General features: G+C 32.8%; 3 protein-coding genes, 1 long non-coding RNA gene and 2 pseudogenes across 6 annotated transcripts; 2 read left to right on the plus strand and 4 right to left on the minus strand.

Moving 5' to 3' along the window:
- Positions 1-24004: 24004 nt before the first annotated feature.
- Positions 24005-25358, minus strand: LOC131620599 (uncharacterized; annotated as a pseudogene).
- On the plus strand, positions 25204-27447 carry LOC131619102 (uncharacterized; annotated as a pseudogene).
- A 261-nt stretch (positions 27448-27708) lies between these two features.
- On the minus strand, positions 27709-31435 carry LOC131620598 (auxin response factor 17-like). The gene is made up of 4 exons (XM_058891728.1): positions 31284-31435; positions 31137-31195; positions 28412-29346; positions 27709-28210 (listed from the first exon to the last, which is right to left on the minus strand). The coding sequence occupies exons 3-4, from the start codon at positions 29339-29341 to the stop codon at positions 27806-27808; spliced, it is 1335 nt and encodes a 444-aa protein (XP_058747711.1). The 5' UTR covers positions 29342-29346; positions 31137-31195; positions 31284-31435; the 3' UTR covers positions 27709-27805.
- A 3912-nt stretch (positions 31436-35347) lies between these two features.
- Positions 35348-35923, minus strand: LOC131619103 (uncharacterized). Its single transcript, XM_058890241.1, has one exon. It carries the CDS (start codon positions 35921-35923, stop codon positions 35348-35350), a length of 576 nt encoding a protein of 191 aa, XP_058746224.1.
- A 26340-nt stretch (positions 35924-62263) lies between these two features.
- Positions 62264-68254, plus strand: LOC131620600 (oxysterol-binding protein-related protein 1C-like). 3 transcript variants are annotated; one of them, XM_058891729.1, is made up of 10 exons: positions 62264-62968; positions 63320-63676; positions 64673-64778; positions 64941-65395; positions 65506-65661; positions 66218-66385; positions 66477-66617; positions 67121-67351; positions 67647-67760; positions 67909-68254. In XM_058891729.1, exons 1-10 carry the CDS (start codon positions 62552-62554, stop codon positions 68080-68082), a joined length of 2319 nt encoding a protein of 772 aa, XP_058747712.1. In that variant the 5' UTR covers positions 62264-62551; the 3' UTR covers positions 68083-68254. The 3 variants fall into 3 exon arrangements, with proteins under 3 accessions (XP_058747712.1, XP_058747713.1, XP_058747714.1); XM_058891730.1 differs by having other exon boundaries at positions 64944-65395; XM_058891731.1 differs by having other exon boundaries at positions 67845-68067.
- A 97-nt stretch (positions 68255-68351) lies between these two features.
- On the minus strand, positions 68352-70346 carry LOC131620601 (uncharacterized). Its single transcript, XR_009289199.1, has 4 exons — positions 70080-70346; positions 69365-69702; positions 68908-69012; positions 68352-68808 (listed from the first exon to the last, which is right to left on the minus strand). It is a non-coding gene; the product is annotated as an uncharacterized LOC131620601 (long non-coding RNA).
- Positions 70347-72089: the final 1743 nt, after the last annotated feature.

The following is a 72089-nucleotide window of genomic DNA, read 5'->3' on the forward strand; positions in this document are numbered from 1 at the left end:
CCAAAATTAAGTATCAGAACTAAATCTCCATCTTGAATGAGCGTCGGAATTAAATCTTTGACTTGATTATCTCTGCACTATATCTAGAAGACAATGTTTATTTGATTGCAAAAGTAGGTTGAAAAAGGAACATTAGTTTTATGCAATGTTGTGATGCGTGTATTGTAATTTTATGAATGAAAGTGTTATGCATAGGCAATGAGGCGTATGTATGTTATGTATGAATTTACTATGACACATGATGTATGAAAATGATTTATGCTATTTGGAGTATCTTTGAGAAAATAAATTTCTGTGTCATTGTGATTTTGTCGTTTGATTTTGTCTTGAAGAAGTACAGCCGAGGATTTATGATTCTTGCTTGGGGATGATCAGTAACTTGATGTACCCTGATTGGGAATAAAGACCATAATAAACCATGTTGGCGAAGAGCAAAGTGTTGGAGAAACGACAGTGTCGAAGATGTAAACTCTGTTGGGGATCCATATCTGTGTCGGGACGAGAACTTTTGAAGATATCTTCTTAATGATTACTTTGTGGGGATATGATCTTATGAACCTGGCTCTGTGGGGAGATGTGGATGTCTTGAAAGTTGCCCCCAGTATTATAGTAACTACCATTTGATTTAGGACACGCCACTGAGTATTGATCAAAATGTCGAACTGGACTCGCGTAGATTTGCCCCAGTTAGCAGGAACTTTGGAGAGATTCGCCTCGCGAGGACTTTATGAGATGTATACTATGGGCGATATGCCCCCAATAATCATAGGCTCCAAACAATGTCCCATGTTGATTGGGGAGTAGCTTTAGATATACTTGGATGCATGCCCCTGATTGTTCGAGCATCCATGAGAGATTCTCGGAATCTTGACTTGATTGCCCCAGATTGATCGGGAAATAATTTGAAAATCCACTTGGGATGTATGCCTTTGACTTTTTTGCATTTGAGAGATTCTTCGAATCTTGACTTGATTGCCCCAGATTGATTGGGTAAAGCGTGTTGTGCCCCTTGTATACGCAGGAGACATTGCTTCTCGGAGTAGTCTTGTCTGTCGGGATAACTCTCAGTCATTAGTTGTACCCTGCGCAAGTTCTTTCTGATGCTAACACTTGAAATTATGTAGCAGAATTTGTTTAATAATGAATTCATGAGATGCAATGCATACGTCTGTCTTGAGTTTTTTGAAAAAGATTAAAACACAAGATGTGAAAGCGTGATATTTGTAAAACATGCTATTTGTAACAATGTGATGTTTGTAAAAACAGGATATCAACTTAACATTTGTAGTAAACCTTTAAGGAGTCGGGATACCTTTTTGGTGACAGTATGCTTTCGAACTAACCATGCTTCAATTAGGACTTTCAAGGGTTGTAACGTGGCTCGGTTCACGGTTTAAGAAACAAAGGATAAAGGCTCAAAATTTGATTGTACCCATCCCTCTTCGTGATGATCTTCAGTCCTAAGCTCAGTTTATTCAACTTATGCATTCAGGTTCCAAGAGACTTTTGGATTTGCACCTTTGATAGTGATTGCACCTTTGATAATGATGATGGTTCACAAGCAAAGAGAACTTCTGAGATGGCAGTCACTTCTTCCTTTTGGTAGTCACAACATTGTGTTGTTCAGGAGTTTATTGACTTCTTTTTTTTATCTTTTTGATATCCCTAACTTTTGCCTGAACTGTTTATTTTTGAGTTTACAGTCAGTGGGATGCCTTGATTTTTGCCTAAGTCATCTTTTGATTTTTTTTGACTTAGCAGGATTTTCTTTGTATATATGTTTTTTCATTTTTTCTTCTTTGAAAGATATTGACTGCCTTGTTTGATGATTGATGAACCATCATTGTCTTTTGATTGACATCTCCAACACTTCTTTGATGTGTGCGGATGAACGCTTGTGATTGAAACCTTTGTTGAAAGGTGTACTGAATGATTCTCTTAAAATAGAATGCACAGCCAAATTAACTGAGAACTACCCTGCCCCAGGTTATGATCAAAGGGTTTTGATTAGTACAAGAAAGAAACTTCTACTTCTTAGGCTCAAAGGGGTTGACGAGGGATTAACATCCTTATATCTCCACTGTTTAGGAATGGAAACAATGCCTGTACATCGTCAGCATAGTCCGTTCAAAAGCATATTGTATGAGTCTGCGGTATCGTTTTTGTCATCCTCCCTCAAAAGGTATATAACTTTAGCAAGAGTTGAGTATCATAAAACATATGCAAAGTAAAGACATAATTTAAAATGAGTGATAGCGAAATAAATTATTCAAGACAAACATATGCAATGCACTGATGATGATTATTAAAACAGATAATGTCTATCATAATTCGAATGTTTAAACAAACAAAATAGAAATTGCGCATGAAAGTAAATCTAATGATCTAACAGTTTATCCATTCAGACATTAATCAGTCTTGTCGTGATTGTGCATAGGAGCAGTGATCACCACAGGAGTTTTTGGATGGTTTAATTCAATTTCACCAGCATCGATCATGTCTTGAATCTTGTTCTTCAATGTCCAGCAATTATTTGTGTAATGTCCAGGAATGTTGGAATGGTACGTGCACCTCGCATTGAGTTTATAGCCAGAGGTGTTATAATTCTCAGTAGCATCCCTCAGAGTAATCAATCTGATCTTCAACAGATGTTGTAATGTTTGAGCCGACAACATATTGATTTTGGTGAATTGACTCTTAGGTGCATCTGGTTTGCATCGTTGTTGTGGAACTGATGTAGAGATTCAGAGTATCCGGGGTTCGAGCTTCCGGAATGTGTACCTGATAAGAATGTTTCAGAATGTCCGGGGTTTAAGCTTCCGGAATGTATATTCGATTGGAATGTTTCAGAAGTCTGGGGGTCAAGCTTCCAGAATGTTCATCTAATGGAACTTTCAGAATGTCTGGGGTTCGAGCTTCCGGAATGTATATCTGATTGGAATGTTTCAGAAGTCTGGGGGTCAAGCTTCCAGAATGTTCATCTGATTGGAACTTTCAGAATGTCCGGGGTTCGAGCTTCCGGAATGTATATCTGATTGGAATGTTTCAGAAGTCTGGGGGTCAAGCTTCCAGAATGTTCATCTGATTGGAACTTTCAGAATGTCCGGGGTCCGAGCTTCCAGAATGTATATCTGATTGGAGTGTTTCAGAAGTCTGGGGGTCAAGCTTCCAGAATGTTCATCTGATAGAGATTGATTTGTTGATGGTATCTATCTGACCTGTTGGTCGACCTGAAAGGAAAAGTTAGTTCTATGTGATGTTATGAATGCAAATGCAATCTTTTCGAGGATCTTTAGGAATTTAGTTAGCAACATTAGAAAGTGATTTGGCCGCGTCTTTGTCTGAAGAATTTTGACTTTCGTCTTTAAACATTTTTCTTTGAGAATCAAGCTCACCATATCGAGTGGGTCATCGCCTCTGATTCGGGATACCTATGAATTTGAAGGTACATGGCTAGAGGAAAAAAAATACTCTTGCCCCTTGATAGGTACTGAATCTCTGACTTGGAAGGCATGTGACTAGAGGAAAATAAATCCTCTTGCCCCTAGATAGGAATTCAGTCCTTGATAAGAGCACCTGAAATTGTGCGCCCTAAATCCCTAAGATCCTTGAAAGGGATAGTTAAAACATGTTATGCTTATGATGTCATGATGTTATGCGAATGCAGTTCATTAGGCATAGTGTGAGATAGTAAGGACAAACAAGTCCTTTCAACAAAACCTGCAAGGAAATGAAGGTTAGTAGCAAACACAAACAAGTCACACAAGTCACACAATTTTTGGCTTAAGGCTTGCATGGGGTCTGATCAGGTGTCCTTCCCAAGGGTAATTCTATGGATAAGGAGATTTCAGCAACAGGTTCTAAAAGTTATCCAGAATTGTCAGCCCTTCTAAAGCACCCTCGGACATGATGCATTTGCACCATGCAATGATACTTTGAGAGAGAACCTATCTGAATTGTAGCATCGGGTAGCGACTAGTTCTTAACATTTGTCAAGAGTAGTCCCCCCACTACGTTCCTAAAGGCCAGGATGGGTTAAGGGTAACTAAAGGTCCTTGAGCTCTGGCGCACCCACAGACACATACATAGACCCCCCTCATTTGAGAAAGGTGTGCATATGCTATGGAGTCCTAACTCAAGTGTGAACTTCATATTGACTCATCTCCTACATATGTGAAAGAGGTCGCCATGACTATGCCATTCCTAATCTTAAGTGTACTTGAATCCGGGTGTAGGATTCGTCCTTCAATTTTCCCAAAACAGCCCTGAAAAATAAAACAAGCAAAGCAGACAATAGAAAACAATTAAGTGAATCCTAAACTTTTAAGGTAACCCCTCTTTTATCGAAATTATCCCCAGCAGAGTCGCCAGTTCTATAATACGGTGAACTGACTTTTTATATCGAAATGTCGCGGTTAAGCATGAGTCGCCACCGACTTTTATTTTATCCAAACAAATTCATAAAGGCTAAAAGAAACAGAAAAAACCTTTTAAAGAAATCTAAGTTCGGGGGGTAATTTATGCAAAGGGAAGGTGTAAGGCACCCTTTGCATCCATGGTTTTCCATGGGCTCTTAATTTGCTTTGCTCTTTTTTGTTTCAGAAATGTAGAAGAAGTGAATACGGGTTTTAGCTCGTAAATGAGCGTAGCCATATTGAAGAATTATGAGAAAGAATATTGAAAATGTTTTTTAGAGCAAGGCAAAGCAATTAAGGGCAATTTACCTTATAATTTTGAGAATCTGTTCTTTTAGCCTTTTAGAGGTGAAAGGGTCTATCCTTGCCATAAGAGGACAGGAAGCCTTTCATTTGGAGGTTAAAGGGTCGTCGTAGAGTCGTTCGCCATAAGACTGACCCATGCCATAGAGAGGTAGGTAGTCTGAGGGAAAGACCAGAATAGCCTTTTTCGTAGGCAGCCAGAAGATACCTCAGCCTTTTTCCGTAGGCAACTTCCGAGGGTCGAGGTCATATTTGTGTATCGAAGGCAGCATCATTTAGGGTCGTATGACCTTTAGTTATCGAGGCAGCATGGCTGAGGTATCCTCGTATTCGAGGGACATGGCTTATTCTGCAAAAAACACAAAGGCAACAGGCAACAGGCAACAAGGCAACAAGGCAACAGAGAGGTTACCCCAAAAGAGTGTGTGTGCAACAATCACGTGGTTCAGTTCAATTATTTATCTTGTAATTAGTGACTCTAATCCAGTTTAAATTTGCACTCCCTAAATTACTAACCACGCAGTATATAAACAATTATGGGAAGGGGGAAATGAAACCAGCGGATCCCTTAATAGGGTTTGACATAAGTAATAATAAACAAAGAAAAATATCAAGGCTCGGGTTTAGGGTTACCAAAACGTAGCTTTGGCGGTCGACAAACCCTGAAAATTGAAAAGAAAGAATAAACAGAAAAAGGGGTGAGTGCATTATCGGTTCAACTATAAACAAGGTTAACCCTAATCAACAAAAGTAAAAGTATGAGAAAAGGGTCAAAACACTTAGCTTCGATTGGAAGGTTGACGGGCAAAGGTTTGCCTCGTGTATGAAGCATTGACTCTGACCATCTGAGAATTGACAAAAAAAGCAAGCAGTGAGTGTATGGCTAATTCAATGGCAATCAAATTTTAACCCTAATTTGATAAAAAAACAAAATTAAAATAGAATGATTATTTAAAATAAATACGAAATATGACTTAGCTTTTAATTTGATTTGATATGATTCGTAGTCGGAGGTAGCCTTGAGGTTAACCCTGAAAAGGCACAAAGAAAGAAAGAAAAATTCTCAGTGTGGGAAGGATCCTTGTAAATCCTGATTAGGGCGTAAATTAAATAAGATAACAAATTGATTTAATTAATTATTGGTTTTCAGCCTAATTAATTAAATCGGCAAGAATAAAAAAAATTAATTATCAAACCCTTTTATCTAAACCAATTTTAAATCAAATTTAACAATAATAATAATAAAAAACTAATTACCAAATTTTATATGAAAAACATAGAACACTAATTTACAAACCTAAATTACATTTAGTTATAATAAAAACAATTTAAAAGTAAGATTAGATCTCACATTGATGTGAGTACTAATAGAATTATTGGATAGCCGGGATCCTTGCGATCGGCGTGTACTTCATTGTTTTTGGTTTTAATAAGGATATGCTTTTTGACCAAAAAAAAACAATTTAAAAGTAATTATGTAAAAAAACAAATAAGAGTAATAAAAATTAAAAAATAAAAGCAAGAACTCAGCTTTGCTTATGTGTGGTTGAATGCTGATGGAACATGATGGACTTGCGCCCTCCTGGTCGTCAGATCTGAAGTAGGTGTTGATCCAACGGTGGATATGTGAGGAGTACCGTGTGCGCTGATCAATGAGGAGCGTTGGATCTTCGAGTCATGCCCTTGATAGAAAAATAATAACAGGGAACGTGAAGACTGGGGATCGAACCCGTTCCCTTAAGGTTACTAGCGCTTCCCACTTGCCATCAAGCCAGATGCGTTTCGTTGCTTAACATGTACTTCGCAAATATTATAATGAAACAATCAAATTAAAACAACAATAAAAAAAAATGAACTCGCGCGCAGTAGCCAAGGAGTCATCTTCTTCATGGCCTTTTTTCTGCATAACGAGGATGCTTATACCCACGGTTTTCATGACTAACTAAAAACCTGCAATCATCAAACTCGCCATATATTCCAGATAAATTCCAATTGAACACATAAATCGAGTAGAAACTACCTCCTGAACATGATGAGGCTATTAATTTTGGTTAATTTTGTTCCTATTTACGGTTCCCAAATCAAAGGTCATGAACCCTAATAATGGCGAATCACTCTAATCGCAACAAGAATCAAATTAAACACAAAGACACGATCTAAACATTAACCTGAACATAAACACATAACCAGAATTCGTTTATGATGCATAAAAGACCGTAATCGAAAAATTATAAAAATTGCAAACCGTGAGGGTTGAATGAGTCAATCCGGAAAGCTCTGACCGTTGATATTGATCCGGTTGGCTTCAGAAAACGCCCAAGAATCTTGTTTGATGCTTGGAACGATTTGACTCGGCTTGGAATTCAGTATGCTTTTTCTTCACGTTTTTTTTCTTGTTTTTCACAGAGTTCTGCCACCAAAATCCTCTGTAAATTCGTCCTCTGTTACGGTTATATATTGGAGTCCATTAGGTTAACTATTCTTGGTCCAAATCCTTGCAATTATGGAGATTGAAAATATGATTGAAAGAGATTTTAACATTTTATCAAAATTTTCTGATTTTGTATCCAATTATCCCAATCAGCTCCAATCATCTTCTTTGGCCTTTTAAAATAAATATTTGATTAAATAAATCAAATCATGCGCCTCTCTCCCTCTTTAATGGATATTTATTTGATTTATTTATTTTTTATTTAATTTGTATTTAAACAAATAAAATCCAAAACAAATAAAATAAATAATGTAGCTATTGCAAGGTGGGTTTAGAGGTCATGGGCCTGGATCAATTTAAGTTTAATGGACTTCATTACTATTTGCACGCTTAAAAAAATCTGGAGGGCAATTTTTGGGGTATGACACTAAGGTATCCTTACTGTTGCCTAAATGACTATTATATCCTTCCCTTAGACTACCTGCCCTCTTTATGGTAGGGACAGTCTTATGACGAACGATTATTCTCAATGACCCTTCGATGACCCGCACATCCAATTGAAAGACTTCTTGCCCTCTCAAAATTACTTTTCACACCTCTTTTCAAAATCAAATTCAAAAAGGCTACGCTTATTTACAAGCTAAAGTCCTTATTCAAATCTTTTTACTATTGACACACGACACTTCAAACTTTTCAAACAAACAAACAAGTGAGCTAAGCAATTAAGAGCCCATGGATAACCATGGATATAAAGGGTGCTTTAAACCTTCCCTTTGTATAACCTACCCCCCGAACTCAAAATCTTTTAAAGGTTCTTCCTGTTCTTTTTGCCTTTCCTAATTGGATAAAATAAAAGTCGGTGGCGACTCTTACTATCCGCACATTTCAAAATAGTCAGTTCTCCCACCGTATTACACATGCAAATCGAACAAAAGTCTAAACACAAGAAACAAGATAATCAGACTAAAAAATGCAAAATCATAAAATAAGCGTAAAAAATTATTGGCTCATAATTGAACAAAAATCGCATGGTTGAACGGAAACGTGCCAATGGACTTAAAAACGTATTTGGTTTGAATTAATTCTGCCCAAAAGTGAGACTTTTCGGTTCGTTGGGTGGCAGTAGTGAAACAGTTGGAAAAATTCTTCCTAAAATCATCTAAAAAGTTTACCAATGGCTCTGGAATCATCAACATACTCAAGTTACATTAATCACATTCTCAAAAACTCGTCACAATTAGGAAATTAAGGCATTTTCAAGTTAAGCGACACAAAAACATTACTCATGAAACCAAGCAAATTACACAACAATTATGAACACTAATCAACATTGATTATCATTTGTCAACAATTATTAGACCACAATTATGTTCATTCAACAATCAAATTCAAGCAACAAAGAACTTCACCACTTTTGAATCAATTAACAACAAGAAGCATCAACAAGCAATTTACATTTCATCCTACAAGTCACACAGTTTTAATAATTTACATTTCCTTTTAAATTTGAGTTAAATTTGAGTTGCATTTAAGTTTGGTAGTATAAATATTGAACTTTAACTTTGTTTGCGAGTTTGGAGGGGAAGAGAGGGAAAGACTTTAGAAAATAGGAAGAATTAAATGAAAAGAATAGAAATATTTTGAGTAGGAGGGTTTTGGAGGGTTTAATTTTATTAATAACACTAAACCCCCCCTAAAATTATATTGAAGGATTTGGGAGATTTTGAAGGGTTTACATAAAATTTTCAAATATCTTTTAGATTATTATAGTATTCTAAAAATTTTAATTTAATATTAATAATGACTCTTTTATCATTCTAAACAAAATAATTTTTTAATAAAATGTCAAATATTTTTTAAATGTTTCGTTTTCGGAAGCCTTCTCCTCCCATAGAGCCGGCAAAACGAAACGTACTATCCGGGCCAGTCCGAAAGCCCGTAAAAAATTCCAGACTTGAACAAAAATATTTTAAACCGTTTATTATCCGGGCTTTTAAGCCCGACTTGTTAAAAGTCCGAGCCCATCATGGGCTAGCCCGACCAGGTTGCAGATAGTCAGCTTATTTAATTTAATTTTTTTAAACATATATTTTTTAATGTCGTTAAGTTTTTAAATACACTCACACCAATCTCAATTTAAGAATTAGTTTATATAGATAACCTTCCCTTTTCATAACCTACCCCCCGAACTCAATCTCTTTTTAAAGAAGGTCTTTCCTGTTCTTTTATACCTTTCCTAATTGGATAAAATAAAAGTCGGTGGCGACTCTTGCTCACCACAACATTTTGCTTGCTTAAAAATATAAAGTCAGTTCACCGTATTACAATGTTGACGCCATGCCCAGGGTCCCACGATACGTCCTCCAAAGGGGGAATAACGGAGTGGGCCCATATCGCGTGTACCTCGACCGCACTGCTGACGATGATATCCATTGGACGTCGTTCACTGATTACCATGATGTTGTCCCATTCGACCGCATCGCATTATATTCTAGATGGTTGGCATGTGAGACCAACGCCATGACCAGATATCTGCCGGAGCGGTGCATGAGGCAGTTTGCACGTGTGCAGATGATATCGAGGTCTCCATTTGAGGCTGCTCCCGACACCGTTACCCGAGTGGAGCTCACTGCTATATTTGAAGATTAGGTGCATCATTTGGTGCTTGAGGAGTATCGGCGTTTGGTGGCCACCCAGAGCTGACACTGTGTGGATGGGTATGTGACATGGTTTTATCGGGTGTCACATCCTCTAATGACACCCGATGCTCCTGGAGATCCTCCTAGGCCAGCACACAACGAGATCTTGGAGAACCAGCAGGTCGAGGATGACCAGCGGATAGAGATGCTTGAGCGGGATCATTGGACCGAGGTATCATTGAGCATGGCGGTCTAGAGGCAGTTGCCATTGTGGAGAGGATGGTCGGTGACGCGGCCGGTGTGGCGGCGTATAGGAGGCAGATGAGGTCCCAAGAAGTTAGGGTTAGGCATACTCAGTAGCAGTTGCCTATTTATGTTTTATGCTTGACTTTTTTGTATTTTTGTGGTACGATTTTGACATTTATGTACAACTATTTTTTGTATATATAATATTCGTATTTTATTCTAATTTGCGTGTTATATTTTGTTTAGATCAAGCATTATTTACATTAAGCATTGTTGATTAATTTGTAATACGGGACTAAGCATTGTTTAGAAAAGAAAAAGAAAATTTGCTGCATTTTTCAGAGACGCATCTCTGAAAGCACCCATTTTTCGCATTTTTAATTATTTCGGAGATATATTTCTAAATTTTGAGAAAATATGGAAAAAAAGTGACTTCGAAGATGCATCTCTGAAGTCAAAGATATTATGGGATTTTCAGTAAGAATTCTCCCTCAAATGGATCTATAAAAAATTGTCTAAAAGGAAATAAACGGAGTAACATGAAAAACTAGAATCGGCCAAGTAATGTGGGTTATAGGAAAGCCCAATAGCTTTAACACAAGTCCTTAAATATAACATGAAGGATTGTTGTTCTAACAAAGTACAATACAAGAAGAATTTATTATTGATGTAGCTTTCTAACATGAAGCGTAAATGCTGAATCACAATCTTCAATTGCGTTTTCATATTGCCCTAGCTTAGAACGACACGCGGCTCGATTGCATAGAAGAACTGAGTTGTGTGGAATATGATCTAATCCTTCATTATATACTGCACATGCTTCGCTGAATTTCGATGCCTTGAAGAGTAAGTTTCCATTCACTCTGACCGATGTTACTGAGATCATCTCTCTGTTGAATGAAGAAATCATCTAAAGGTGAATTATTTTCTCAAAGGACCCTCATTTAAAATTTCAATCCTTGATTCACAATATTGCTCAATCAATTGTCCAGAAAGTCAGCAGTCGACTATGTTAGGTCAAAAGTCAACTATGGTCAACCTACACTCAAAACTCTTGATTTTTGGTCAACATCAACATTTCGAATTTATATTCATAATTTGATCAAGGGTTGATCTCGATTCATCAAGAAAAGCTCAAAGATCATCAGAAGTTCAAGTTGCTAATTTAGGGTTTATAGGAGAAAGTCAACCCAACTTTGACTGATCATATCTCTCTCATACTTTATCAGAAATTGTCCAACCAAAGCCTATTCTCAAGGAAATTTCATTCTCTACAACTTTGATGTTGGGCCCAAAACCAAGAAAGGTACCATTTGGAAGATATGAGAAATTTCTTTTTACACCGAGCATCAAAGCATTTCAATCATTCCATTCCACTCCTAAGGGGTTATAGGGTAAGAATGAACCAGGAACCAAGTCACATGACTTCTGAAACGCAACATTCATATTCATCATCCTCATTCATGTTTTGATTCTTATTTTTTCATGTTAATATGTTTTGTTGCAAACTAACGTTATATTTAAGTTACAGGGACGGTTTAAAGGAGGTTTGAACCATCAGAAAGGGATTTTAATGTGTGAAATAAGAACCACCATTATTAGGGCAAAAACTTTAAAACTGTGTGTATCACTGTTTATAGGATGTTTCAGGCCAAACGGCTACCACCTTTGGATTCGCATCCCTCTAATTAGGGGGTAGGGTTCTTAGTTATCGTCTATTCGCGATATGTTGCAAGTTTCATGAGTGCAGAATAATTCGAAGGATGAATCGCAGGTAAAGGCGCAACAAAAGTCATAGGTATTTCCGCAGGTAATTTGAAGAAGGAGATAAATAGTGAAGTACCACACGCAGCGCTGTTTGATTGGGCAGTCAATCATCCATATTTTCTCTGCACGCGTGGCAGGTTTCTGTTCGCTGGTCAAAAAGCTTGCCTTCTCTTTCCCATTTTGATTGGCCGCTGGTGAACCATAGTGGGCCCAGGTTTGAATGAGTTTGAATTTTTTTCATTTAGTCGTTATTTACCTATTTACCTATTTTTGCTTGTGTTAAGATCAGGGAACAAACTTAGTATGATTGGCAACAAATGGATACTTGGAACATGAAAGACCTGGGATTGAACCAGGTGTTGTACACTTATTTTTTTTAGTTTCTTGACGAGCTGATTCAGCGCGCCACCCCCATGAAGGACCATGATGAGCCCCCATCTCTCTGCCACTGGATCATCACAAAACTCCATCTAACGCCCAGAAAGTGACGCACCACCGTGAACCTCCAGGGCACGAATACACCGTATCTAGCGCCCTTCAGCCACTTTCTTTCTTCTTTCCTTCTAGTTTTTTTTTTGCATTGTTTTTTTTGTGTTTGTTTAAATTTAGTTAATCTCCTAATCAACAATTAACTACTAATTTAACTTAGAATTAATTTAATTAGGATATTTAGTGGATTTAAATAATTTAGTTAGGTTAAATAATTTTTAATTAAATAGAAATTAGGTTTTAGTTAACTAATTAGATAATTAATTTAGATTTTTATTAAATTAGGATTAATTTTAATCTAATAACTTGTTAACTTAGGTTTTTTACTATAACCCTAATTTCTCTAAACGCTCGATTCCCCGATTCTCCTCTCACCTCATACTCCAATGAATGTCGCGTGCTTGTTTCGAATTTCTGCTTTTTAATTAATTATTCATTTTATTATTTATTTAAATTTTAGAAATCGATGTATAGGTCGCATGGGTATTTTTGTAATCATACAATATAATAAAGCAAAATGAGAGTTTTGCCAATTTTGACAAGTGACACAATTATAGAGAGCTTACTATTTGTATTATTTCTACATTAGGAAATCTTACTATAATTGTTAATTTAATAATTTATTTATTTTTAAATTATTATATATTCACTTTGGTCTTATCATTATTATTTATAATTAATTATGAGCCTATTTAATTTACATATTTTTTATAATAATTATGGATCATTTATTTTCCCAAAAATTATTTCCTACGCTTTCAATATGATAGGCTTTTACGGCTAAATCAATCCAACAATTTTCATGCCTTTTTATATTTCCTTCGCACATTAAATGCAAGTATTCCTATATAAACTCAGAGCCCTAATCCCATTTTAGAGTCATTTCTATAATGTATATTGGTTTTTTCTGAGTTTTTTCTCAAAATGAGTTGGTTGTTTCTCTTTTTCTCTCTGTTTCAGATCTGTCGTATGCTGTGTAATTTTTCTCTGCCGCTATAACATTCTTTTTCGGTTTGTTTTGTTTTTGTTTGTCATGATTTGATTTTGGTTACAGTTCGAGTGGAATCTGAGAGATTAATTGTGTCTTCTTTGTTGACCAGAGTTTGCGGTGGTGTATTCGTTGTTGACCGGAGTTTGTGGTGTCTATGAGTAGGGGTGGAAATAGGCTGGGCCGAGCTAGGCTTTGCCAAGCCTAAGCCTGGCCTGTCAAAAAAACGGAAGCCTGAGCCTGCCCTGTGGCCTGTAGTAGGCTTATTGTTTAGGCCTGAGCCTGGCCTTTTCGAAGGCCTGATTAGCCTGTTAGCCTATATAAAAGCCTATTTGTTTTAGACATATGTATATAAGAAATTAATATAATGTTTAAATAGACTAACTAACTAAAAGACCAAGAGACTAAAAATTTGTTTGCATTGACTTATTTTAACTTATCTCTTAGCATAAGTTTTAGAAGACTATTTTTTTAAGAGAACTTATGAAAACAATGTTTATCAGATGTTTTCATCTTATTTTCACAATTCTTCAAGATAACCAAATTTTATTTATGTATTTTAATTCAAACTATAAAACATAACATAATGATAATAAAAAAATATTCATATTTATTTAAATAGGCCGGCCTGATAGGCTTAAAAGGCTTTTTCTAGGGCCTAAGGCCTAGCCTTTTTAAATAAATAGGCTTATAAAAAAGCCTAGGCCTTTTCTATTTAAAAATAATGTGTGGCCTGGCCTGAGCCTATATAGGCTAGCCTGTAGGCCCCTGTTATCGGCCTGGCCTATTTCCACCCCTATCTATGAGGCAGTGGTCAGGTGGTTTTGCAATTGGATGAAATTGAAAAGGTTTTCTAAAAAATTAGACTCGGCAGTGGTTAGGTGGTTTTGCAATTGGATGAAATTGAAAAGGTTTTCTAAAAAATTAGACTCGGCAGTGGTTAGGTGGTTTTGCAATGTTTTGCAATTACCTTCACAGTAATCCATCCTTATCTCTATTATCGTTACCATATAGATATATCTCTTCTCATTATATTTATCATTTCAATTCTTATACTAATTTTAGTATTAAGATTTTGATTATTATTGTTATTATTATTATTATTATCAATAATAATAATAAGTATTATTATTAACTATAATAATTATTATTGTTTATTATTATTAATATTTATTTTTATTATGTTCCAATAGATCTAATTAAACAATAACTTTTTATAATTTTTGTGTCATAACAATGTGAAAAAAATTATTTAGTTTCTATTAAATTGAAATAGATCTTTTCTGTGATATCTTTTTACTTCGTTTATTTCAACATTATTCTTTTCTTTATATTCAAAGTTTTTTATTTTTTCTGACCATCACATAGAAACTTAATTTGACTGACATATTTTTTTTTGGAAATAAATGACTTTTATTTACCAAAAACAGGAATTACAACGCGATCACAAGGATCCAGCAACAAATCGGACAAAAAACCAAACCTAAACTAACCAATCATAAGGTTAGCAATCTGGGGTTTTAAACCCTTACAATTCCAGCCCCTATAAACTATTTTATCAATAACAATCTTAATAGTATGTGAAGCATCAATTGGAGTATCAAAAATCTTCTTGTTGCGATGAGCCCAAATACCATAGATTGCTTCAGCAGCGGCTAATTTGAGTAAGGATGCTCTCCAGCCTTTGCCTTTGGTCTTGTTCATAAGCCAAATAACTTCTTCATCCCACTGTTTCGGATCACGATCAATATGTAACCATTGAAGAATTGCAATCCAAATCTTGCGAAATTCCACACACTCAAAGAAAATGTGACTATCCGATTCTATCTTTCCACAATAACTACAGTCAATGGAATTAATGAAACCAAGATGATTCAATCTACTCTTAGTAGCCAATCTACGATGGCAAAGCAACCAAAGAGTAAGAATGGCACACGGCCTAGCTGGATTTTTCAGACAAAGACTCTTCCATGGAACAGTAGGATTCAAATTCAGGCATCGATAAATAGCACCACAACTGAATTTACCTGTTTTGTTCATGTCTTCCCATTGTGTTTGGCAGGATGGGAGTATTTCTCTAGACTTAATAACTTCTTTTACAATCCATGTGCTAGCTGTATTTGGAGTAAATTCCCAGACAGACCGGTTCCTCAAATAGTATGCGTGTACCCATTTCACCCATAACATATCCGGTTTGTTGCAGATGTTCCAGAGAAGTTTCAGCATTGTGCACTTGTTCCAAGTGTTGATGTCAATAACTCCCAGACCCCCTTTTGATATAGGCTGACAGATAGTCTTCCAAGCAACAAGACTCTTCCGACTGACATGCTCTTTACCTGTCCAGAGAAAGGAACGACAAATGGCATCAATTTTAGCAAGCACTGCTTTGGGTAAAGGAAAACAAAGCATCCAATAATTTGCAAGAGCAAACGATATGCTCTTGATAAGTTGTAACCTCCCAGTATATGTAAGCAGTTTAGAAGTCCAAATGCGAGTCCTGCTAGTGATCTTATCAATTAGCCCCATATAATGATGAATAGATAGTTTCTTGCTTGTAATGGGTACTCCTAAGTATTTGAAAGGCATGGCACCTTATTGGAAACCAGAGAGCCTGAGTAACTCATTCTTCAGATTCTGATCTATAGCCCCAAAGAAAATCTTACTTTTACTCTTATTTATGTGCATACCTGTGGACTGAAGAAATTTGTAAAAAGCTGTCAGTAAAAGATCAACAGAAGTGAGATCACCCCTGGCAAAAAGGAGGACATCATCTGCAAACATTAGGTTAGTAAGTTGCAGTTTTTTACACTTGGCATGATGTTTGAAACATGGATTCAGTTGCATCTGATGGAGGCTTCTTTGCAGGTATTCCATTAGCATGGCAAACAGATAGGGGGAAATGGGATCTCCCTGCCTTATGCCTCTTTTAGCAATGAGAATTTCAGAATGATTTCCATTGATATTAAATCTATAGGAAACACTTGTCAAACTCTGCATAATCCAGTTGAGGAACTTAGTAGGTATCCCCAATTTAGCCATAATACATTCCAAAGCCCTCCAATTTATCATATCATATGCCTTTTGTAAATCAACCTGAAACATACATTTTGGAGGACCTTGCTTCCAATCATAGCCTTTCAACAGATCAAATGCCAAAAGAATGTGACTTTGTATCTGTTGACCAGGTATAAATGCTGCTTGATTGTTACTAACTATGCTGCCAATGACCATGCTAAGCCTATTAGTAAGAATCCTGGAGATTATTTTGTAAAAAGTGGAACACACAGAGATAGGCCTAAAGTCTCTTATACATTTAGCAGAGGTAGTTTTTGGAATTAAAGAGACCAATGAACAGTTAAAAGCTCTATACATTTTACCTTTGTCAAAGTATTCATGAACAGCAGCAATCACATCACCTTTAATAGTATTCCAGCAAACTTTAAAAAACCTAGCCGTGTATCCATCTAGGCCTGGGGCAGAACTGTCTGCTATACCCTTAAGAGCAGTGAAAATCTCATCATCATTGAAATCTCTATCCAGCAAGATTTTCTGGTCTCTTTGAAGTTGAGAACCTCTTCTTATGGCTTCAATGTCAACACTATCAAGGGAGTTCACTCTATGCCCCATAAGTTTACCATAGAAGTTAAGAACTTCCTGTTCAATGTCATTGGGATTGGAGATAGTTTGACCTTCCTCAGTTTCCAAACTAGTGATGGATTGGAAAGCCTGCTTAAGTTTGACAGATGCATGGAAATATGCATTGTTCCCATCCCCCTCCCTAAGCCATTTAATCTTTGCCCTTTGTTTCAAGATACTCTCTTCAATCTCGTGCCATTTAATAAGCTCCTCATGACATCTCTTGGCAGTACGAATTTTCCCAGTATCCCATTTATCTAAACCAAGATCTTCTTGAGCTTTAGAAAGATTTTGTCTAGCCTGAATGATTTGTTGATTGGCAGACAGTAAAGGTTTAGTCATCCTATAAAGAGTCTTCTGTAATCTTTTTAATTTATGCCAGAGAATATAACTAGGGCCCCCTCCAACACATGGTTCATTCCAACTACTATGCACAGCTTGATGAAAGCCCTCAGCTTCAGTGAGGCAGTTAAGGAATCTGAACCTCTTAAAATGTTTAGCAGGCTGATCATGATGTTGGAACAAAAGCAGTGAGTGGTCAGATACACTTGGTGGAAGAACTTTAAGAGTGTAATCTGAGTGAGCCTGAAACCAAGTAGTATTACCCAACAATTTGTCAATTCTAGAGTAGATAGTACCTATGTTATGTTTATTGGACCAGGTATAGAACTCTCCTTGATTAGTCATTTCAGCTAGGTCATGTTTCCTCATCATGTCATCAAGGTCCTGGAATTCTGTTTCACTAACAGCTTTGCCACCAATCCCGTCCTGAGAGCAAAGAACATTGTTGAAATCACCAATTAAGCACCATTGGCCCTGAACATTAAGAGAGTCTAAATCTTTCCAAAGGCTCTTCCTTTGCTCAAGCTTATTTAGACCATAGATCGCAGTAAGCCAAAACAAGAACTGTTGTTGATTATTGTAGACAGCCACATGAATCATTTGAGAACTCATCTTAATCACACGAATGTCAATGTGAAGGGGATTCCATTGTAACCAAATACGCCCATTAGGATGGTAATTGTAGTTATCAATGAATTGCCCGACTAGATTCATCTTATTCCTAATATAGACAGCCTGGTCCTGTTTAACTCTAGTCTCTACAAGGATATTAATATATGCTTTAAGCTCTAGGAGACGGGAGCTAATCTCCCTAAGCTTAGCAGTATTATTAAGCCCCCTAACGTTCCATGAGACTAACATTGACCTGTATCTTGCAGCACTTGTAAGTCATTCAATACTTGCAAAGCATCAAACCCATTCAAACAAGTTAAAGTAGCAGGATCAGTTTCAATTAAAGGCTTCTTACCCCTGTCTCTACCACTCTTTGGCACTTCAGTCCACTTTGGTACATCAGTAGGAGTAGGATTCACCACAGGTTCTTGCAGAGTTGTAGTCACATTTCCAGTAGGCTTGTGTTCACTTATTTTCGCAGCTACAGGCTCGATAGGTTTAGCTTTAGGTTTCCATTGTTTGGCTCGAGGATTTTGTTGATCACAGTTATGACCCGGTTTGTGGCACCTATTGCAATACAAGGGTTTCCACTCATATTCAATAGCTTGTTGTAGCTTATTACCATCTTTATCACGAATCACAATTTCCTCAGGAAGCTCTTTCGTGATGTCCATTTCCACCAGGATTCGCGCATAGGATACTCTAAGCTTGTTTGCTGTACACTCGTCCGTTACCAAAGGAATGCCAAGTGCGCTGCCAATCTTATTCAGACTCATCTCTCCCCAAAGGTATAGAGGAAGTTGAGGTAACTTAATCCATAATGGAAGGGTACGAAGAAAGTCCTCCTTGAGTTTGAAATCTGGGTTCCATTCCCTAATTAGAACAGGCATATTCCTGATAGTGTGGGGACCCTTCATCATCACATCATCCCTGTCACTGAAGGAATTAAATCTGAGGATAAAGAAACCCTCCTCATTGTAATACATATCAGGGAGAGGAACAAAATTCCAGGATTTAATCATGAAATTCTTCAGGGCATTCATACTGAGGTCTCCACCGATAACGTAAAGGATGAGAGCCGATGCCCAGAAGTTCAGTTCTGATTCAATATCAGAAACCTCAATCTCAACTTCAATATTTCCATCCACCACTTTAGGCGCCACATACTTCATAGATCTACCCTTCCCAGGGTTGCGGTTGTCTTTTAGAACATCCACCCAAAGTTTTCTACCTTCATTATTCGGAGGGATAACCGAGTGAGATGAAGGAGGAACTAAGGGGGTTTTCTCAACCACAATAGCAGCACTAGTACTCGAACTGGCTTGGTCAACCACCGTTTTACTGGTAGTCGGCCTCCCTCGTCCCATTCTCTCTCAATTTCTCAATTTGACTGACATATTTATTCTTTTAAACCTATAACCAAGAGATAAATTTAGAGCAATAATTAAATAATTAATTAAATTTAATATTATTTCGAGAATTTGAAATTTGCTTAACATAAAGTTTAGTAAATTTTATCTTATTAAAAAATCTATAAAATAATATACAATAATTTGTATATATAAACTTTATTTATTTGAGATATTTTTTTATTAAAAATACATGTAATTAACTATAATTACAAACACTATTAATGTGTAACAAATATTAAAATATTAGTTTATAAAAAAAGTTTGTATTTTTTAAAATAAAATGATAATTTTTATTCTAAAAATTTAAAAATATTTGATTAATACACAAAGTTATTACTATAAAATTTGATACGGTAAAATTTGGACAATTTATATTCTCTTACTATATTTAATAAAGAGCAATAAATTAATTTGATATATTTTATTATATTCAAATTTTTATCTTCAAATATCATAAGTCATTTTTCATTTGTATTAGTAAATTATTTTAGAGGCTAATGTAATATAACATTTTTGTTTTTGTTTCATTGAATGAGATGATACAATTTTATTACATAAAACATATATTATTATATATTATTATTATATATTATTATTATTATTATTATTATTATTATTATTATTATTATTATTATTATTATTATTATTGAATACATTCATATTAAAACGGGTTTTAGTTTATAACTAAAATACAATTTAATATTTATGAAATATTTAAATTTAGTATTAGAAATATGTTCATTGAAATTACACATAATTATATACCTATGCAAATTGCATTTATACTAAAAATTGCTATAAGTATTATATTTTAGATATGAGACAATTATGATGTATGAAAAACACAACTTTCTTATGAAAAACACAAATTTGTCATTCTTTTTATTCAATTTATTTTATACATTTTCTATGGATCGAGACTACTTAAAATAGACATGCCCTAGAGACCGAGACTACTTAATTTTTTATTATTTTATTGAATTAACACAATTACCCGTTAAAAATTAATAAAATAATTCTACACTATATAATTAATTCATATTTGGATCACGAGCACGAATTGACATATTTTTATTCATTATTTTTAATAGTATATTTTTTATCTATATTTTTTATCATTACTTTAACATAATTATTTACTATTTATAATAACTTTGCGCCACCCAGTGTCCTCCGAATAGATTTGATGTTTATTTATCTTTTAATTTCCTTCTTCTGCAAGCTTTCCCTATATCAATACATATTTGTTAAACTCTTTTATGTAGTTTAAAAATTTATACTATAGTTTTAATTATTATTTAATTGATAATACTCTAATTTAATTTTATGGAAGACATTTAAAATATTAATTAATTAATTTAATTATATAAACGGGAATAACTTACAAATATTTTTGTAAACATGAAAAAGTTTATTGTTGATACAATTATTATTATTATAAACTGTAATAAGTTATAAATATTTTAATAAACGGGAAAAAGTCAACTGATTATACAATTATTTTTATAAACGGGAATAAGTTGTAAATAATTTTATAAACGGGGAAAAGTCAACAGTTGATACAACTATTTAACGAGTTAATTTTTTTAAAACTTACACAAATTATTAATAAATTAAAAATGTCCAAATTATTTTATAATTTACAAAGAAGTTTAGTTAAGTAAATTTTTTATGTATATTATTAATAACAATGACATTTTATCTATACAATAGTAATCTAACTATAAATAAAAATTGTAAATTATAAGTGTTTTTAAAATGAGATTTTTTACTTAGAAAATATTTAACCCGTGCCTCGCACGGGTGTAAAGTACTAGTAGTGTAGGATTTAATTTCCGCATTTTAATTTCCTGCAAATTTAATTGCTTAGATGTATGCTAACTAGGATTGTATGACAAGATTTAAAAACAATTGTTAGATCGCTAACTCAAAGATAAATATCTGAACATAACACACATACTTGTTGCACACACTCACCTTTAGGGTTTCCCCTCTTGGTTGCCTTTCTCGATTTAAATGGTAAAGTCCCTCGAACGTCGGAATGTCTTAGCAAGGTCGCCTCCGATTAATGTCATCATAGTCCCTTCGAGTTGCCTACAATAAAATGATGATCGTCCCTTCGAATGCTAAGACGTCCTTACATGTTGCCTTATAAGACCATCTGATGACCCTTCGATGACCCGCACATCTAATGTATAGGACTACCTACCCTTATATGGTATGGATAGTACTATCGCTCAAGGAAAGTATTTAGAATAGGAAAGACCTTACGAACTAGGGTAGGAACTCTTAAGTGCTTGCTCACAATCAATTCAAACAAAAACAAATACTTTTCACACCCCATTTTCTAACGTTGTCTTTTTAGACATTCTCAAAATCAAATCATTTTTCTAAACACACACGACACAAACATTTCAAAACAAACAAAGTGAGCTAAGCAACTAAGAGCCCGTAGATAACTACGGATGAAAAGGGTGTTTACACCTTCCCTTTTCATAACCTACCCCCCGAACTCAATCTCTTTTCAAAGAAGGTCTTTCCTGTTCTTTTATACCTTTCCTAATTGGATAAAATAAAAGTCGGTGGCGACTCTTGCTCACCACAACATTTTGCTTGCTTAAAAATATAAAGTCAGTTCACCGTATTACAATGTTGACGCCATGCCCAGGGTCCCACGATACGTCCTCCAAAGGGGGAATAACGGAGTGGGCCCATATCGCGTGTACCTCGACCGCACTGCTGACGATGATATCCATTGGACGTCGTTCACTGATTACCATGATGTTGTCCCATTCGACCGCATCGCATTATATTCTAGATGGTTGGCATGTGAGACCAACGCCATGTCCAGATATCTGCCGGAGCGGTGCATGAGGCAGTTTGCACGTGTGCAGATGATACCGAGGTCTCCATTTGAGGCTGCTCCCGACACCGTTACCCGAGTGGAGCTCACTGCTATATTTGAGGATTGGGTGCATCATTTGGTGCTTGAGGAGTATCGGCGTTTGGTGGCCACCCAGAGCTGACACTGTGTGGATGGGTATGTGACATGGTTTTATCGGGTGTCACATCCTCTAATGACACCCGATGCTCCTGGAGATCCTCCTAGGCCAGGACACAATGAGATCTTGGAGAACCAGCAGGTCGAGGATGACCAGCGGATAGAGATGCTTGAGCGGGATGCATTGGACCGAGGTATCATTGAGCATGGCGGTCCAGAGGCAGTTGCCATTGTGGAGAGGATGGTCAGTGACGCGGCCGGTGTGGCGGCGTATAGGAGGCAGATGAGGTCCCAGGAAGTTAGGGTTAGGCATACTCAGTAGCAGTTGCCTATTTATGTTTTATGCTTGACTTTTTTGTATTTTTGTTGTACCATTTTGACATTTACGTACAACTATTTTTTGTATATATATAATATTCGTATTTTATTCTAATTTGCGTGTTATATTTTGTTTAGATCAAGCATTATTTACATTAAGCATTGTTGATTAATTTATAATACGGGACTAAACATTGTTTAGAAAAGAAAAAGAAAATTTGCTGCATTTTTCAGAGATGCATCTTTGAAAGCACCTATTTTCGCATTTTTAATTATTTCGGAGATGTATTTCTAAATTCTGAGAAAATATGGAAAAAAAAAGTGACTTCGGAGATGCATCTCTGAAGTCAAAGATATTATGGGGTTTTCAGTAAGAATTCTCCCTCAAATGGATCTATAAAAAAATTGTCTAAAAGGGAATAAACGGAGTAACATGAAAAACTAGAATGGGCCAAGTAACGTGGGTCATAGGAAAGCCCAATAGCTTTAACACAAGTCCTTAAATATAACATGAAGGATTGTTGTTCTAACAAAGTACAATACAAGAAGAATTTATTATTGATGTAGCTTTCTAACATGAAGCGTAAATGCTGAATCACAATCTTCAATTGCGTTTTCATATTGTCCTAGCTTAGAACGACACGCGGCTCGATTGCATAGAAGAACTGAGTTGTGTGGAATATGATCTAATCCTTCATTATATACTGCACATGCTTCGCTGAATTTCGATGCCTTGAAGAGTAAGTTTCCATTCACTCTGACCGATGTTACTGAAATCATCTCTCTGTTGCTTGGATCACCTTAGCTACTTTCCGAGTTGTTATGACAACTTCCTTGTTGCTTGGATCAACCTTAGCTACTTTCTGAGCTGTTATGACAACTTCCTTAAACTTGTCAATCGACTTAGGTTCACTCCAAACTAAGTTCATAAAATATAGAGTCGTCTCAAGTTTTTAGAGGAACTGTATAGGTAAGTCGAGGTTTAACCATAGCAAAATAAATAAAGACGTTATTTAACCACGATTTAACTGTGACAATATTAAACGGTGGTTTAGACATTGATAATCTATATAAGACCTCCAAAAACATAAACAACTCTAATGAATGAAGAAATCATCTAAAGGTGAATTATTTTTTCAAACCTGTCGGATGCCAAGTAAACATGAATCAATATTTAAGCACTAGCAGCCATGCCAAAGATCTTGTTACACCAGTCAAGTGAAAATTTTGGCATTTTTTCATAAATAGCATTTGCTTCTTCATATCTTAGGAGTTTCAATAAGGCTTCAGTTTGTAAAGCATAAATCTAAGACACATACAAACAATTCTAATCAGCATCAATTCTAGCACAGATAAAACAATTTTTTGTGAAACCTAATGCTTGATTGAGGAACTTACCCGGGGGGCTGAATCAGTACCTAAGAATAATGCAGACTATGTTTCCTTTAATACAACACTCCATTCATTGAACTTCGTAGTTTCAATGCATTAGTTAATGTTATTTTGTGGAGCCCGAGCTTGAAAAGCAAGAATAGAATCAACACACGAGGTTGATCGGTTGCAATCCAGCGCCTTTTCGACTTCTCCCAATATGCATTAAAATTTGAAATTCAATGAGCAACATCCTAACGCGATTTAGGTTGCATTGAACACATTTGAACGCGAATATCCTCAATATCAAGGATCGTGAGACAGAATCAATATAGAAAAAACCAAGTACCTGAAATATATTGTTGCCAACCGATTGTGAGCTCTGTTATAAGAAGGATCCAACCAAATCAATTCGTCACACTCAAGAACTGCTTCTTGACACCTTCCTAATCCAATCAAAGCAGCACTTTTGTTACAATGATAAGCTGCTTTATTCGAATCAAGAGAAATTGCTTTATCATACAAAGCCAAAGCCTCTTCAAAATTACCCTTTTGGTAAGCTTCATTTCCTTTTGATTTCGACACTTCATGTTCTATACCATTGTGTCTTTTGCTTAAAAACTGTGCAAGTTCAATACTATTCTTCCTCAAAATATTCCCCATAACCATTTTTCTCGCATTGTTACTATTGTAAAAACTTGACATAGAGTTTACCTCTGAATGCTTAGGTAAACGTTTAACACTTTTTCATCTTGGAGTGTTCACTAGCAAGTTTCCAGTGAGTTTCAAGGGAGCAAAGTCTTTATCTATGGACATGTTCTTGGTTTCGCGAGGGCGAATAGCGCTTATTCTAGCAAGTTGTGGAGAATTCCGCGTTGATTCTATCTGAAGCTTGATATCATCGTTCGTATTACAGTTTTGTTCAACCCTTATGTGGGTTGAATTATCCGCGGACAGTGAGGATGTCGAGCTTCTTGAAGTAGCATCTGAAATACGGTTCGAATGTTAGTGAGTATAGCGATGGTGGAGATTCTTTTCACTTTCTTTGGAGACAAGTTTGATTCATTTTTGAGATGATCATTGTTGTTAGTTTTCAATGGTAGGGATTGGACTAATGAGTTTCTTAGTCTAGGGCTTTTGAGATTGAAAATTATTTCCATGAAACCACAACATAATTCATTTCCAACCTTGTTGTTTTTGGTTTCCATTGTGAAGTTGGTTTGCTTTTTCTTGATGACGTGTGTGTTTTAGACGAAGGGGTTTGAGAAGTCAACGGTTTCTTGTCCAAGAGACAAATACTATATATTACTCCTTTGGTGAATGGGGACTTTGAGAAGCAAATTATATTACATGAAGAGCATGAATCAGATAAGATTTGAAAAAACGAAGACGTTCTAAGTCCGTAATTTGGCAATCTCTGAGACTTTCTGAAGTTGAATTCTGTCCTAAAGTTATTCACGAGTATGCACTTGGATGTAGGAGCAAGATGGTTCGGGAAACTTTGAAGACGAAAGTAAGGAAACATCTTGCATTTCTTGGTTGGGAAATTGTCCTCAACATAGACGATGCCGGATAAGCATGGTCAGAAGTGTTACACTTGGATTTTTCTAGTAACTAAAGTTTTGCAAGAGGATCCCAACATGAACTCTGTGCTGTCCCAGATTGACAGAAATCTTTCACATCTGGTCTCTGATCCACCACAAATGAACAATGATCTAGATCTTTGTCCTCCAACCAATTAGCCTTCCCCAGTTAAAGTTCAATTCGGATCAGAATTCTGTCCTCAAGCCGTCGTGAAATATTACTTGTACACATTAGAGAGAAACTCGGCTGAGAAGAGAGAGTGGAAATTGAAGGCAAAAAAACATCTGTTAGCAGAAGGATGGATCTTTGACTACCCAACTGGAAGAAGGAGGGCAAATTTGTACAAGTCTCCAGGGTGCATGCGAGCTATACCTTAAAGAAAAAATTCCTGAATGGACTGACTCAGATCATGTTGATGGTGATGCTCTATTGCTTTAAGAAGATCCTGAATTACAAACTATATATGATTCATCACCAACTGCAAGGAGAAACCGTAAAGGCGCAAGGACTTCAAAGAGTAGTGCACAAAAGAATCTAGAGAAGGAAGTACCTAACCGTAAAGGCGCAATGACTTCAAAGACTAGTGCACAAAAGGATCAAGAGAAGGAAGAACTTACCCGGGTGCTAAGATCAAGCAAAAGGGTGCAGAAGGTTTTGGGTTTGTCACATCAAAAGCCTCAAAATATTGTGTCTTAGTTAATAGATTGCGACGTTGTGTTGCCAAGATACAAGATCTATTACTGGGAAACAGAAGGCAGAAACTCATCTACGTTCGCGAGGAATTAGGTGCAAATGTTGTCAGAATGTATAATGGACTCCGCCGCTTTCCAACCATGCTGGTGGAAGAAGTAACTGCAGGCCTTCGGCATGTATCTTTTTGAAGGATGGTAGGTCACTGTTAGATTGCATGAGGGAAGTAATGCATGATCATAGGTCAAGGGAAACCAAAGAGAAACCATGCAGTAATCTGTTTGAAGGCGAAAATGACAACATCTGTTTGTAACTATGGTGGTGAACTTATTTTATGCGACCAGTGCAAGTGTCTTAATTTGGAGTTAGATTATTAACCAGTTTCCTTTTCAATCATGCTTATTAAGTTCTATCATGTTGCTATATTTGCTTTCATTTTTATGTCCATGATGATGTAACTCCTTCGATTCACAACTTCAATGCCGTATTAACTAGTTTCATTCTGCATGTGTAGGGCATCCCCGATGGTAATTGGTTTTGTCCATCATGCCGTTGCGGGATTTGCGGCCAAAACAAAATTGAAGAGAAAGAGGATGGATATTTTCTTACTTGCTTTCAGTGTGTCAATTCTGAGAGTTGTGGTGTTGACAATGCTGAAAATGATCTAGTGGCAGGCAGAGAGTTACAGCAAATTCAGCGTTGCACTTTCGGTTGAATGTTTTACTACAAATTTCTTCTCTTCCAGCTTATTGCGAAAAATCTATGCCTATATGGATGGCAACACAAATACTGAGCCAATGTTTTTGAAGAGTATTTTAGCTCTTGTGAAATATATCGTTCAATTTTGGTTTTGGCATGCAAAAGCATCAGTGTAGGGTTTGAGATTTCAACTATATATGCACCTCAAAGCCCCTTCGTTTTTATCAGTATTTGTTTCATTTAAATGTGTGGATTATGTACATCTATGAGTCCTTTCTTTCACTAATGGGTTTGTTCACATGTATACATTGTCCATGATCATGATATTTTATCTTTAAGTTATGCTACATTATTGTTATATTCGCACCGATCCGGACCTTTATATATGTACTACGGACCCTTTGAAATTCCAGGGTTTCTATATTGTATGTACTTCTTGAGAGGAATGAAGAACTAGTCAGTGTGGCTACTATAAGGTGAGTATAGGATTGCGACTACTTAGAATCGAATCAAGTAGTAGGTTTTGCATAACTCTGTGATTGCATTTCTTTAACTTGTCATATCATTTTGTAAGACATTTGGAGACAAGATAGCTGAAGTTCTTCTAATCACTACCAATTTCAAAATAGACGACTTGGAATGTGTCGTGTTTTAATGGATGGGCTTGAAAAGGTAACATAAAAATTGTACCAGAATTAATCTTTTCTATGATAATGTGCTATAAGTTTTGGCTACTTTTCTAAATTAGCATTAACAAAATGATAGTATGCTATAAGTTTTGGCGACATTTCTCAATTTAGTATCAACAAAATGATAATGTGCTATAAGTTCTGGCTATCCAAATTTAGCATCAGCATAGAGGTTAAATCCCATCTCCACTGTTGGATTCAGATTCAGTGATCCCATCTCCATCTCCAGTGTTGGATTTAGTGATCCCATCTCCATCTCTAGTGTTGGATTTAGTGATCCCATCTCTAGTGTTGGATTCAGATTCAGTGATCCTATCTCCAGTGTTGGATTCAGGGTTAGGGATCCCATTTCCAGTGTTAGATTCAGGGATCGGGATCACATCTCCAGTGTTAGATTCAGGGATCACATCTTCAGTGTTGGATGAAGTTTCCAGTGTTGGAGCTTTTTTCGAAGGGTTTGATCTGCGAGGGCGAAGTTTGGGTATGCGATGCTTCAATCTTCCCGGAATCGGATCATCGAGTGGTTGGATCTGCCAATGGTTGACCCACGATGCGATGCATTCGCCATCCCAATGAACCTAAAACAGAAAAGGCATTCATATCAAAGCATAACTCTATTTCCTACAGTTCAGCCTCATTGCTACAGGGAATAAAAAACTTATGAACCTAAAGCAGAAAAGGCATTCATATTAAAGAATAATTTTGTTTCCTACAGTTCAGCCTCATTGCTACAGGGAATAAAAAACTGATCAAAGCGCAGGAAAACAAAAATCACATACCTTTGACATTGACCATGTAAGGTCATTTGCTTCGCCAAGAATTTGCAAATAACCGCCTACACAATTACGGCCGGTACCTTGGGGATTTGACTTCTTAACCCTCATGTTTTTAGCAAGTTTCCCCTTTGAGCTAAATGAAACATTCGGATGCACTAAAAACTCTATCCAATGCGGAAAGTATACGACTGTAAACTCCTCTTTAGCTTCTGCACTCCTTGCATGGGATACAATACATCCTTCCAAACTGTAATCTTCTATCATGTAGCCATATTTTCTGGCAGAAGGACAATCTTTCCTTTGGAAGGCAACCGATACTGTTGAGGGATTAGAGTTCTTTTTGAAAATGACAGTATCTCCTAAAGTTAATTTTTTATCTTTAACAAATTTGATCCATCCAGCTCCAAGCCCAAAACAGTCTTTTGCCTTCTGAGAGATATGGGTAAGTTTCCAACGTTTATCGTCAAAATCAATTAGCACAATGTCCTGAGACAACTCTGAGTTTGCTTCATACGAAGGAAAAACACCGTTCTCACCCGAAGTCGATTTTGGCAAATATAAGGCTTTGTTAATGTCATTGTCGGTAAGAGTTTTCACAAAAAAACCATTATCGTCTTCTGCCCTGTCAAAAACATCAAGTGGATTAAGATACTCATCTTCCTCGACAGCTTTCAACCGTATCTTTGCGAATACTTCTTCATATTCAGCATCTGCAAGATATTCGATCGATAAAATTTGACATAGGTAGGCGCTTTTATAGGTGCTTCTTAAGCGATCTTTCAATTCCTGGTCTTCGGATCTCCCAGCATTGTCCGCATCTCCTTCTGGTAAGTAATATACAAGCGCGTTGATCGAGAGATCAAAGGGTATGTTACCAGCGCACTTCATCCATAATTTTTTATCATTGACAGTTAGAGCATGTCTTGACGTCATTGTTCCTGCAAATTGATTACACTTAAGCATATCACTAAAAGTTCGAATATATTTATATGAATAAATAACTGAAATCAACAAATTGCAAAAAAATAAAACAAATGAATTACAAAACTAGAACACAATTCTGAACTGAATGACTGCAATTGAGATGCTTCAAATACAAAATAGGTAAAGTTTAAAGCCATAAAAACAAAACTACAACACCACAGTTCACCGGATCGAAGATTGAAATTAAAGTAAGACTCAAAGAGAGAACAGGTTATACCTGCCCTAACACACACTTACACGTTCTGTTGTCAATTTTCAACTGTCACCGGCAAAGAATACCGTATATAAGAAGTGAATGACATCATATAATAATGTACATGAAACAATTACATTCTTTGAAGTTCAATATGATTAAATGCAAATCAGCTAACTAAAGCAAAACTTTATGTCAACTCAAAACTACATCTGTAGATTCTATACATGTTCTAAACCTAAAATAATTACAAGTAACATATTAGAACACAACATAATTCAGCTACTTATTCAGATTCTTACAACACAAAACAGGTAAAGTTCAAAGCCATACAAACAAAACTACAACATCACAATTCAACGGATCAAAGACGGAAATTAAAGAAAGACTCACATAGAGAAAGAATTATATCTGCCCTAACACATATTCACACGTTCGGTTTAGTATAGGCATTATCCATCTCAACCAATACTCAATATTTGTTCAGCTTGACACATAATCAAAACTAAGTTTCGAAAACACACAATCATGATCATGATCATCTTAGAACACAAAACAGGTAAAGTTCAAAGCCATACAAACAAAACTACAACACCACAATTCAACGGATCGAAGACGGAAATTAAAGACTCACATAGAGAAAGAATTATATCTGCCCTAACACATATTCACATGTTCGGTTTAGTTTAGGCATTATCCATCTCAACCAATACTCAATATTTGTTCAGCTTGACACTTAATCAAATCTAAGTTTCGCAAACACACCATCATGATCATGATCATCTTAGAAAACATAAAATGTAAAGTTCAAAGCCATACAAACAAAACTACAACACCACAATTCAACGGATCGAAGACGGAAATTAAAGAAAGACTCAAAGAGAGAAAGAATTATACTCAATTTACACATACTTACACGTTCGGTTTAGTTTACATTTTTCATCAATACTCAATTTTAGTTCAGCTTGACACATAATCAAATCTAAGTTTCGCAAACACACCATCATGATCATGATCATCTTAGAACACATGAAATGTAAAGTTCAAAGCCATACAAACAAAACTACAACACCACAATTCAAAGGATCGAAGACGGAAATTAAAGACTCACATAGAGAAAAAATTATATCTGCCCTAACACATATTCACATGTTCGGTTTAGTTTAGGCATTATCCATCTCAACCAATACTCAATATTTGTTCAGCTTGACACTTAATCAAATCTAAGTTTCGCAAACACACCATCATGATCATGATCATCTTAGAACACATAAAATGTAAAGTTCAAAGCCATACAAACAAAACTACAACACCACAATTCAACGGATCGAAGACGGAAATTAAAGACTCACATAGAGAAAGAATTATATCTGCCCTAACACATATTCACATGTTCGGTTTAGTTTAGGCATTATCCATCTCAACCAATACTCAATATTTGTTCAGCTTGACACTTAATCAAATCTAAGTTTCGCAAACACATGATCATGATCATCAGCAAAAAACAATAACAATTAGCAAAATAGAAACTGATAGGAAACTGAAGAATACCTGGTACGAAGGTCCAAAATCTAACCCGGCAAGCTTGGACTTCTTAGAGCACAAAACACCTAATGCAAAGACGAATTGAAAAAACGAATTGAAAAGACTAATCCAAAAGACGAATCCAAACGAAGATCGGGAGAGAGGAAATCGAACCTGATATTGATTTCGAAACCTAGAACGATTTCATTCTTTCAACGATTTCTTGAAGCGAAACGCTGAAGCGTTAACGCGAAAGGTTTTTGATATATTCGCTAAAATCTGAATATTTGTTACGGTTAGCATGTTATTGGTCCTTTCATTTTTAATTTTTTTTATTGGGTATAAACTTTAATTAAGTGTATGCGTAAAATCAATTAGTGACCATTTGTTACATGTTTCTAAATTAAGAAGTCCTCAAAACGCAAAACCCTAATAGTTTGAAGTTGGTCCCTCATTTCTCTTCTCCAACAAAACAAATAGTGGTGGTCCCTTAGTTCTAAGGTGCCTGCGAAAGCTATGGTCTCAGGTTGGTCCCTAAATCGGTTAACAATTTGTCTTGGTTGTTGAATTTTTGCATTTGTTAAATTTTTCATCTATTTACATATGTTCCACTTTTGATTTGTCCCACATAGTTTGTCTAACTGCAATTTACGGTTTTGTATTTAGCTTTTAATAAGTAATGTCATATTTACCCTATGAAATACCTGCCTTTTACAAGAAAATGTGGTCATTTAAGGTGTTATTTTATACCAAGGGTCGTTTTATAAAGGATCCAGATCTGAGGTACGATGGGAGAAGTATACGCAGTCAAAGAGCAAGATTCTGATTACTGGTCATACTTTAAAGCAATTGACATACTGAAGGCATTTGACTCAACCTTTAATTGTGATCAAATGAAAATGTGGTGAAAAAATGAAGATAGTATTCTTGAAAATGATTTGAAACCATTTACAAATGATTTTGTTACATTAATGTTATCTACACAAGTTGAGTAGAAAAACTGTGATAGTGAAATATATATGGAGGTAAGACTTTCAACAGGTGAAATGACATACATGGAGAGGCTAATGGGAAACAAAAGGGTCATGATGTTGAGGCAAGTGATTGTGAGAGTGATAAGGACAGTATGAGTGACATACACTTTGATGATAGTGAAGAAGAGAGGATGTACGACTTTGATGAAGACCATTTGGATGAAGGGTTAAAGGGAGAATGTTGAAGCAACTGTTACAATGGAGAATGTTGAATCTAATCCTAGAAGGGAGAATGTTGAAGTGAATGTTGAAGGGAATGTTCCAAGTAAAGCACCTATAAGGTTAACTACTGCAGAGATGGATAGGGAACATGTAATAGAAAAAAAACATATGACATATGAATTTGATAGTGGGACAGAAGAGGAAAATTGTGGGGACAGGCCTGTAGTTGTTAGGTTTAATGAGGAGTAAACACTTACTAAGAATTTCACATTCAAGGTTGGGCTAGAATTCTCATCACTGTCACCGTGTAAGAAGACCATTTTGGAGCATAATATGTTGAATGGTAGAGAGGTAAAGTTTGTAAAGAATGATGGGAGTAGGTGCAAGGTTGTTTGTAAGGAGAATAAGAAGTGTAGCTACACTGTCCTTTGCAGCAGAGTTCTGAGGTCTACAACATTTAGGATTAAATCTTTGTTTCACAAACACAAATGTGGAAGAAAAATTTACAATAAAAATGCGAATGCTGATTGGGTTGCTAGTGTAATTGTAGACAAGTTGAAATACAATTCCAGCATGAGGTTGAATGAGGTGGTAGCTGATATAAGATTGAGATTTTCCACAGAAATAATTGGATGTAGGGTTTTCAAGGTTAGGAAATTAGATAGAGAGATAGAAAAGAGTGCAAGATGGCTGTCAACATATTGCACTACTAGTAACAAACATGTGCGTTCGCACGGGTTCTGGTACGGGACGCGCATTTGTTTCATTTTTTTTTAATAAAAAAATGTCTGATTATCCGTGAAAAAATAATAATTAAAGGTATAATTAATAAAAAAAATATATAGATCACTAACTTTATGTCCCATTAATAATCAATATTTTGATCAATAACTTCATGTTCCGTTTGAGATGTTAATTATTATTATTTTTTAATATTAGATATACATTTTTTTAATATAAATTTTTTTAATTAAAGTTAATAATCATTATTTGGAAAATAAATAATCAACATTAAGTAACTTCATGTCCCGTTAAAAAAACATTTTGATCAGTAACTTCATGTCTCGTTAATAATCAATATAATAATTTCATGTCCCGTTAATAATTAATATTTTGATCAATAACTTTATGTCCCGTTTTAGATTTTTTTTTTAATATTAGAAGTACATTTTTTTAATTAAAATTAATAATTATTATTTGAAAAATAAATAATCAACATTAAGTAACTTCATGTCCCGTTAAAAAAATATTTTGATCAGTAATTTCATGTCTCATTAGTAATCAATATTTTGATCAATAACTTCATGTTCCGTTTCAAATGTACATTTTTTTTTAATATTAGATGTACATTTTTTTAATATAAAATTTTGTTTTTATTTTTAATTATTAACATGATTTTTAACTCTTTTTTACTTCGCAAAGACTTCAGTACTTCAATTTCGCGTGCATTCTCTCCAATGTCATCATTCGCGTCACGTTATAACCTTTATTATATGAATAACATTATAATATAATTTTTTCCAAATAATTGAAGACTGCAAAATTTAATCGAGTCATGTTAGTCCCTCTTTTAGACCTGCTTTCAGAAATTGAGTACTGTGAGGGGTTGAGTTCATTTGCACATGGTCTTCAGAGTCTAAGTTTCCATCAGAAGTTGGGTTCCCTATATGTGACACATTAAAATCTTATCATTCAGAATTTGAGTCCTTATATTCTGATCTTTCATAATCTGAGTCTCAAGCTTCTCTTCATATGTTCCTATCAGAGTCAGAGTCCGGTAAATTCTTTGACTAATGATCCTGCAAACTTGAACATATGGTAGTGTACGTAATTGTTCATTAAATACTTTGTTATCATCAAAGTCTAAGTGATATGGTATAAACCAATTCTCTTCCAACATACCATGTGTATTATTTTCTCCACAACTATTATTTACAAAAGCAAGAAATTATCCTAAATCACCTCAGTAACAAAACTAAATCTTCCTAAAAGATCATTAACAACTAAAACAATAACGACACCTAATACACAATAATACATAACAACAAAAACCATAGTCACCCATACATAAGCCTGATAATAAACTAAACAAAGAAAAGAACGTCGTGGTATCGCGATGATTTATCTACAATTCCTTCATAAATAATTTCAATTCAACAGTCGTAAAATAGGAGTCCAGTCAAAATTTAAAAAAAATCAATTTGAAGAAAAAAACTAAAAGAGGGACTAACATGACTAGATTAAATTTTGTAAGGGATTAAATATAGACTTTTTTTTCTTAGGGACTAATTTGGACTCTTCCTTTTTTGTGAGGGACTAAAATGAGTCTTTATTAGTAGTCCAGTCACGGTTCAAAAGTAGGGAAAAAACCAATTTTAAAAAAAATATTAGTCAAGGGACTAACATGGCTTGGTTAAATTTTGTAAGGGATTTAATAGGGACTTTTTTTTCTTAGGGACTAATCTGACCTCTGCAGTTTTTGTGAGGGACTAAAATGAGACTTCACCATAAAAAATATTATTAATTTCATTTTATAAGCATAAATTTTCTTATATATTATTTTATTTTTAAAATCCATAATTGTAAAAAATATTTATTAAAAATAATCTATTATAAAATCATTTACTTAAATAAGAATTTTGGCTAAGTTTATTCTGTCACAAAAATTATTGGTCTTAAAATCACTTATTACCAAACTCATTAAATGACTATTACAATAGTGAATGATAAAAAAAATTAAAAACAATCATTAATTATTGTCCTCATAAGTTGTAGAAGTTAAAGTAGTAAAAATATTTGAATTTAATTAATTAAAATATTTTGATTGAAAAGGTTGAGTATGAGGTTAGAGAAAATTGTATTGGGAAGATACATAACACTTAATATATTTGTCCAATCACACTTAATATTTTGGTTCATATAGAATTTTTTTTTTGTGTGTAAGCAAGATTCAATAAAACGGAGAACTAAACGTTCTCAATATCCGATTACACAATATAGCGGAAAAAACCGGCCAAAAGGAAATTACAAAACCAATTAGACTTACGATAGGAATAACAACGGATCCTTGTTAAACTCGTAAAAGCTACTAATGGGGTGAGTAATTTCTCCAAAAAAAGACCATTTCCACAACAAAGATTTAATCTTCCACAATGTATTATTCACATCCCAAACTTCGTTCCGAAAGCATATACTGTTCCTACTAATCCAAAGAATCCACATAGTAGCTATCCACACTACACCTAATTTGTTCACTTTCACTTTTTTCTTTTTACAAAAAGAATACCAATCCATGAAACAAGCTTTGCACTCTTCATCCATTACCCTCCAAGGCTTCCCAATCCAAGAAGAGATATCTCTCCACACCACCTCCACACCTTTATATTTCAAAAAAGAGTGATCGCGATTTTCCGGATCAATACCGCAAAAAACACACCTTAAATTATCCGGTGGTAACACTATACCTCTAACCGATAGTAAATCCTTGAAAGGAAGTCTATTCACAAAAAACCTCCAACCAAACGTCTTGATTTTGAAAGGAACATCCATCTTCCAACATAAAGATAAAACTTCATTGAACTTCTCAAAAGGCCCACACGGTATACGCTTCCTAGCCATAAGACTATAGCAAGAAGCCACGGAAAAAATGCCTTCCCCCGAAGCCCTCCACCTAACCTCATCATTCTCTATGCTAGTAGGATCGCCTCCAACAATTGAGCTCCGAAAAAGAGCCAAAGTCGATCTCAAATGTTGGCTATCAATGTGTATCCAAAATACTGCAATTTCCCCATTCCCAATTGCCATTTTTCCAACCACCCATACCCGCCACCGACACCTTTTTCAAAGCCGAGAAGGAGAATAAAGCCGGAAACTCCTCTCTCAAGCACATATTATTCCTCCACTTTGATTCCCAAAAGGGTGTAGAAAACCCATTAACCACTTTAAAAACACACTGATCGGACAAGGAATCATCTCTCTCTAAATCACCAATAGAAATTAAATCTTTCCACCAAAAAGAAGAAGAAGAAGTAGAGGAAGTTAAAGAAGAGGGGTGAAGAGAAGATTGAGATAAAGACATACCTCCACAAAAACAATTCATAGCGATGTCCCCATAGCGAGCTTTCAACAAGTTAATCCAAAGTGAATCACCTCCCTTTAGTATTCTCCACCTCCATTTGTTAAGAAGAGCCATATTAAAATCTGAGATGTTCTTCAAGCCGAGACCACCCCATTCAATCGGAAGACACACATTCTTCCAACTAACCCAATGAATACATCTTTTGTTATCCTCCACTGCCCCTCTCCAAAGAAAATTACTTTGCAAACTAGAAATCTCCTTCACCACCCTAGAAGGCATCTTATAAAAAGACATAGTGAAAATCGCAAGGGATCCAAGAATAGATCTCAATAAAGTCAATCTTCCCCCCCAAACTAAGGAAACGATTCTTCCACCCCGCAAGACGCTTTTTCATCTTCACCAAGAGAGGTAACCAAGAAGCGTACTTCCTTGGATTGCACCCAACATTAATACCAAGAAAAGAAAACGAACTATCTTCCACTATACAAGAAAGCACAAAAGCGGCCGCTTCTAAGAAATTACTCGTCACATTTATCCCTATCAACTTGCTTTTATGGTAATTGATGCCAAGACCCGAAGCCATTTCGAAAGCCTTCAAAACTATTTTAATAGCCCCTACTTGGTTCCAATTCCCTTCTCCTACTATTAAAGTGTCATCCGCGAATTGAAGAATATCCACCGCACACCTCCCATTCATCACCACACCTTTAAACCGGCCAATGTCGACCGATTTCCGCACTAGACCCGAGAGACCTTGTCTAATCACTCTTAATATTTGTACGATTATTTTATATATTATTTTTTCTTTAAAACTTAGTATTAAAAAAAACATGTGAGATTTATATTAAACTTAGTTAAAATATATTCTCATAATTTAAAAAAAAAAACATTTTACTATGCAATACGTTGTTTTATTCCCATAATTTAATCTAACAAAAGAAAAAAAAAAGTTAAGTATCAATATAACAGTATCACGTGAAATTTATTTCTAATAAAGCATATTTACAATATTTTTTCATAAATTATTTCATAATAAATAGACTTTAATGTATTAATATCAAATAATTACTATAATATTACAAATTAACTATATGCTAATTCCATTAATTGAAGCTTACCGTTTTACTATATATTTATAGAAAAAAATAATAATTTTATTATAAAGTAAACTATAATTTTATATCAATATATTGAAGTTCATGTAATTCATTTATACATACCAATTTTTAAATTTATCCTATAAAAAATGTTGAAGTTATTATGAGAGACTTTGATTTGATTTTGTATTAAAAATAGAACTATCTTACTATTCTTTTTACAATATTTTTAAAATTAAACCTTTATTTTCTTTTTAACTTCAAAAATAATATGACAATATATCAATTCATAAAATATTCTTAAAGCACGTTTAAATATGTACGACCCGTGTATTTTTTATATTTACATCAATTATACAAAATGATAATTATTGTAATTATTATTGGATATTATAAATGGTATAAAATAATATTAAGATCTTATCATTCCTTTTAAAATTTAATATTATTAATTATATTTGGACCAAATAATAACTCACTTTTATTCTGTATTTATCAACCGATTATATTTTTAAATGAGATGTTAGTAATCCTTTTGAAAAGAAAATGACATTCATTTTCAAATGGCAAGATGTAGAGGAGCCACACTTTGGTTTACACTTTCTTGTAAGAATAAATTCATTTAAATAGTCTATGTTAATTTATATCTAACCTAACAAAAAGTACTTTTTTATTTGTAATATATATTGCCACCTGGGTCGTTATCCTAATATAAAAAATTGCTTTTTAAGATGTTTTACAAAATCAATACCTTAATTAATACATAGAGAAGATATTTTAATTGTATAGTAAATCAAAATTATAATTTTTTAATAATTATTTGAGAAACTTTATTACTTAATAATTTATAAAATCTCTTAATCTTTTGGTATTATTGAGTAGATTGAAGAAAAAAACTCAAAAAATGAAATATATATGCATGCAATAAATAAATAATTATTATTAATTTATAAAATTAATATTTAAGTCGTCTCTAAAAATTATCAATAGTTTATGTAACTTTTAATAAAAATTAACTTCAAAATAAAAGAGTTAAAAATACTCTTGTAAATATTTACGATCTTAATTATAGAAAAATATCCTATGATAAATTTTTCACTTAGGCAAAGTTTTGTTTTCCCTTCTCAAGGGTCTACACAGTTTATATAGTTTCAATAAAAAACTCTTTCCAACCTTATCTTCATCCCTGCCACCTCACCTTATGTCCGCTCTTTATTGGCCATTTTCAGATTGCCGCTTTTTATTGGCCATTTGTAGATTGCTTTTGAGTATTTGTCTGTTCAAGATCATAAATTAGTACTATAATAGTGAAGATAAAATGTATGATGTGATTTTTGCAGGTTTACACAGTTCTAATGGCAAGTACTGGCCTAATAGTATGTGCAAAGCTACATGTAAAAGAAAATCTAATAGGAATCGAGATAAGATAAAGGAAAAGTAAAAAAATATCATTGCTTCAGTGAACATTATTGCCAAGACATTACTACGTGTTAGAGTGAACACTAACATATGATTTTTTTTACTTTATTACGAATGGAATACAACAAATTTCATTTTACAATAAGTTTCAACTACTGCAATTTCAATAAAATTGATGAATAAAATAAATCATTAGATTATATAAAGCATTATCCATAAAGTAAAAAATTACAATCATTTTAAATATAAAAATTCATATAAATGCATTAATCAATCTTAGTCAAGAAAAAGAGAGAAGCAATATACCTCAAATTATTTTAATCATGTTAATAGCAAACCTAAAACACTGAAATAAATAAAATAAAATTTAAATAGTCATCAATGACGAAATCAAAACTTACAATTTTTGTGTTCTAAAAATGATGTAAATTTTTTAGAGGAACAATGTTGAACAAACCGAGAATAATAACTTTGTAAATTAATATTGATGGAATTAAATTAATGAAATAAAAAATAAAATAAAATAATTTTAAAATAAAATAGAAAGAAAAGAAATATTTATTTGCATATTCTTTAGATTTCTAAGAAAACATTCATAGTTATGTCTCAACAACTTAAAAAAAACATGCAAATAGCAAATGATATGAAAAATAAGCAAATTAAAAGTAGTATTAAATGAAAACATATCTGAAAGTACCATCATGAAATTTTATATAGTCTCATTTTAAATTTGGAAGATTTTGTTCCTCCTAATTATAGATCTGCAAAAATCGATAATATATGAAAATTATATTTTAATCAGGGAGGCTGTGGAAAAAATACCAAGTATATGAACCCAAAGGAAACAAATGAGACAATGATAAAAGATAAAAACTAAAAAATAAAAAATAAAATTAATGATCAAGTGATATGAGATAGAGAAGAAAGGAAAGAAACAATGAAATAATCTACCTTTATTGTTCAGATTGAGGGCATGCTTCTCTTTAATTTGGACCTAAAACATACATGAAAAAAGAAGAAGAAATTTAACAAAAGGTAAATTAACAGATCTATCAAACCCATAAGATTAAACATGTCCTTCTCTTAAAAAGTAACATAAAAAAAAGGAATACGGAAGAAGAAAAAGAGGAATTTTGAGCTGAAGTTGCAAGAAGAATGCTTGATCTGAGGGAGAAGAAAGAAAAAGTAGAAAAATGTTAGATTTCGGTGGAGGAGATTCTTTCGAATGGTCTGGCCATGGTAGAGAGACGGAGGGAGATTTTCGGTGGAGGAGAAATGGAAGATGAGTACAGAAGGTAAGAAGTATTTGGGTGGGATATTGAAGAGAGAGAGATTTGGGTGGGATATTGAAGAGAGAGAGATGAAGTAGCTTTAGTTGTATGAAAAGAACAAATGGTTTGTATGGAAGCAAGGAAAACCAAAAATGCAAGTAAAGTAGGTAGATAGTTGCTAGGTAGTCATTTGATCAAAAATGATGGAAAAAAGATTTGCTGTTTTTGATAAAAAAAAAAAGTAGTTTTGCAGAAAGGTATAGAAGCATAGAAAAAATAGGAATGCAAAAGGCAAATTTTGAAGCCTGCTGAAGAGGCTAGCCACGTGGCAAGTTAAAATGCAAAGAAGGACAAAATTGGTTTTTTAAGAACAATGGATTTTCTTATATGATAGATGACATTCATTTTCAAATGGCAAGATGTAGAGGAGCCACACTTTGGTTTACACTTTCTTGTAAGAATAAATTCATTTAAATAGTCTATGTTAATTTATATCTAACCTAACAAAAAGTACTTTTTTATTTGTAATATATATTGCCACCTGGGTCGTTATCCTAATATAAAAAATTGCTTTTTAAGATGTTTTACAAAATCAATACCTTAATTAATACATAGAGAAGATATTTTAATTGTATAGTAAATCAAAATTATAATTTTTTAATAATTATTTGAGAAACTTTATTACTTAATAATTTATAAAATCTCTTAATCTTTTGGCATTATTGAGTAGATTGAAGAAAAAAACTCAAAAAATGAAATATATATGCATGCAATAAATAAATAATTATTATTAATTTATAAAATTAATATTTAAGTCGTCTCTAAAAATTATCAATAGTTTATGTAACTTTTAATAAAAATTAACTTCAAAATAAAAGAGTTAAAAATACTCTTGTAAATATTTACGATCTTAATTATAGAAAAATATCCTATGATAAATTTTTCACTTAGGCAAAGTTTTGTTTTCCCTTCTCAAGGGTCTACACAGTTTATATAGTTTCAATAAGTATCTGACATGCACCATCATCATTGCTAGCACATTACTACATTGTTGCAGCCTTAGCCTCTTTATAAGATTTTCAATAAAAAACTCTTTCCAACCTTATCTTCATCCCTGCCACCTCACCTTATGTCCGCTCTTTATTGGCCATTTTCAGATTGCCGCTTTTTATTGGCCATTTGTAGATTGCTTTTGAGTATTTGTCTGTTCAAGATCATAAATTAGTACTATAATAGTGAAGATAAAATGTATGATGTGATTTTTGCAGGTTTACACAGTTCTAATGGCAAGTACTGGCCTAATAGTATGTGCAAAGCTACATGTAAAAGAAAATCTAATAGGAATCGAGATAAGATAAAGGAAAAGTAAAAAAATATCATTGCTTCAGTGAACATTATTGCCAAGACATTACTACGTGTTAGAGTGAACACTAACATATGATTTTTTTTACTTTATTACGAATGGAATACAACAAATTTCATTTTACAATAAGTTTCAACTACTGCAATTTCAATAAAATTGATGAATAAAATAAATCATTAGATTATATAAAGCATTATCCATAAAGTAAAAAATTACAATCATTTTAAATATAAAAATTCATATAAATGCATTAATCAATCTTAGTCAAGAAAAAGAGAGAAGCAATATACCTCAAATTATTTTAATCATGTTAATAGCAAACCTAAAACACTGAAATAAATAAAATAAAATTTAAATAGTCATCAATGACGAAATCAAAACTTACAATTTTTGTGTTCTAAAAATGATGTAAATTTTTTAGAGGAACAATGTTGAACAAACCGAGAATAATAACTTTGTAAATTAATATTGATGGAATTAAATTAATGAAATAAAAAATAAAATAAAATAATTTTAAAATAAAATAGAAAGAAAAGAAATATTTATTTGCATATTCTTTAGATTTCTAAGAAAACATTCATAGTTATGTCTCAACAACTTAAAAAAAACATGCAAATAGCAAATGATATGAAAAATAAGCAAATTAAAAGTAGTATTAAATGAAAACATATCTGAAAGTACCATCATGAAATTTTATATAGTCTCATTTTAAATTTGGAAGATTTTGTTCCTCCTAATTATAGATCTGCAAAAATCGATAATATATGAAAATTATATTTTAATCAGGGAGGCTGTGGAAAAAATACCAAGTATATGAACCCAAAGGAAACAAATGAGACAATGATAAAAGATAAAAACTAAAAAATAAAAAATAAAATTAATGATCAAGTGATATGAGATAGAGAAGAAAGGAAAGAAACAATGAAATAATCTACCTTTATTGTTCAGATTGAGGGCATGCTTCTCTTTAATTTGGACCTAAAACATACATGAAAAAAGAAGAAGAAATTTAACAAAAGGTAAATTAACAGATCTATCAAACCCATAAGATTAAACATGTCCTTCTCTTAAAAAGTAACATAAAAAAAAGGAATACGGAAGAAGAAAAAGAGGAATTTTGAGCTGAAGTTGCAAGAAGAATGCTTGATCTGAGGGAGAAGAAAGAAAAAGTAGAAAAATGTTAGATTTCGGTGGAGGAGATTCTTTCGAATGGTCTGGCCATGGTAGAGAGACGGAGGGAGATTTTCGGTGGAGGAGAAATGGAAGATGAGTACAGAAGGTAAGAAGTATTTGGGTGGGATATTGAAGAGAGAGAGATTTGGGTGGGATATTGAAGAGAGAGAGATGAAGTAGCTTTAGTTGTATGAAAAGAACAAATGGTTTGTATGGAAGCAAGGAAAACCAAAAATGCAAGTAAAGTAGGTAGATAGTTGCTAGGTAGTCATTTGATCAAAAATGATGGAAAAAAGATTTGCTGTTTTTGATAAAAAAAAAAAGTAGTTTTGCAGAAAGGTATAGAAGCATAGAAAAAATAGGAATGCAAAAGGCAAATTTTGAAGCCTGCTGAAGAGGCTAGCCACGTGGCAAGTTAAAATGCAAAGAAGGACAAAATTGGTTTTTTAAGAACAATGGATTTTCTTATATGATAGATGACATTCATTTTCAAATGGCAAGATGTAGAGGAGCCACACTTTGGTTTACACTTTCTTGTAAGAATAAATTCATTTAAATAGTCTATGTTAATTTATATCTAACCTAACAAAAAGTACTTTTTTATTTGTAATATATATTGCCACCTGGGTCGTTATCCTAATATAAAAAATTGCTTTTTAAGATGTTTTACAAAATCAATACCTTAATTAATACATAGAGAAGATATTTTAATTGTATAGTAAATCAAAATTATAATTTTTTAATAATTATTTGAGAAACTTTATTACTTAATAATTTATAAAATCTCTTAATCTTTTGGCATTATTGAGTAGATTGAAGAAAAAAACTCAAAAAATGAAATATATATGCATGCAATAAATAAATAATTATTATTAATTTATAAAATTAATATTTAAGTCGTCTCTAAAAATTATCAATAGTTTATGTAACTTTTAATAAAAATTAACTTCAAAATAAAAGAGTTAAAAATACTCTTGTAAATATTTACGATCTTAATTATAGAAAAATATCCTATGATAAATTTTTCACTTAGGCAAAGTTTTGTTTTCCCTTCTCAAGGGTCTACACAGTTTATATAGTTTCAATAAGTATCTGACATGCACCATCATCATTGCTAGCACATTACTACATTGTTGCAGCCTTAGCCTCTTTATAAGATTTTCAATAAAAAACTCTTTCCAACCTTATCTTCATCCCTGCCACCTCACCTTATGTCCGCTCTTTATTGGCCATTTTCAGATTGCCGCTTTTTATTGGCCATTTGTAGATTGCTTTTGAGTATTTGTCTGTTCAAGATCATAAATTAGTACTATAATAGTGAAGATAAAATGTATGATGTGATTTTTGCAGGTTTACACAGTTCTAATGGCAAGTACTGGCCTAATAGTATGTGCAAAGCTACATGTAAAAGAAAATCTAATAGGAATCGAGATAAGATAAAGGAAAAGTAAAAAAATATCATTGCTTCAGTGAACATTATTGCCAAGACATTACTACGTGTTAGAGTGAACACTAACATATGATTTTTTTTACTTTATTACGAATAGAATACAACAAATTTCATTTTACAATAAGTTTCAACTACTGCAATTTCAATAAAATTGATGAATAAAATAAATCATTAGATTATATAAAGCATTATCCATAAAGTAAAAAATTACAATCATTTTAAATATAAAATTCATATAAATGCATTAATCAATCTTAGTCAAGAAAAAGAGAGAAGCAATATACCTCAAATTATTTTAATCATGTTAATAGCAAACCTAAAACACTGAAATAAATAAAATAAAATTTAAATAGTCATCAATGACGAAATCAAAACTTACAATTTTTGTGTTCTAAAAATGATGTAAATTTTTTAGAGGAACAATGTTGAACAAACCGAGAATAATAACTTTGTAAATTAATATTGATGGAATTAAATTAATGAAATAAAAAATAAAATAAAATAATTTTAAAATAAAATAGAAAGAAAAGAAATATTTATTTGCATATTCTTTAGATTTCTAAGAAAACATTCATAGTTATGTCTCAACAACTTAAAAAAAACATGCAAATAGCAAATGATATGAAAAATAAGCAAATTAAAAGTAGTATTAAATGAAAACATATCTGAAAGTACCATCATGAAATTTTATATAGTCTCATTTTAAATTTGGAAGATTTTGTTCCTCCTAATTATAGATCTGCAAAAATCGATAATATATGAAAATTATATTTTAATCAGGGAGGCTGTGGAAAAAATACCAAGTATATGAACCCAAAGGAAACAAATGAGACAATGATAAAAGATAAAAACTAAAAAATAAAAAATAAAATTAATGATCAAGTGATATGAGATAGAGAAGAAAGGAAAGAAACAATGAAATAATCTACCTTTATTGTTCAGATTGAGGGCATGCTTCTCTTTAATTTGGACCTAAAACATACATGAAAAAAGAAGAAGAAATTTAACAAAAGGTAAATTAACAGATCTATCAAACCCATAAGATTAAACATGTCCTTCTCTTAAAAAGTAACATAAAAAAAAGGAATACGGAAGAAGAAAAAGAGGAATTTTGAGCTGAAGTTGCAAGAAGAATGCTTGATCTGAGGGAGAAGAAAGAAAAAGTAGAAAAATGTTAGATTTCGGTGGAGGAGATTCTTTCGAATGGTCTGGCCATGGTAGAGAGACGGAGGGAGATTTTCGGTGGAGGAGAAATGGAAGATGAGTACAGAAGGTAAGAAGTATTTGGGTGGGATATTGAAGAGAGAGAGATTTGGGTGGGATATTGAAGAGAGAGAGATGAAGTAGCTTTAGTTGTATGAAAAGAACAAATGGTTTGTATGGAAGCAAGGAAAACCAAAAATGCAAGTAAAGTAGGTAGATAGTTGCTAGGTAGTCATTTGATCAAAAATGATGGAAAAAAGATTTGCTGTTTTTGATAAAAAAAAAAAAAAGTAGTTTTGCAGAAAGGTATAGAAGCATAGAAAAAATAGGAATGCAAAAGGCAAATTTTGAAGCCTGCTGAAGAGGCTAGCCACGTGGCAAGTTAAAATGCAAAGAAGGACAAAATTGGTTTTTTAAGAACAATAGATTTTCTTATATGATAGATATGCAGGTAGATTATGAGATTTAACGTGAGAGATATGAAATTTTTTGTAGGATCAATTTTTAAAGAAATTTTTTACAAGGAATAAAAATGAAAATGACCATATTTATAGGGATCAATAACATATTTAACCCTATTAATTATTTTCATTTTATACTTAATAATTTATTAATATCTATCATTAATTTTAAATTTTTGAAAATTAATAGATTAGATTGAAAATATAATTTATTTTAACACATACTTATGAGAATTAATAGATTATAAAATATTTGAAAAAACTAAAAGACATATTACGAACAAAAAGAAGTTCTTTCAAATATTTCAAGTACAAGACGTATTTGAAAGACTACAAAACGTTATTACACTAATCTATTTCTAACCACGTTAAAATAACAAAATTGAACAACACGACACCGAAAAAGAAGCTAACTGATATATATTCGATATACATTCCACTCAATTATTATTTATTTTAGAAAAAAAATATAACTTTAGTCAGAAAAATATTAATAAAATAGTCTATAATATTAAAAATCTTATATTAATAAAAATATTTAATAATATTAAAATATGCGTATACAGTTTAGTCAACTAATTAATTATAAAAAAAAAGTAAATAATAATAAATAATAAATAATATTAAAATAAAGTGGGAATAATATTAACTATAATAATATCTCAGTTAGAAATAATATTAATTATAGTAATAATAATTATTATAGAAAATAGTAATAGTTATAGTAATAATATTTATATTTATAATTAAGGTTTTTCCAACTAAACTAATGTTGTTGTTGCAAATATATTTTATATTGACGTATTTTATAATATTGAGTCTAAATTGCAAGCTGCAAAGGTTACTTATAAGCAGCGAGGAAAATGTTGATTTATCAGCGGTAAGTAAACAAGCAATCATTTAATTATGCTTTTTTTTTTTTTTTTAAGTTAATACCGTTTATATTGTTAATCTTCTCTTTATTATTATTATTTTTTTTTTTTCTTTGGATCTTCTCTTTATTTTCTTATGTAGCATTTGATATCCGCGTGTGAAGAGAATGAATCTGATTTTAATGGTGACTTAACTCCAGTTAAAGTGAATTTATTAATTTCAAGGAATGTCGATGTTGATTTTATATAATATACATTTTTATTCAATTAATGATAAAATCATATAATACATAAATTCTTATTTTCTGTTAAAATTATTAAAAATTATTACTTTTTATTTTTATAAGATATATATGTTTGCTTATTTACATAATTATATTTCTTACTTCGATTTCATTTAAAGTTATACATTATTTTATACATAATAATATACATTATTTTATATTGTTAAGATGACTTGAACATTTTAATTTAATTTTACTTTTATAAATAAAAAATATTTGTCATAAAACTTCCAAACAGTATTCAACCGATTCTCAAATTCATATATAATTTTAAATTGTATGAAAAGACTTCTTTATCTTAGAGATTTTTCTTTCCAACGACGCTCTTAATTTTCCAACTTTTAATTTCTATGCGAGAAAGACTTTTTTAGATGACAGGACAAAAAATAATTTAGAGGAGCCATGCACGTTGTTGGTGCAAACGTTTGAAGATGACCAAGAAGATGAATGAAGAGAAAGAAGAGAGAAAATTGAGTAATAAACTTTCAGTTACAATTTTTTTACACTCTCAAAAATGAGTTCTCTATTAAACTGGAACTTAGGCTATGTTTGCGAGTTTGGAGGAGGGGAGAGAGAAAGACTTCCGAAAATGACAACTTTAAAAAATAGAAATATATTTAACATTTTTTGGAAAAAAACGATTTAGTTTAGAATGATAAAAGAGTCGTTATCATTACTAAATTAATAATTTTCAGAACACTATAACAACCTAAAAGATATTTGAAAATTTTATGTAAGTCCTCCAAAACCATCCTTTAATACAATTTTTGAGTTCCCCCATTTTAGGGAGTTTTTGTTGTTATTAATAAAATCAAACCCTCTAAAACCCTCATACTCAAAATCTTTCTATTCTTTTCACTCAATCCTTTCTATTTTCCAAAGTTTTTCCGTCTCTTCCCCTTCAAACTCGCAAACAAAGCAAGTTCAATATTTATACTAACAAACTTAAATGCAACTCAAATTTAAAATGAAATGCAAATTATTGAAACTGTGTGACTTGTAGGATGATATGTCTCCAACTTGTAGGATGATATGTCTCCCACATTCACCTCTAAGTTAGAAATATTTCTCTTTTGCTTAACTTACATTACATATTCTTTGAGTATATCTTTCTTATGTTCAAGTGAAAACTATGCATTAAAAATGCGCCTAGATTAAAATAATTAAACAATATATATAGTTAATAAGTGTGGCTATCCATTTTAGTTCATAGAAGCCATATGGGAGAAATATTTTCTTATGTTATAATCTATTGTAAATCTTGGTATGATGTTAACTTGGAGTTAAAATTGGAATTGTTTATTGACATCAAATGGACAATAAATGAGCAAAAGTAAGAACTAGTATGAAAATGAATTTGAAAGGATTCATTTTAGTCTCACATAGGAGGGAATACAAATTTAAATACTTAAATACAATTTTTTAAAATGAAAAATGAATATCTAACCTACTTCTCATTGCATTTGATGATGCGGGAAAGAGAATAAAAGGGAACAAGAATCAGTACCAAACAGATAGTAATCCGTGAATAAGATAAGCAAAAGAAACCCAGATATATGCGTGCAAGCTAGCATCAAGCAACAAAACGTGTCAAATATCTAGTAGACGGCATATCATCAACAAAGCGCAATGACAGCACGAAAATAAACCGCGCGTTGGAATCAGAGTGTGTGGCAACACGTTCGAGTCATACACCTGTAAAAGAAGTCATAATACAGACATGCAACAAACAAGTATATATGCCACGTCTCAACGGGTGAGACGAGAGAATCGGAATAAAGAGAACATCGCCGTGTTCCGCAAATAAAGAGGAACACGGAGCAAAGCGCATCAATCGGAAATCTCACTTAATGTCCCTTGCACAAACTAGCACACATAATTAAAAATAAAAGAAACGCAACCGAAGTTGCACAATTGCATTAGGAGACAAAATAGAAACAAATGATGGAAAAAGAAATTCAAAACGCGCAATGGAAACGCAAAATAGGGTATGGGACAACAATGATGCACAACAGTAACACATACATAATATCAAACCAAATGCATACAAAACGTTAAATGAACATATTAAATTACAAAACAAACATGGACTAGGATCCGAATCAAGCACACTAAAAGGAAATAGCACACAATTAACCAAGCTACCAAGCATACAAATCGAACAAAAGTCTAAACACAAGACACAAGATAATCAGACTAAAAAATGCGAAATCAGAAAATAAGCGTAAAAAATTACCGGCTCAGAATTGAACAAAAATCGCATGGTTGAACGGAACCGTGCCAATGGACTTAAAAACGTATTCGGTTTGAATTAATTCCGCCCAGAAGTGGGACTTTTTGGCCGATTTCGTCGGGTGGCAGTAGTGAAACAGTAGGAAAAATTACTCCTAAAATCATCTAAAAAGTTCACCAATGGCTCTGGAATCATCAACATACTCAAGTTACATTAATCACTTTCTCAAAAACTCATCACAATTAAGAAATTAAGGCATTTTCAAGTTAAGCGACACAAAAACGTTACTCATGAAACCAAGCAATTACACAACAATTATGAACACTATTCGACATTGATTATCATTTGTCAACAATTATTAGACCACAATTATGTTCATTCAACAATCTAATTCAAGCAACAAAGCACTTCACCACTTTTGAATCAATTAACAACGACAAGCATCAACAACAAGCAATTTACATTTCATTCTATAAGTCACACAGTTTTAATAATTTACATTTCCTTTTAAATTTGAGTTGCATTTAAGTTTGGTAGTATAAATATTGAACTTTAACTTTGTTTGCGAGTTTGGAGGGGAAGAGAGGAAAAAACTTTAGAAAATAGGAAGGATTAAATGAAAAGAATAGAAAGATTTTGAGTAGGAGGGTTTAATTTTATTAATAACACTAAAAACCCCCTAAAATAGAAGAACTCAAAATTATATCGAAGGATTTGGGGGATTTTGAAGGGTTTACATAAAATTTCAAATATCTTTTATATTATTATAGTATTCTAAAAATTATTAATTTAATATTAATAATGACTCTTTTATCATTCTAAACAAAATTATTTTTTAATAAAATATCAAATATTAAAATATTTTTAAATTTTTCGTTTTCGGAAGCCTTCTCCTCCCCTAGAGCCGGCAAATCAGAACTTACTATCCGGGCGGTCCGAAAGCCCGTAAAATATTCCAGGCTTGAACAAAAATATTTGAGCCCGTTTATTATCCAGACTTTTAAGCTCGGCCCGTTAAAAGCCCAAGCCCGTCATGGGCTAGCCCGACAAGGTTGCAGATAGTCAGCTTATTTAATTTAATTTTTTAAACATATATTTTAACATACTTAATGTCGTTAATTTTTTAAATACACTCACACCAATCTCAATTAAAGAATTAATTTATATAGATACAATATCCATTTGATTACCTTTAAGTATTAAGTTAATTCTTTTCTATATTTTATAATTAATAAATTATGGTTTACAAATTAATTTTATTGAAGTTTAATTTTTAAATTAAATAGGGTGAGCATTTCTTTATATTTGAATCTTAATTATTTGATTGAAATGGTATATTTATATGATGGTTTATTTTAGATATTATGTAAGTAGTTAAAATATATTATTTTTAATACTCAATATATATATATATATATTAGTTTTTAGGGTTAATAGTGATTTACCTCCTGCAATATAGGTGTGTTTTGATTTACCTTCTTTAATTTGGTTTTAAATACCTCTTTAATTTTGGCGTATCCCCTAAACTTGTAAAAACTAGGGTGGTAAATTAATTTTTTTTTACCAAAGTAATTTTGCCATTTGGGAGGCAAAAGACTTAGAATTTTAATGTTTCAAGGAAATTTTTAATTTTTTTTAAATGGAGTAAATCAAAACACACCTATATTGCATGGGGCAAATGACCATTAACCCTAGTTTTTATTATATGGTATATCAATTTTTTAATTTAAAAAATAAGTATTAAATATAATCCGGGTCGGCCCGAATAACCGAAACCCGTGAAGGGTCGGGCTTGGACAACTTAATTTTAGTTCGTTTAAATTTCAAGCTTTAAACTCGGCCCGTCAAAAGTCCGAGCCCATCATGGATCGGTCCAAAGTGGACAGAGTAGCCCGAATTGCCAGCGCTACCCTCCCCTCCAAACTCGCATACATATATTTTACACTATTTTCTTTTTTTTCTTTCTAAACAAATATACCCATTTACTTTTTTTAAAAGATAAGTCATAATTAGTAAAAAAAAAAAAGATAAGTCATAAAAAAAAGGGTTTAATATACTTCACCCCCTGCCAATATAGCGAGTTTTGGTTTGGCCCCCTTGAATATTTTTTTTAGCAAACGCCCCTTATAAAACCCAAAACCTGAATTTACCAAACCCTTTTACCATATTTGCTGACTGGGCTTTGAATGAATTGATGATGTGGCAAAAATGATAGATGTAAGATGATTGTATAACTGCCAAAATTAACACACTTAATACCATTCAATTATAATTAATTGAAAATCAAAATAAAAGAGGATTAGGTTTTATTGATTTTTGGCTTTTTTTTCAAATGAATTGTTATAGCTTCTGTAACTTATGCCAACCCATCTTTACTGTAAGCTCCAGGCGGCGTCATGTTTATGCTTATCTGGAAAGTTCACAGCATAAATAATGTTAGACTCAGTGATGAACTAGAGACATTGACTTTGGCATAGAAAATATGAAAACACAATTTAGAACATTATTGTTTAATGGCATCAAGCAAGATATGTCAACATAAATAGTTACCTACTAGTGTGCAAGTGATGCAGCGCGCAATATTCCAACACCGTCATCATTGTCCAAACTGCAGTTGTTGAGAATAACCAACAACCCTCTTAAGTAGAGGAATAAGGGCAATAAAAGCAATTTGAAGTTTTTCTAAATTGTTTAATCGGATGCTTATTCCTCCTCTGTTGCGCTTATTCACTGATGAAAGTGTTATTGTTGTGGAATTGCTGCGAGCGGAAAAAGTTCCATCAAGAACAATCAAATTCTTCACCTCAAAACCATCAGCATCCATGTCACCAACACTAACAACATTATCAGAAGGAAAAAGTAGTACTGATCCAGAACAAAGGTCAAGCTTAAATTCCTCATATTCTTCCACACTTTCTTCCCTATTCAACTGCTTCTTTTGCAACTTCTTCACCAAAAACCCTTTTGAAAGTGCTTCACATGCTTCAGGACAAGACACAATCTTGTCAAAGCTTAACTCATTAGATTTACATTGCTGCATCCAATTTAACATCAGAAACAGTGGCAATTAGGAGATTGTTGAGACCCAATTTAGCGATTCTAGTAGAATTGAGTGGGTGGTTGCATTCTAGAGCATGCTGGAGAATGGTTACATGGACGGAATTAGGGATAGGAGGAGTGGGGATTCGAGATCAGAGACAGGTTCGGGTGGGTTTGGAACATGAAGGGCAAATGAGTCTTTTGGATTTACCCTACGACATTGATGCAAGAGTTTTGAGGGATTTACGTAGAAGGAGGTTGAAGTTGATTTGAGTGTGAGTGAGATAATTTTTCTCACCGATGAGTTTTTTGTTATAGTTTCTGGGTGAGAATTTTTCACCAGATTCACAAACCCCTTTCTGGGTGGAATTTTTCACCAGATTCCGACCGCCGTGCCGTTCAACGAGTGAGAGGGAGAAGAAGACAAAAATCAATAAAACCTAATCCTCTTTTATTTTGATTTTCATTTAATTATAACTAGATCACCGACCCGTGCTTCGCACGGGTACATTAGAAATAAAATTAATATTTTTTTTATAATAGTTGATATTTAATTTTTTATTTGCATATAAAATATTCTTATAGACCATTTATATTATGTTTGCAATTATACTTTTATTTTTTAATGTAAAAGATAATAAATTAAAAAAAATACTATGATAATTATAAATGTATAAATTTAAAGAAATGAAAATTATTAACTAAAGAATATTTTTAATAATTAATAAATGGTTGTTTTGATATTTACTTATAAAATAAATAAGTTTTAAAATATACTGATATGATTGTATTAAATATAATATTTTGTAAAAAAATTAAAAATTATTGAAAATGTGAGTTTATATAATTTTAGAGTGTAAATATGATAAATATTTTGAAGATAATTAATTTTTTGTCAATTATAAAATTTTCAATACATTTAAACGGTATATTAAATTTGGCTATTTTTACAAATAAGAACTTGAAATATATATTTACTTCTTAATGTAACTTTTAATGTTTTTTATTAATTTATTTAATAAGTAAATAAAAATTTTATATATTTATAAGTAGTAAAATTTTTATTGATTTAAACTGTATAAAATTTACGAACATATATAATTAATATAATTTTGATGTTTAGTGCATAATTAAGTGATTTAACTCTATAATTTTAAAAATACTGAGTTTGTATTTTTTTCAAATCATTAAAAGAGACATTTTAGCAATTTTTTAAAAATAAATAAACATTAAAATAGTTTTAAGTAGTTTTTATAATATTCAATAAGTTTTAAGAAACATATAATTTTTTATTATATATAATTTCTAATAATAACTCATTTATATATATTATAATATTTGTCAGTACTCACTTATCAAATAAATACATATAATTTTTTAAATTAAGAATAAAGTTATTCCACTATATGTTCATCATTTTATATAATTATAATTTTTTTAATATTTTATTTCATTGATTTAGATATATTTTTTTTGAGAAATTTTTTTCAATGTCATTTTTTATATATTCTCAGCTAATATTAATTTATGATTCTTCAAATATTTTAATAATATTTGATGTTACAAAATTTAATGATTGTGTAAAAAACACACACATTAATAATAATAATAATAATAATAAAATAATAATAATAGTAATAGTAATAATAATAATACAAAATAATAATAATAATAATAATAATTATTATTATTATTATAAGTTAACATAATCATAGTCAACATAAATTATATTACATATACTACAAAAAAAGTGCTCCCCAGCGACACATATTAGCGACGTGGCTGTCACGTGGGTATTTATTGCCTCTAGCGACGTGACTACCACGTCGCCACATGTTTTTAATTTTAAAATAACTTTATAAACATAAAGTAAGGATGAGTCAGACGTTGGGTTACGTGAATAAAGTTGCGACGTGGGTCAAACGTCGCTACATTAAATGTATAAATTATAAATTTAAAAAGCAATAACGTTCACATGGGGGGAGATTGGGGGGAGATTCAAATTTTAAAAAATTAAGTAGTGACGTTGTAAACACGTCGCAACATTTAAAACGTTATATTGAATTGACTAGGTGACAGGATTTATGGCAGAGACATTAATTAAATGTTACCGTTTGCTTGTTGCGACGTGTTTACCACGTGGCAACTAGCGAAATTAATTTCACGTCGCTACATTGCGTATAAATCAATGCAATTCACTTCACTCCACCACACCTTCGTTGCAGAACAAGAACAACAATTCATCCCCAAAACCAGAACAAGAACAACAACTTCAATCTCCCAAAATCCAACTCCAATTGCATCAATCCAAATATTTTTTTTATATCAAAGGTAATGAAGAGGTTGAACAAGTATTATGTTATAATTTTATTCTTTATTCTGTTATTAATTTTTGATTTTTTTTGGTATAGTTTTAGTAGATTGAAGAAGGAGGAGAGTAGATTGAAGAAGGAGGAGTAGATTGAAGAAGAGGTAAGTAATTAAAATATATTTTTAGTGTAATTTATAATGATTTTTGGGTTAGATATATGGTATATATTTTTGGGATACATTTATTAAAATAGATTTATAATGTGTTTGTATAAATTGTAAAACTATTAGAAATAAATTGATATATTAAAATTGTTATAATGTGTTTTAAAAAAATTGATATATTAAAATTGTTTTTAGTATAATTTTTATTAATATTTTTATTAAAACTATACAAACATTATTATATATTATATATTAAAACTATTAATATTATACAAACATTAAAATTATTAAAGTTGTTTTTAGTATATTGATATATTAAAACTATTATTAAAATTATTATATATATTATAATATTTTACAGTATATAAAATAGATTATTATAAATATTAATATAAATTTAAAAAGAATATAATAGTTATATATATTATAAAGTTTTCATTTTTAAGAATATAATATAAATATATACTATAAAGTTCTCACTTTAAAAAATATATTTTTATAACTTAAATAAATTTTATATATGTAAAACTAATATAATAGTTATATATTATAAAGTTTTCATTTTTAATTTTTATTATATATATTATTTATTATAATGAGAAATATTATACTAACAAAAATTTTAATAAAAAACAAAATATGTATATGTATATCATATTTTTAGTAGATTTATTAATTAAGATATGAATGTGTTTGTATATAGATTTATAATGTGTTTGTATAAATTGTAAAACTATTAGAAATAAATTGATATATTAAAATTGTTATAATGTGTTTTAAAAAAATTGATATATTAAAATTGTTTTTAGTATAATTTTTATTAATATTTTTATTAAAACTATACAAACATTATTATATATTATATATTAAAACTATTAATATTATACAAACATTAAAATTATTAAAGTTGTTTTTAGTATATTGATATATTAAAACTATTATTAAAATTATTATATATATTATAATATTTTACAGTATATAAAATAGATTATTATAAATATTAATATAATAGTTATATATATTATAAATATTAATATAATAGTTATATATATTAAATAAATTTTATATATGTAAAACTAATATAATAGTTATATATTATAAAGTTTTCATTTTTAATTTTTATTATATATATTATTTATGATAATGAGAAATATTATACTAAAAAAAAATTTAATAAAAAACAAAATATGTATATGTATATCATATATTTAATAAAAACATTTTTTTTTTTTTTTTTTATTTTATTCATATATAATAGATTTAAAACTGAATTTGTATATATGTTATAAAAACATAATATGCATGTGTTTGTATATTTCCAAATATAATAGTAATATTTCTTATTTCTTATTTTTTATTTTTATTACTATATATGTAACAAAAACATAACAGTAATATTTTTATTAAATAATATTTCTAATATATGTAGTTTAAAATGTGTAGTTAAAAAAAATTATTTTATGGTTAAATATGTTCAATATAACGCGTGTAGTTAAAAATATTAGTAGTATTGTTACTAAATAATAGTTTTAAGAATAGTAAATATTAACTAGTATACGTCTAAGAAGAATATTAAGTTGATTAGTATTCTAACTCCAAATGACAATGATTGTATAAATGTGCAGTATGGAATATTATCGGTATTATCGTAGTTGGATGTACGATAGAACATTTCCAGGAAGAATGGGACTTAAACCCAATTTTATAGTAGGAGTTGAAGGGTTTATAAGTTGGGCGTTTGCTCAGGAATTATGTCGAAGCGAAGGAGGAGTTAGGTGTCCCTGTCTTAAATGTGAATGTAGACCAATAATTAGTGACCCACAGGAAATAACAGCTCATTTGCATAGAAGGGGTTTCATTGCAAATTATTGGGTTTGGACGTTTAACGGTGAAGAACTGCCTAGTAACGTACAAGAGACTAGCAACTCTCATGCTTCAAGTAGTCGGCCGCCTGTGGAATATGAGGAAAACTTTAATCTGATTGGTGACATGGTTGAGGATGCTTTTGGTGTGAACGTGACCTATGATGAGCCTGAAGATTTTGGTGGGGAAGAGTTGCCGAATGAGGAAGCGCAGAAATTTTATCAGTTGTTGAATGAGATGAATACGCCGTTGTTTGATGGATCGTCTGAGTCAAAGTTATCAATTTGTGTGAGATTGTTGGCCGCCAAGGCAAATTGGAATGTTCCTGATCAGTGTTTGGAATTCTTCGTAAAGATGATGTTGGACTCAACTGCAATGAAAGACAACTTGCCTACAACATTTTATGAAGCAAAGAAGTTGGTGTCGAAGTTGGGCTTAAGAGTAAGAAAGATTGATTGTTGCATTAATGGCTGTATGTTGTTCTACGACAATGAGTTTGGTACTCAAGATGGGTTGTTGGAGGAATGTAAGTTTTGTGAGAGTCCAAGATATAAAGTTCCCAGTAGAGCCGTTAACACTAATCAAGACCGTGTAGCAGTAAAGTCCATGTTTTATCTTCCAATAATACCAAGGTTAAAAAGAATGTTTGCTTCAATGCACAGTGCAAGTCAAATGACATGGCATCACACAAATAACACAAGTCCAGGCACTATGAGGCATCCATCTGATGGCGAGGCATGGAAGCATTTTGATCGAATGCATCCTGATTTTGCCGCAGAACCTAGAAATGTCAGGCTTGGATTATGCTCGGATGGATTTACTCCCTATGTCCAAGGGTCGGGAACCGCATATTCTTGTTGGCCAGTTATTGTAACCCCTTACAACCTCCCTCCTGAGATGTGCATGACAAAACCATACATGTTTTTGACGTGCGTCATTCCAGGACCTTCGAGTCCAAAAGCAGGAATTGATGTGTATTTACAACCTTTAATTGATGATTTGAAGAGATTGTGGATTGGAGAATGGACTTATGATATATCACGTAAAGAAAACTTTATAATGCGAGCTTCATTGATGTGGACCATCAACGACTTTCCAGCATATGGCATGTTGTCTGGTTGGGGTACGCATGGCAAAATGGGTTGTCCGCATTGCATGGGAAACAACAAAGGGTTCACGTTGGATAAAGTTGGGAAAAGCTCGTGGTTTGACTGTCACCGAAGATTCCTACCACGAAATCACTCCTATAGAAGAAACATGACAAACTTTAAAAAAGATGTACGAGTGAAAGATTCGCCTCCGCCTCGATTGTCACCATGGGCTATATGGGAACAAGTTAGTGAGCTACCAAAATTTACAGATACTGGCAAAGAATGCCGAATTGAAGGATACGGAGTCACGCACAATTGGACAAAAAGAAGTATATTTTGGGACCTCCCGTATTGGAAGGATAACTTGTTGCGCCATAATCTAGATGTTATGCATATTGAGAAGAATTTTTTTGATAATGTATTTAACACAGTGATGGATGTGAAAGGCAAAACAAAAGATAATGAAAAGGCCAGACAAGACATGGAAAAATGGTGTAACAGAAGAGAGTTGGAGTTGAAGCCTCTACCGAATGGAAAGTTATTAAAACCCAAGGCTTGTTTCACTTTGACTTCCCAAGAAGCTAAAGCTGTTTGTCGATGGCTAAAAGATTTGAGAATGCCCGATGGGTATTCATCAAATTTATCAAGGTGTGCTGACCCTAACACTGGGAAGTTGCATGGAATGAAAAGTCACGATTGTCACATTTTCATGGAACAATTGTTACCAATTGCATTTGGCTCGCTACCCAAACATGTTCTTGATCCACTGACTGAAATTAGTCAGTTTTTTAGAGATATTTGTGCGTCAGCTTTAAAAGTGGAAGACATCATGAAGTTGGACCAAAACATTGCAATCATTCTTTGTAAGTTGGAACAAGTATTTCCGCCTGGTTTCTTCGACTCAATGGAACATTTACCTGTGCATCTTGCATATGAAGCCTTTCTTGGTGGACCAGTTCAATATAGGTGGATGTATCCGTTTGAAAGGTTCATGGGTGATTCAAAGCGATCAGTGAAGAATAAAGCAAGAGTTGAAGGTTCTATATGTGCACATTACCTGCATCGAGAAACATCACATTTTTGCAGTCATTATTTCAATCACTTGATGTTAACTCCTAGAACCATACGGAATCCGGTAAATGTCAACCAGAGGAGTCAATTCACCTTATCAGTATTCGGTCTTCCAGGTCGACCTTCTGGAAAGAAGAGTGTGCATTGGTTGACCCAGAAAGAAATGCAATCCGCACATGTCCATGTCTTGATCAACTGCGTCGAAGTTAAACAATACCTTGAGTAAGTTTACCCAATAGTTTTTTTACCTTTGTTGACAATGTCTGTATACCAAACTTATTTAACTTATGGTGTATATTTTGTAGGGAATTTAACAATGCCTATTTTCATAGTACCGGTGTACAATCAACATCCGGCGTCATTCATGCTGAATTTCCCTTATGGTTCAAGCAAAGATTGTCTACCGTGTTTCCACCAACTCCAGAAATACTCCATTTGAGAAACTTGGCAGAAGGCCCTATCCAAAGCGCAAATGAATGGCACACATACTTCGTGAACGGATATAAGTTTCACACTGAGGCATGGACCGAAGGGAAAAAAACCATAAACAGTGGTGTATTTGTAAAAGGAGTTACAGATGGTGGTGAAGATGACTTTTATGGAGTTATTAAACATATCTACGAGTTGGTATACCATTACATGGATTCAGAAAATAAAGTTGTCTTGTTTTATTGTGAATGGTATGATCCAAGTAGAGGCACAAAAATAGACAGGTCATACGGTACTGTTGAGATTCAAATGAACCGGAAATACAAAGAGTATGATCCTTTCATAATGTCAAATATTGTTAGGCAAGTTTATTATGTACCTTATCCTTCATTTGTGACACGTAAAAGAGGATGGTGTGTTGCAATAAAAACAAAACCGCAAGGTCATATTGAAAATGGCGATCAAGTAGAAGATGTTGCCTATCAAGTTGATGATGTTGATCAAATTAATGAAGTGGTTGCAGCTGAAGACATTATAAGTTTGTCTGATACAATTGTTGAGGGACATCAAGTTGATGCATCTATATTGTTGGTTGAAAATAATGTGGATGAAGAGAATGATGAAGAGTTTGAATCCGATGACAACAATGAAGAGAATGACGAAGAGAACGACGAAGAGAACGACGAAGATAATGATGAAGAGAATGATGAAGAGAATGATGAAGAGAATGATGTGGATAGCGAAGATGAAGAATAACTAAACATTGAATGTATATTTATATGTTAATGAATATTTATTTATGTGTTAATGAATATTTATTTATGTGTTAATGAATATCTATTTATGTGTTAGTGGATATCTATTAAATATCTATTTATGTGTTAATGAATATTTATGTGTTAATGAATATTTATGTGTTGATGAATATTTATGTGTTGATGAATAATAAAATAGGTAAAATGCCACCTAAGAGTAAAGATAGTGGTAAGAAGTCCCAACGTCCGAGGATAGTAGTATGTGAGGCGCCTCCCATGGCCGTGTCTTCCCGCCCTCAGAGTGTTGATCATATGTCTTTAGCCAGTACTCAGGCTTTTACCCCATTACTCTCCTCCCACACATTCCCGTCTGGGGTACCGCCATCCTTCCAGTACTCAGCGGTACCGCCATCCTTCCAGCATCCTGGTGTGCCCCCGTCCTTCCAGTATTAGTTTTAAATTTTTAGTTCATTACAGTATTAGTTTTAAATTTTTAGTTTTAATTAATTGAATTTATTATATAATGTTTATTATATGAATTTATTTTATACAAATTTATTATATAAATTAGTTTTTATAGATTTTAATATATAAATTTTATTTTATAGGTTTTATTATATAAATTTTATTTTATAAATTTTATTATATAAATTTTATTATATAAATTTTATTATATATATTTTATTATATATATTTTATTATATATATTTTATTATATATTAATTAATTATAAAAAATATATAAAACAAAACAAATCTAGCGTGAATAAATTTAAAAAAAAAAAAGCATTTAATGTAGCGATGTGGTAATCACGTCGCTACATTGGTCAGCAAACACACTGCCCCACACCTGCCACGCCTGCTGTGTGTGCAGATGGATGTTCCCCATGTTTCCTTGTTGCGACGTGGGAGTCACGTCGCTACTTTCTGACGTGGTCTCCACGTCGCTACAAGTTGCCACTTTGTCTCCTGCGACGTAGTGGCTCACGTCGCTACTACTTAAAGATTGGTTTAATATAAAAACTAAATACACTTATAAGTTTTTTTTGCCGAAGTCCCCCCTCCTTTTGTATATGTTTTTTTGGTTAAATCTTAATCTTATTAAAAAAAAAATACACTTATAAGTTAACCAAAAAATATATGTTAAATAATTGAAGTAGAAAAAATGTTATAAAAATAATAGTTTAAAAATGAAACTAAACATTAAGTTATATGATAGTTTAAAGTTTATAGACATTTTTTTAATACTTTACGAATATAAAATCAAAATATTTTTCTCAAACTATAGAATATATGTTAAAGAATTGAAGTAGATAAAATATTATAAAATAATAATTTAAAAATGGAACTATAGAATGAGTGATATTTTTTGTTAAAACATAAGAATATATATTACCAAAAATTATATTTTATATAAGGATATTTAAATTTTTCATTTTCCTTAACAAAAATATGGAGAAAATACGATCAAAAGAAATATATGTCAAATATTATTACAATTTTAAATTACATTTTACATATATTATAAAACTTTAAATATAGGTTAGATTCCTAAATTTTATAAGTTTGGAAGATTTTTTTAATAAAAATTTTCAATAGGAGCTGAATATTAATTTTATTATAATTATTATTATTATTTTAATTTTAATATAGGAGCAAATAACAAACATTTTGTTTATAAATTTATGGTCATTATTGTTTTTCTTCCTTTTTTTTAATATGTATCCTTCACACAATAATTTTAAAAAAATTAATATTCAAGAGTTGATATTAGAGTGACATGTGTCATCATGATAACAATAATTTTTAAATAATAGTAATTATTATTATTTATAATAATTTATATTATTATTATTATTATTATTATTATTATAATTACTATTATTTAATAGTGTTAGCTTAATATTATAAAATTATTATTATTAATTATTAATGTAAAATTAATTTTAAAAAAATAGAATTAGGGTTGATATTAGAGTGACATGTGTCAAAAATTACCAAGAGTTGTTATCATAATGACGCATGGCTAGGGTTGCCATCATGACAACCTTGCATTTATATATAAGATTGAATGGTATTAAATGTGTTAATTTTGACAATTATACAGTCATCTATCATTTTTGCCATATCATCCATTCATTCAAAGTCTAATCAGCAAATATGGTAAAAGAGTTTGGTAAATCCAAATTTTTGGTTTTATAAGGGGCGTTTGTTAAAAAAATACATTAAAAGGGTCAAACCGAAACTCGCTATATTGACACGTGGTGAAGTATATTAAACTCTAAAAAAAAATACTTTTATTTATTTATTTATTTTACTTTAGCAAAGTTTTCAGCACGTAACCGTTTTTGGCTTTCACGCGAATTTACACTCTTTCCCCCTCTTGACACTTCCTTTCCATTCTTCTCATTTCGATCACCAATAAAATACTAACTTAACATGAACCTCAATTCAATCACCACCGTCATTACCGGTTGCGCCACCAATCTCCACCATCGTGTCGCCACCACAAAACCTAACATCTCCGTAACTCTCTCGCCACATTAAATAACTTCGCCGCTCCGATCATCTATCTCCGGTCAAACACTTAACCACCGCCGATAATCTCGACGGCTTCTCTATGCCTCCTCTTCCGTCCTCCATTTTAGCGAAATCCGAGCTGTTCTCCCGACCTGCAAGCCACATCGTCAACCACAGTATCTCCAGCGGCGGAAGTCAGCGGCACGATCAGCAGCAGTTGGTGGTTGTTCCGACGGCTGTTGATGTGAGGATCAACGACCTCGTCGGGAACGGAATATCAGGAATACTTCAGAAGTGGGTGAACTATGGCAAAGGATGGAGGCCTAGGTGGTTCGTGCTACAGGACGGTGTTCTCTCCTATTACAAGATTCATGGACCTGATAAGATCGTAATCAATCCAGAAACGGAGAAAGGATTCAAAGTCATCGGTGACGAGTCCATGCGGATCATTTCTCGCAACAGAAATTCTCACTACTCTCAACATTGGCGAAAGCCTTTCGGGGAAATCCATCTCCAGGTTTCAATTAGTATTAATAGTTGTTCAATTTGATTTTCTCATTTTCCTATTCTGCTTTTGTTTTATTTTGGTTATTGTTGTTTGCTAGAGGAATGTAAAATTTGAATGTTGAAATTTATAACACCCTAATTAGTGTTTTAATTAATTAAGAAATCTTGCCTTGTATGTGAATCTCAATCTGAATATCTATGTCATCTTAAGTTGAATTCAATGCTATTAGTTATGAATAAATCATAACTGGAAAGGCTCTGAAACTGTTCAATCCTCTTTTTTATTTTCCAGTGCCACATTCATATGATCATAATCATGTTTATGTGTATTTAGTTTAATGAAGGAAAGGTTTGACTGTAGGTTTCAACTATTCGTGAGAGCAGATCGGATGATAAACGGTTTTCCATTTTCACTGGGACAAAGACACTGCACTTAAGGGCTGAGACCCGTGAGGATCGGGTGGCATGGGTGGAGGCTTTATATGCAGTCAAAGATATGTTTCCTCGGATGTCCAACTGTGAGCTGATGGCTCCTGTGGACAATTCGGCCATTTCAACTGAAAAGTTGAGGCACCGGCTTATGGAAGAAGGTGTTAGTGAGGCCGCCATTCAGGATAGTGAGCAAATTATGAGAAATGAGTATGCAGCTCTACAAAGCCAGCTTTTGCTACTTAAGCAGAAACAGTTGGCACTAATTGATAATTTACGCCAATTGGAGGTACATTTAATGAAAAGTAGAACACTTCATGCCAATCGAACTGGCTAATTTTGTTAGATTTCTACTCCGCAGAATGCTGATTGTTTCTTAATATCGTTTACAATTATCAGCAAGAAGTGGGAGGATCCTGTCTCTCTTTTTTTTTCCTTCTATTGATTTAAAAGAAAGTAGAGAATCGTGTATTAGCCTGTATATGTGGCTAGTTCTCTAGTTTTTTCCAAATTTTTTAGCTGTACTTAAGTTTGTTGGCAATAAATATCTAAACATAAATGGCTTTAGTTATTAATATTCTGTATTCTTTGGTCACTTTCTCCCCCCTTTACTTTCTTATTGGTTTTTGCAAGCAATTAGTTCCATATCTTATATTCAATATCATTTTTTACTAATTAGATGCTTCAGGTGAGGCTTTGGTGTCATAGTGTCTCTAAGATATAAATTTTAATTCAGAATGGAGCTCTGATTATTGTGTTTCTACAAAGTTTGAATGATCTTTTTATTTTCATTTAATCCTTATGATGATTTTTTAACATAGCAATAGCAGAGTCTCGTTTAGAAAACATTCCTTCAGCTTATTATAAACAACTCCAGCTGAATGCTCACTATTGAGTTATATTTATGGGTTTTGTATGTTTATCTTGCTGACGAAGTCTTTCACCAATTGAAGGTAATGCGCAGCAGCATCAGATTGACAAATAATAAATTACTATACCAAAGTTTTAATTAACTTATATTATTTTTATCAAAGTAATTCCTTTTCACCTTACGCGTTAATGTATTTTGCATTGCACTTCCCTGCCGTGCTGACAGCATCCAATTACTGTCTTATTAGTATTTCTTTTTAAGCAAGAAATGGTTTTCCCTCACTAAAATTCATGGACAGGTGTTAGTTTGATCCGTTTCCTTTTTTATTGCTTATTTCCTTATCTTTATTGACAGAGGATAATATTTTGTTTTCTTGATGTAGTAATAAAATTTATTTGCACTTCATCATTGTAGACAGAGAAGGTTGACCTGGAAAACACTGTTGTTGATGAGAGCCAAAGACAAAGACAAGGGAATGGTCAAGAGGCTTCCTCTATATTGGGGCAGGAAAAGTTTAGTGGTAAGTGTTCATATATGTAGGCATTCTTTTTATTGCTTGATTAAGGTTCTGCTTATGCATTTTCTAAAATCAAAAAAATACTTGCATGGCAGCTATGATATTTCATGTACTGATTTTCTATGCACTATTTCCATTTTCTTCCATTTTCACTTTTTGATTCAGAAGCAAGTGTGTGTGGGTCTGAGGATGATAATGACAGAAATGACGCAGCAGAGGAAGGAACAGATGATGACGATGATGCCGCCTTTTTTGACACACGTGATTTTCTATCATCATCCAGTTCTTTTAAAAGTAATGGATCTGATTTTAGGGCTTCATCCTTCTCTTCAGATGATGAAGGAGTCCCGACAGTTGGATTTGAGGAGGATGTAGATCCTTGTATTAAAACTGTTGGGACCAACTACCCTCGTGTTAAGCGGCGTAAAAAATTGCCCGAACCTGTTGAGAAAGAGAAAGGCGTCAGTCTTTGGTCATTGATTAAGGATAATATTGGGAAGGATCTAACTAAAGTATGTCTCCCTGTTTATTTTAATGAACCTCTCTCCTCTCTTCAAAAATGCTGTGAAGAAATGGAGTACTCGTATCTCCTTGACCGAGCTTATGAATGGGGAAGAAGAGTAAGTCTGGATTTGGTACTCAAGTTTCACTATGCTTATACTTGTTAGCTCTTCAGTGTATTGGCTGGGATCAATATTTGACTTTTAAAACCATTGATGATGTCATGCAGGGCAATACCCTTATGAGGATTCTCAATGTTGCTGCTTTTGCTGTATCTGCATATGCTTCAACTGATGGAAAAATTTGCAAACCATTCAATCCATTACTGGGGGAGACATATGAGGCTGACTTTCCAGATAAAGGCTTTCGTTTCATTTCAGAGAAGGTCTAATCTTAGTCTACACAACGATAATATTAAAACACAATCTTTTCTTGTGATTACTTTGATTAATATATGAGTTAAGAGTGTATTATCCGACACCTTATAAGAATATCATAACAAGTGAAATTTCATAATGTTCTTGTGGGCACGGGGGTTGCCCTGTTCCAAGGATAGGGAATGCCACAAGCCTTAATATGTGTTCAACGTTATACTTAATGTTTGTGAGTATTTGACTCTGTTACTTGTCTGTGATTGTTATATGAAGTATGTAGTCAAATTTATTATTTGTTGAAATATAAGTTATTATGTTTATTTGATTTCCTTAGAACTTCTTGCCCCAGGATGAAAAGGAAACAGTTTCAAGGAAGAACTTAAGATATAATCCTAAAACTGTTCAACTTAATTGAATGAACAAGAGTTTATGTGGTTGTGTGCTTGAGTTCCACAGAACCCTATAAAATACAATAAGACTTGATTTGTATGTAACAAGTGATATGATTGTCCCTACAACCATTGTTTTCATTTTGAATTTAAAATACTTATTTCTGCTTCCTCTCAGGTCAGTCACCACCCTACAATAGTTGCATGTCACTGTGAGGGTACGGGCTGGAAATTTTGGGCAGATAGTAACTTAAAAAGCAAATTTTGGGGCCGATCAATTCAACTCGATCCTGTTGGTATATTGACATTAGAATTTGACGATGGGGAAGTGTTCCAGTGGAGCAAGGTACATTTAACATCTACCACTATATTATGTTGAAGGCCACAAAGAAAATGCTGTGTTCAGATTTTGTTATAAACTGGAACTGTTCTTTCAGGTTACTACATCAATATACAATCTCATTTTGGGAAAGCTGTATTGTGATCATTATGGTACAATGCGCATTCAGGGAAACGGAGCATACTCATGTAAACTGAAATTCAAGGAACAATCTATAATTGATCGCAATCCTCGCCAGGTACTTTTATATGTTTTACAGATTCTTTCTTTTCAGAGGATTGTGATAGAATTACCGGGGCCTTATGAAAATGAGACTGCTGAAATTAGGCCCTAAGTAACCAACTGTGTGTAGAGCTTACACCCATAGGGGAAAGAAGAATCAGGAAGGAGAAGTTATATAGTGACATGGCACACAATTTCAGGAAAAGTTGTTTGAACATGGGGAATATTGTGTGAGGAGAAGGGAGAGAATAGGCATACATGATTATTGCTATTATGCAGTAGGAGAGTTCATTCTCTAAAGGAGCAATTGCTCTGGTTCATGCTTGTAGTTACATCCCTCTTTTTTCATTAATCAAATAATTTCCATTCAATCCATTCCTATTTTACTGTTCTGTTACTTCATTTTCTGAGTTCCATCAAATTATCTTTTCTACAATTTAAATTGTGTAGTACATTAGTTGACATGCAATCGTTTATTGTATATGGTAGTTTCTTATTGCAGTTTGTCTGTCTTTTCAGGTTCAAGGTATTGTTCAGGACAGAAATGGGAAAACATTGGCTACATTAATTGGAAAGTGGGACGACAGCATGTATTATGTTAATGGTGACTATGGTGGAAAGGGAAAAGGTTATGAATCGTTGTCGGAAGCACATCTACTATGGAAGCGGAGCAAGCCTCCCAAGTTTCCTACTAGATATAACTTAACTCGTTTTGCCATCACGCTAAACGAACTTACCCCAGGATTAAAGGTTTTACCGATCCTCTATTTTGTGTTGCCTATCTATTTTTTATGTTTATTTTTTAAAGGAAGAATTTTCTATTTTCCCACTGTCATTTTTACCACATGAGAAAATTATTAGTTGCATCAGCAGGGAAACCTTTTAGCCATTTATATAAGATGGCAGAACTATATAGTATATATAATATTAGTGTAACAAGGACCAAGTTCAGTTATGTCTGATGTATCATTATCATATATTGCATCTTATGTTTGTGCATAAACCTGGAATTGGCATTGATTATCAATTTTATCTGAGCATATAGGAAAAGCTACCACCTACGGATTCCAGGTTAAGGCCAGATCAGAGATATTTGGAAAATGGGGAGTATGAGATGGCAAATTCGGAAAAATTACGGCTAGAGCAGCGTCAACGGCAGGTAGATATTTCATTTTCGGTTATGGATTTCATTTGTTTGTTTGTTTCACTTGTATGGTAACTCTAAGTGTGCGCATTTGGTCAGCATGCTAAAAGGCCAAAAAACATGATCCAGTTATTGATTGAACACTTGTTTTATTGGGATTCAGGCTGGGAAGATGCAAGCTAGTGGTTGGGAACCACAATGGTTTGCTAAGGATAAATCAAGCGGTACCTACCGCTACGTAGGAGGATATTGGGAGGCCCGACAACAAAGGAATTGGAACTCTTGTCCTAATATTTTTGGTCAAATTCCGTCTGATCATCTTTTAGACCAAGGTTAAATTACATGTAGTTTTTCAATTATGTTTTCATCCTTTCTTTTACATATGGGTTTTTTACTGTGATCGCAGTTAATGTACCCAATGAAATTCATGATAGCATATATAGTTTGAAAAGATGAGGGGGTATAATAATGTAATTATTTTTATATTCCAAGTCTCATTTTATATATCACCTTTTTTGTTATTTAGTCACCAAAACTAAAGTTTATCAGTTTAAATTCAAATACTTAATACGTCAAATCACACAGTCAATCCATAAGTTCTAACAGTCAATCCATAAGGTAATAAATGGTCTCACACATTAAATATGCTATATATTTCTTATAGCTTTTATCCTTCAATTCTATTAAAAACTTTCTTCAAATATAAGCCTCTGTCAATATATAGCTTGAATGGTAAACATAATGGCTAGGAGACTCATAACATTATAGCCAATTAGCCATGGTAGTTTAAGGATGAAACTTAAAAATCACGCATATATTAGCATTGTGAGTCCAAAAAAACAGGGAAGCACCTTTCTTGTAACTTTCTCAATTGCAGCAACAGGATTCCCTTGTGAATTGAGATTTCTCATATTGGTCAGTGATTTCAGCACCTACGGTTGCAATACAAAATGATGATTCAAGGTAAAATGTTTTCGACAACAATGAAATAAGATGTCAGACCATCTTTATACTGGCTTTCTTCGATAATGAACGCTAGTTTATCGGCAGCATTCAGTATGGACTGAAAACAAAAGTAGAAAAGGTAGGAAAATCAATCATCATCAAAACATGAAAGTCAATCTTCACAAGTAAATTCAAAGAAAAATATATATCAACTAACCTTCTCCTGTAGTATGGATTCCTCACTTTGTTGTTTCCCCCGTCCAATGATAGTAACAAATGTTCCTTCTTCTACACCATCAGCATCATCAATTGCAAAATCGATCTACAACAGAACAATTGCAAATGAATTAAAAAGCACACCTAACTTTACACATCAACATATCCAAACATTAATTTACTTTTTTTTAATTTAACTGTATCAAAACATTTTTCTTAGTTATGATTCTCTTTAGGACAATTTTCACCAAAGATTGCATACAAGGTTTTCTCGCAAGCATCCAAATGCCTTGTAAAACACTCTGTTTCGATTAGTATTTGTTAACTCAAAACTGGTTTCACCTCAACAAAAACACTTTTTTTTGCAGATGTTCAGACAATAGCACAATGAAATTTGGTACTTAAATAAAATAATTAAAATTGGGTGATACAACAACAAAATGGTATTTGATACTAACCTTGAGTTGTTTCTTGATGAACCCTAATCAATACCACTAATACTACCTTTGATATCCAATACCCTTGAGTCAAGAAACCTTCCTCAATATAAGATTCGAAACCTATTTATAGAACAAAATCAAAATAAAGTTAGGAAAAATTCATTAAAATCAGAAGAACTTAAAAGGGGAAGATTGGAAAATGGTAGAGAAAGAGAAAAGAAAATGTCTCTGATTCTTCCCCATGCTCCTTCACTATGATATTCTAGCTTGTGCTACTGCTCCATGTCTTTGATCTCTGAGTGCTGTAACTTTAACATTTTCTTTTTGGAAACCCTAATGGGGGTATTGACATTGCCCTGCAAACAGAGCCCGGTAAAAAAAAATCAAAACTTATAAAATGTGGATTACTCTGCAAATATATAAGCATATAATCTGAAAAAAAAACAAATATCAGAAACTTAGAAAAACATAAACAGGAAAATATGTAGATTAGACTGCAAACAGAAAACCATAAACCGGAAAAATCATAAACCAGAAACTTAAAAAACTATTACATTGAATCAAGCTTCACCTATTTTCCCGTTGAAACAGTGCGCGATCTGATGTATCTTTAAGTATACATACAATGGAAAATGCAAACACCAAGAAGATAGAACAAATTTATACTCTTAGATTTTACAAACACCAAGAAGGAATAAAAACACAAATAAGGAGATGAAGTTCCATAACTGACCTTTTCTCTTAAGAAGAAGTGTTGAAAAATGAAGATAGATGTGAATGGGAGAGAGAAGAGAGGGGACATAACAGATAAAGTGATGGTAATGGAGAGAAGAAAGAGAAGAGAGGGATGTGATTGAAGTGGAGAGAGGCAAGTGAAGAGAGGGATGGGCGATGTTGCGGCGGCTAGGGTTTAGAAGATGGAGGTGGTGATGGAAAATGGGTAGACGAGAGAGAAATGGGGGAGAAAAAGAGAAAATGAATCAATTTTGGAAAAAAAAGAGAGAGGGGGAAACATTGAAAATGGAATGTAGTTGCCACTTAGCATAATCCTTAGGTTTCATTGGACAACAAATGTGTATTTAGTCAATTACATAAAAAGGCATCAATTAGTGTAAATGAAAATTGAGTTAAAGGGTAATACAGAGAGTTTGGTGGTATATTTCAATCTTTGTTAGATAGTTGAGTTGATGAGAGCATTAAATCATCTTAGCAGCATGATGCAGGAAAGCTCCCTGCTTCTGAAATATAAATGACCGTTATGATACAGTATAAAGGTGTTTCCCTTATTTTGAAGTTTTGGACTAGGTATTAAAATCAAGAGTTTAAAAAACTTATTTTACTACTTGTTTGACTAATGTTTAGATGTATTGACTCGTATGCGTTAATTGTGATATGTATTTACATATCATCATGTGTAATACAAAAGATGGCTAAAGAGAAAGAGAAGGAGATATAAAGTATAGGATTTGTTGTGAAAAACGATACCAATAACAAAGTATAATAGGGAATTAGGGAAGAGAATAAGAACACAAGAATTGGTTATAACTGCTATTCTTTTACTTTCTCTTAAAACAAGATTACAAGTTTACAAGAATAACAAATAACCTCTCTCACCCTAAATTAGGATTTGCAGCTTAGCAATGATGAGAGACTAGTATGCTATTTATAATAAAACCTAACATACTAACTAATGGGCTTTTTCCACAAGGCCTATTACACAAGCCAACTTAATACACAAGCTAACTTAACAAATTAGGGTTTAAACACTAAAACTTAATTTAACATGCTAACAACCCTAGCATCTTCGACACAAGCATGTGAACAACCTTCGACATCACGCTTAACCCTGTCGAACCAAGAAGCTACCCTTCGGCCATACTAGAGTTCGATCCAATATCTCACAAATCTCCACCTTGGATCTAACTCTACAACATCAAGGGAACACACTAGCTTTCTTCATGCAGCTTTATCAACTGCATACAGTGGAAAAACTTGCAACTCGGCAATGTCTTGGTGATCATATCAGCAGCATTGTCTTCAGTCGAAACCTTCAGCACTTGGACTTCACCACGCTCGATTACTCCTCTGACGAAATGCAGCCTCACATCAATGTGCTTAGTTCGCTCATGATAGGCTGAATTCTTCGACAGGTGTATTGCACTCTGACTATCACATTTAACAGTGATACCTCGACCTTGAAGTTTCAGCTCATTCGCAAAACCTTCAAGCCACAATGCTTCTTTCACAGCTTCAGTTAGGGCAATATACTCCGCTTCAGTGGTTGATAGAGCAACAACCTTCTGAAGTGTTGCTTTCCAACTAATTGCAGTGCCAAACATAGTGAAAACATATCCAGAAATAGATTTTCTGGAATCCATACAACCTGCATAATCAGAGTCGACATATCCTTCTATTACTGCTTTACTATCTTCACCCAAGGCTCCACCATAAATTAGGACTCTATTCAGAGACCCATTTATGTACCTTAAAATCCACTTCAATGCTTGCCAGTGAGCCTTTCCAGGATTCGCCATGTACCTGCTTACAAGACTTACTGCGTATGCTATGTCGGGTCTAGTACAGACCATAGCATACATCAAAGAACCAACTATATTAGCATATGGGATGCTATTCATATAGGCTCTTTCGACATCAGTACTGGGACACTGATCAATACTCAGCTTGAATTGAGGGTTTGTTGGAGTCACAACTGGCTTCGAATTCGACATACCAAACTTTTTAA

Source organism: Vicia villosa, linkage group LG7 (genome assembly GCF_029867415.1).
Source record: "Vicia villosa cultivar HV-30 ecotype Madison, WI linkage group LG7, Vvil1.0, whole genome shotgun sequence".
NCBI lineage: Eukaryota > Viridiplantae > Streptophyta > Magnoliopsida > Fabales > Fabaceae > Vicia > Vicia villosa.

Excerpts from the sequence above, each read along its gene's own strand:
- LOC131620598 (XM_058891728.1), bottom strand. The coding sequence starts at position 29,341 with ATGACGTCAAGACATGCTCTAACTGTCAATGATAAAAAATTATGGATG. Across the intron at positions 28,211-28,411 it reads TTACATGGTCAATGTCAAAG|GTTCATTGGGATGGCGAATG; the intron begins GTATGTGATTTT and ends TTTCTGTTTTAG.
- LOC131619103 (XM_058890241.1), bottom strand. The coding sequence starts at position 35,923 with ATGGCTAGGAAGCGTATACCGTGTGGGCCTTTTGAGAAGTTCAATGAA.
- LOC131620600 (XM_058891729.1), top strand. The coding sequence starts at position 62,552 with ATGCCTCCTCTTCCGTCCTCCATTTTAGCGAAATCCGAGCTGTTCTCC. Across the intron at positions 65,396-65,505 it reads CTTATGAATGGGGAAGAAGA|GGCAATACCCTTATGAGGAT; the intron begins GTAAGTCTGGAT and ends GATGTCATGCAG. Across the intron at positions 65,662-66,217 it reads TTCGTTTCATTTCAGAGAAG|GTCAGTCACCACCCTACAAT; the intron begins GTCTAATCTTAG and ends GCTTCCTCTCAG.